Source organism: Filicampus tigris, chromosome 8 (genome assembly GCF_054856515.1).
Source record: "Filicampus tigris isolate MCC_2025a chromosome 8, RoL_Ftig_1.0, whole genome shotgun sequence".
NCBI lineage: Eukaryota > Metazoa > Chordata > Actinopteri > Syngnathiformes > Syngnathidae > Filicampus > Filicampus tigris.
In genome coordinates this window covers 19,755,212-19,827,300 of record NC_141224.1, presented here as the reverse complement: position 1 = coordinate 19,827,300, position 72,089 = coordinate 19,755,212, and the positions used below count along the sequence as shown (strand labels likewise).

Below are 72,089 nucleotides of genomic sequence, written 5' to 3'. Positions count from 1 at the left end.
GAATGATGTGTTGTCAGGTGAATTCACACAGTCACACAGAGTCAGAGAAATCATGGATTGAACCTTGCATGCATACGCAAGTTACAGTATTTCAGTTACCATTGTTTTCTTTCAACGGAAGTGTAGCAACAATCTAGCCTACGTGTATCACATTCAGCACTGGGAACAAAAACGTAACTTAAATGGCACAACACAGGCAATGTGAGAGAAGGCTGACTCCTACTTAAACAGCAAATCTTGTATACACATCCCATAATGTGTGGGTGGGAGGAGGGGAAGTAAGGGTTTGGTTGCTTAGCAACCCTTAACTTTAGATTCAGGTCTTCATGTGGTTTTGAGGTTTATTTGAGGTGAACTGAATGGTATGTTTTACATATGGCACAAGCTTTCATTCGCGTTTAGCCAACTCAAACCACGGACAGTGACGTGACCACAACATTTTGTTTTAATTTACAAGTCATCACACATTGATGGACCTTATGTTTCACACAGTGTCTATATGGACAAGTTGACATCAGGTCACATAAAGTTCCACTTTTAGGAGTTGCTAAGTAATAGCTTCATACCACTTGGGAGCAGTGGGCAATTTTTCTTATCTGCAGATAAACCGAGCCCAGAGTCTGTCCTCGAATGTGCAACCCGTTCACATTTGGCCCAGCAGGAGGCATGTGTTCACACACTCGGTCTTAACAGATGGAACGGGCCTTAAGACTCTTCTATTTGGTCACCTCTGTTACACATGAACTTGGCTGCCAGCGATCCATATGTTTGAGTTTTGCTGTCAGGCTGCACTCTGCCTGTGCGTCTCTTTCCTGCCAACACAAACAAGAGAGCTCTTTAGTTTTAGCCTCAAGTGTAGATACCAGGGCTACTGCACTCAGCCATCATCGAAATCGTGGGTCAATTCCTGCTCATACAGTACATGCATCATGTTGTCTGGTCCAAATTTCACCTTCCGCTTACTTAAAAGGATACTTCACATATGCATAACAGTTGCACCAGTAAATAGGTAATATTTTGTCGCTAATTAATTTCATAACTTCATTATTTTTTGTAAGGGCGGCACGGTGGACGACTGGTTAGAGCGTCCGCCTCACAGTTCAGAGGTCGTGGGTTTGATCCCGGCTCCGGCCTCCCTGTGTGTGTGGAGTTTGCATGTTCTCCCCGTGCCTGCGTGGGTTTTCCCCAGGTTCTCCGGTTTCCTCCCACATTCCAAAAACATGCATGGTAAGTTGATTGGATACTCTAAATTGCCCCTAGGTGTGATTGTGAGTGCGGATGTTTGTCTCTGTGTGCCCTGCGATTGGCTGGCAACCAGTTCAGGGTGTCCCCCGCCTACTGCCCGAAGACAGCTGGGACAGGCTCCAGCACGCCCGCGACCCTTGTGAGGGTAACCGGTATCGATAATGGATGGATGGATTATTTTTCATATGTAATCAAATTAATTACATTAAAAATTTAAAAAACAATTTTAAAAATAATATAGCTAGCCACCATGTTTATTATACACATCACTAGATAAGTGTTATGCGTGTCAACTTTGGACGAGACTGCACGATGATATACACACACTGCTACGCTGAATGGAAGTCTGGCTGGAGTCTACTAAGTGAGATTCCACTTTTGATGTGAAAGACGCACTGCTGGATGGTCTTTTTTGGCACGAATATTACTAAAAATTGGGCGTCCGTTCTTCGTCATACGTCTGCAGTGTGCGTACCCTTCCGTCGTCCGTCATTCGGCTTTTTTCCAGGGGTAAAAAAATAGTACCCGTCTATAGGCCGGTCTGCCTATTATGGACATAACGACCCGGAAGCCTGCCTGTTCGACAAAACCTGCGTAAGTACACTTTTTGTAAAAATTGTGGAACAATATGCCAGTGTGCAACTTGTTTGCCGTTTCTGGTCGACTTCTTGCAAATTTTTGCTGTGCATTATGGCATTGTTTATCTTCGTGTCATCCTCGTTGTCCAATGTGTGTCTATTGCCCAGCAGTAAATTGCACACATTATGTATTGTTGTACCTAACATGGACGTACATTGAAAATGTGGCCATAAAAGTGAACTATATCAACAAAGGGGTATGTTTTTCAGCTCGTATTTGTTTTCCAAGCCAAATAAATTAATTACTACCAACCCAGGCTCACATGTAAAGTTAAAGAAGCATTCCTTTAATATTAGATAGCTTACCAGGGACCATATCCATTGCTATAAAGTTGTCTTGTTTCTTTGCTTTTGGCCTGTTTCTGGCTATCAGGAACACTCCCAGGAAAGATAGCAGACATCTGCAAACAATGTAGAAATGGTTATTCCTTTGCAAGATGAAATTTGTGACGTTTTACTGAATGCTCACCCAAAAAGGAACATGAAAATATTGAGTAATGCCAAGCCTTCAAATTCCTGGTAAAAGATTATCCCTGTAAAACAAAATATTCCACATCAACTCCAAGAGGAAAAAGTCTAAAGCTGTAGGTAGTCAAAGAGTACACATCAAAATTTCCTCATTAATTCCAGTATTTTTCCATTTTCGATTTTAAAGCTTGTTTGTATAACACTCAACAATGAAGAATACAAATACTACCGCTGAGTGACGCTCTTGTGACGAACATGCGTACCTGCAACAATGGCACTCGCAGTGAAAAACACAAAGTTGATTGGAACCACCTCTGTGGCATCAAACATTTTCATTGCCTGATTGAGAAACCTGTGGATGAGTCCAAGAATTATACTGGACATGTGTAGTGAATCCTTGCAAAATAAATAAATGAATAAATGGCTGGATTAACGGTTTTGTAGGATTTATCAGAGTTGTTGTGTCCAAGAGAAAAAAATAAAAATGAAAATTCCCAAAAGAAACCTAGAACTGACTTGATCTGGAAGGCACAGGAGACCACCATGATGACGAGCATAATGTAGAAGATGGGATAGATGAGCTGCAGATCACCTTTTATCGACTCCGTGATCATTCCCGACACAGCCTTCACCGAGATGACTGTCAGAGAGGCTGCAGAAATACAAGGAACACTTTACCAATGGCTAATAATATGAACCTCGCATGTTAGTGTTTAAAGCAAATGATCCGATGTGTATCAATTTAACTCATTACGTAGCCTATACATTGTCTTTGCATAAAAGATGACCAATTTAGGTATCCAGGTAACAAAGCAACCCACAACCCAAATTGGTTTAATTCATGACCCGTATGCCCTCAATCAAGTAGCGTGCACTTGTCCATACCAAGCAGCGCCACCAGCAGCATCACAATGACAATGTTCTTCATATTCTTCTTCTTGTACAGAAAGAGCAGGATGCAAAAGGCGATGACCTCTACCATCTATTGAGAAATGAGAGTGGGGTGGGAATCGTTTATGCAGAGCCCATTTTCTCAAACTTCATCCTGAAAATGAAAGTTCCAATTGCCGCCATCTTTCCCCGACCGCCTTATCTCTATGACAAAGTGCTCTTTGCAGACAAAGAGCGGCACTCTTTAATTGAAACAAATCACCATGACGGGAGGAAAAGAGAAATGAATTGCTGCTGTTTTTTTAATGAGAAGAGCAGTGTCCTTGTGAGGCCAATAGCTTTCAGCTGTTCAAGGACCTCGAGCAAACGCCACAAGGTGGTGAAAAATGGAGAATAAGAGGGGAATACAAAAGTAGGGTGTGGAAAAAGGGCAACCTGACCTTTACATCAATCCAAAGCACCCCTCTGCCTCTTGGCAATGTGTGTGTGTGTGTGTGTGTGTGCGTGTGTCTATATTCATTGCAGGATTTTTTTCATTTAGGTTCATCTAGGCTTCCATCATTATTACCCTAATTTCTGAAGCATTTCTCTTGCATATTTCTTGCATCAGTTAAGCAATGCGCACCAGATTCAAGTGAAGCATGTGAATTAGAATAAAATGGTGCTCGTTGAATAATGCCCGTTTTGCTACACTGGGCACAAACTCAACTGACTGAAATACATGGAGACCCGCTTGCTTATCTTTTATGACATATTCTTGGCCTGCTTTGAAGAGCCGTGTGCATGTAATAGATTGTCCCGCAGGAATAGAGGGAGAATATGGAATATAAATGGAGATTTGGCAGGGTTGAATTGATCTGTGTATGTTACAACATTAGAGATATTGTAGTTTTGTCAGAAACACATTCATCCCTATGGTAACAGCTACAGTATGTTTACAACATCCATGCCTAAGGTTAAACTGGAAAGACTGCTGTTTGTGAATAGACTTGCATCCATCCATCCGTTTTCTCTACCACTTGTCCTTGTCATTAGGGTCACGGGTAATGGATGTGTATCACCGCCACGTATCAGGCTAGTTGTTTTCTATCCTTTACTGTACCAACGTACAAAAGCAGACAGAAAAGACAGAGGCTCTTATCTAAAAGCCACTGTATACATATGCCAGTAATACCATGTCAGAATCTCAATCTTGATTATCTCTTGTACAGTATGTATGTGTGAATGTATGTTCAACTTTAAAGTGGAAATCAACCCAAACATATTTTTTTCAAGAATATGTTCTATGCAAGCCCAGTGGTTGAAACAAGGCATTCTGAGAAATATTGCGTTTGTGGAATAAGAGTTAATCCACTCGTTTTTAGCCATCTCCGGGGGTGGCCATTTTGTCACTTCTGTCGACTGAAAATGACATCACAACTACCCAGGGCTCAGGTAACGACCAATCACGGCTCAGCTTTAGAAAACAGGCGAGCAGTGATCGGTCGTTCCCTGAGCCCTGGGTAGTTGTGATGTCATCTTCAGTCGACAGAAGTGACAAAATGGCCGCCCCCTGAGATGGATAAAAACGGGTGGATTTTGCTGCTTAGCTCATATTGCACATATTGCACAAACGCACTATTAATCAGAATGCCGTGTTTCACCTAGTGGGCCTGCTTGAAAAAAATATGTTTGGGTTGATTTCCACTTTAAATACAAAAATAGTTGGGCTTTTTCATACTCTATACACCAAAACAAATGACATTTTCCCCATGGGTGGTGGTTACTTTTTCTGAATGCAGGATTAAATGACTGACTTTGGCATGAAAATATGGGTTCTAAAGAAACTAGAACACCTCTTACAAATTTTTGCATAATCGTCTCTACTGTATATATAATATATCAATGTTTGAAAAGAGTTACATACAAGGTAGAGCAGAAAGTGCCAGCTGATGACACAGAACTGGACCAGATGGGCTGTAATGTGAGTGGACGTGTGGGGGGCAAATGTCACCAAGATGTAGGTTCCTGTTATTGCCAGCGTGCCACCTAAAGACAGAGACAAGAGACCAACTGACAACTGGATAGCATTCATCGCAGCATTAAAAACAGCACTTGGTTAAATTGTTAGTTTGTTATCATGATTCAATGTTTATCGTTCAATCTTGAAAAAAAGAAAAAGAAAAATGCAAACAGAAATGGTGAAGTGCTGTATTTTTTTTGTCTCCATATGTTACATAGCTGGCTACTTTCGAGTTCATGGAGAATTATGTCAAGACGGACGTGACCCGACCTTTTTGTATCGTGGGGTGTAGGGAACAGATTCATTGTAACTCAAATGGAAAAAAGAGGAAATAATTCATTTGTCAACATCTCTGATGCGATCAGCCTTAAATTTAACGGCCTCTTCCTTGTCATTGGGGTATCCTTGGTTTCATTTTGCCCTCCTGCTTTTGCACTGGCAGAGCTACAGTATTCGATTCCTATTTACTTGCCCTACTTCATCACGTCAGCACGTTCTTGTATTGCAAGTCTGAGTGCTAGATGTTGTCAAGACTAAATATGGAATATGTACTGATTGTATTGAAATATAAAAAAATACCGCATAAAATCCATATATAAAAGTTCTTGTATCTGCCACAACACTATTAGGTTTCTCAACAAATCTCCACGTTTCTTCACTTTGACAAAGAGCTTCAAAGCCAATTGGATCCAATTTAACTTTAGGAAGTGATTTCTTCACTCATCTAGCAATCTATGATCAGATACATGTTCTGTTATTGTTCCAGAGTGTTTGCTTACCAACAACGTCAGAGACGCACAAGGTCTCCTTGAGGAAAATCACAGAGATGAAAGCGCTTGCTAGAGAGACAAATAAAAATATATTCTCATTAGTTTAACAGTCGTTGAAGCATCGGATTCTTTGTTAGTGTCATTGAGGCACTAAGCTCCAATGCAGTTGACTGTGTTCCTTCAATATAGCAAAGTTCAGACAAAATAAAACAGGTTAAATATCGACTTCTCTTTAATGACAATCCATGCTTGTAAAATATTTTGCAACGTCGGGATTGATTAGGGTCAAGCGACAAGGGCATAAAGTTGGTTGAATATAAACAACAGTTAAGCTTCGTTACCAGACAATTTTGTAATTTCAAGCACGTGGTGCAGTCTAAAGATGCACATAGGTGGGCTGGACTGGGTTTTTGTATTTTTGCAGACGCATGCAGCTTGGCACAGTTAGAAATGGGTGGTTTGCGCCATTGTGGGAGTTAACACAGTTGACTTGACTGGACGACTGTCAAAGCCGCTCCTCTCATTGCCTTAAAATCGATGCAAGATGCAGTCCTTGACCTAGCAGAAGATGAAACTGATTTGCTGGAGTCCACGCAGTAGGTTGATGCATGCAAAGTATGTTGACAACGGATGCCATTGTCATATTTATGACTAGATGAAATCCTCTACACATGTCTGCGGAACGTAGAATCTGTCTGCCTGAGGCCTGATCCAATCCACCAAAATCACAACTACAGATGCCAATAGTTAGATGTGGTTCTAGCAGGTGTTAAGTATAGATGACTTTCAGCCACCAAATTGTTTTCGCTTTCATGCAGAAATCCAAAGGGTGAAAATTGTTCGAACTAAAGTGGAAGCTTGAGCTGCCTGTGAAATCTGTCGGAATGCTCAGATGGATGGAGCTCATTAGACTTGATAAGAACACCAACATGATATTCCATGCAGCATGTTTAATGAACTCATTCATCAATATCAGTGTCAAAAGAGGAGATATTGAAAACCCTTTTTTTTTTTTTTTTTACATGGCAAGCCTCACAAATCATCTTTAGTGTTGCCCCAGGATATGCAGTGAACTGGGACTGACGAGTAACCATTACAGTGTTGAGGTGTGACAGAGATTGATTGTGATGGAGACACGCATCAATAAGGACGCGCACAGATAGATGGCCACACATGTACACAAACTGCAAAGGACAACCGAAACAAAAACAAGAGGAACACAGACAAACACAAGTCAAATATTATCTGACACAAATATAGTAGGTATAGGAAAGTGTCATGCTGGGGCTCTTCTAAATGTCACCACTTTTAACTCAGTCCTGGTAGTGTGATGTACTGTAATCGAAAATAATGACAAACCAACCAAAAGACAGACGGGTAGACTGTCACCTTTAAAGTTGAATCAATGACACTTGATAAACAGATCGATAAGGCACATGTGTGATTAAACGTGGTGAAAAAATGTTACACAATTTATTCACACATTCATTGCCAAGCAATAGCAATTTATTTAGATGTCACCATCAGAGGTGATTTGTCTGGAACAGAAAATGAACCCAAACTACTTTTAATACACAATACACTTCAGTTAAAGCAATAATGTTTATACTACGGAAATGTTGGAACTGTCTTGGAGTGTGAAGCAAGGCTTACATGTGCACAAAAAGGACATTTGTGACTCATCGGAAACAGTTATTGTTAAATATTTCATACAGTGGACATTAAGGGCACAGTTTACACACACGCATTAAGGAATATGTCTGTGCCTCTGGGATCAGCTGGCTTTTGCCATGTCACCATAGCAACACCATATAAATTGAGATTCACACAGCTTGATAAAAAGAGGAATGTGACAACAGGAACCTCTGAGGTAAACAGTCCTGTGTGGGGAGATTCGTGTGCACACATCAGATAAGTACATCTCCTCTACACAACCTCTCACTTGTGTTTCCTGGAAGCCTCCCTGAGGGAGAACTCACATCATACGTTGTGTAAAAAAATCAAGATGATATTTTGGCAAAGAAACATCAAGATAAAAGATATACCGGTACTACCACATGGCCCATCCTAAGTAAAAAAATGGTACTTACGAATAAACACTAAAGTTAGTCCCAGAAGTATTTGGACACTTTTGATATTGCTTGCACTTTCAGGTGAGCTGGAGCTGTACAAACAACCATTCACACTCATTCACACCTATGGTCAGTTTTGAGTCTTCAATTAACTTAACATGCATGTTTTTGGAAATGTGGGAAAACGGTGGACATCCTGGAGAATACACACACAGCACAGAAAGAACATGTGAATTCCAAAGAGAAAGGCTGAGCTGAGATTTGAACCAGGAACCACTTGGCAGAGCAAGACAAGACACAACATGGCCTATTCTATTTGGAATATTTCTACCCTTATACCGCACCACAATCGATATAAAATCAAAACAAATGAAGTGAAGTGAAGTGTTAACAGTACAGATGGAGTGGACCTGAAACACAAAAGCAACTCAGGTAGCCCTATTTTCATGCCCAGTGCAAGACTAGCGAAAGGTGCAGTCTAACTGTGCACATGGGTGGAATTTTCTCTATCTTGGTATTTTCCTAGACTGGAGTAGGTCGAAGGGGGCGTCTGCGCCATTGTGCGGCGACTTGAAGGAGGAACTGCAAGATCTCCCCTTGCGGGTGATATCAAATTTGTCGTGTGTGGAGTGGGCATCTGGAGAATATGTATATATATATATATATATATATATATTTAAAGGACCTCCAGTGTGCACACCTAATTAGTTACTTAGTAAGACGTTATGATGACATGCATTTTATAATACTTCAACTCCCTTCGCCAATACGCCTTGGTCAGTTTATGACTAGCTAGATCACGCTGACTTCTGGGGGGTAGACATAATGATAGCATTCATGCAACTAAAAGGACTGAATTTGCATTCGGTGAGAGGGGGTTTGTTACCTAGAAAGACTGTGTACTGTACACTCCATGTCCATCTAGCCATCCATTTTCTACCACTAATCATGTTAAGCCTTTCCCAGTTGACAGTTAGCGAAAGGCAGACCACGCCCTGGATTGGTTGCCAGTCAATAACAGAGTACCGTACATTGAGACTAGACAACCATGTATTGTTATAATGATATCCCTTTGTCCAAATACTTTTGAGTGCAGATACTCAGCAAAAAAAAAAAAACATTTTTGCGAAACATCTTAATTAGCCTAAACTCTACAATTTAGTCACATCTTTATTATATTTCATATTGTGTTAACTATCATTTCTTTTGACATCATATGACGCTACCGTGTAAAGTGACCTTCAGTAGAGCATGCCAGCCTCATTCCTCCAAGAGAAGAATTGACATCTATGTCAAGGAGAGGTGAAACGTGGCTCCGCACAACAATATTTGCGAGGATGCCGTCATACCTAATTGTGACAAGTGGTCTCAGAGGAAAAGGACAGCATTAACTGGCATATCAGAGTACCAGTTTGGATCGGTGAGCCTGATCAATGCTCTCACGCTCGTCTCTTCTGTTTCATTCCCTCGCTTGGAACATTTTTCAGAACTCATCCTTTTTCTTAGTCTCCTATCACACATCTTTCATCTATCACCCACCCAAGCGCTTGACTTCCTCTTGTTTATTCAGTCAAGGACTCTTGCTATCTGTGTGCCCCCCCCAAGCCTTCACTCACATGCAAAAGCAGCACAGGATAGGTGTGTGTTGGCTAGTGCAGCGTGTCGAGAGGAAAAAAGATGAAAACCCTCCACACGCCTTGGGTGTCAACACAGTTTGTGCTTTAGTGTAGAGCACAGGTGTCAAAGTCAAGGCCCGGGGGCCAGATCCGGCCCGCGAAGGCAAATCATGTGTATTGCCTTGATGTATTTCTTTGAAATTTCTTCCCCGTTAACACAACATATGAGATATTGCAAGCATTTGTTACAGATCCCTCCTTTAAAATACATTGAAAAGCAGTTGAACAAACTATTTACTGGCTTCTGACTTCAAAACTAGCTATCTGTCAATATGTTGGGTATATGTGATAATATAAGGCGATCATAAATTTGTATGGGTTCCCAGTCGTAACGGCCCTCCGAGGGACACCGCAACTATGATGCGGCCCGCGGCAAAAATGAGTGTGACACCCCTGATGTAGAGTGTGACTCGGAGAGTAAGGTGCCCTCATTGTGTAATCTTTGGCAGTATGAAAGTGCTGAGGTGATCTTTCAAGATTCAGTTAACCTGCATATAATCTCCACAATGAAATATCAGACAACCAATGTGTCTTCCAAGAAAAATGACAGTGAAATGGAAATGAGCACAGTAATTGTTCACACCTGTGATTTCAGTGATGTAATTTTTACTTTCAGTAATGATAAATTGTGTGTGCTAAAAATATTAAGTAAAGCACTCTAGCAAAGCTAGATTGAGTACAGTACTGTATTCACCCTCAACAAGATTGTGGTTTCCTTCAGTGCATTATTCAAAGCACTCAGCCATTTGCAACACATGGCCATAAGAAAACTGTTTGAAGCGTTTGGGTAATTGAGATCATTAATAATCATGAGCAGCCGTCACCTCCGTTGTGGTGACTGATGAGTTGCGGGACATGAAAAAAAAATGAAGCTGTTTAATGTTTAACCTGTGTTTGGAGTGTGTGCTCAGAGCAGCTGCCAGCTGCAATGAGCAGACAGGCTTTGTTTTGATTGCATTGTGAGTCAGGCTTAGTTCATAACATCTTAGTTCACACTACACTACAGACACTCTCAAATGAGCAAGTGTGGAAGTGGAGAAAAACAGAGAATGGAAACAATATTGTAGTAATGGAAATCAGTCCAGAAAATCAACAGCACTTTTAATTGTGTTGCAATCACAAGGTTTTTATAATAATACAGATTTAAAGTATATGATGGGTGTCCTGTATCAGTCAGGAAGTCTTGCCCTCTTATCTTTATCTTAATCCCCTCCGGATTAAGAAAGTATTTTAATTCAGATACAATGCAAGGTCAAAATTTAAATTTGGGAATAAACCAAATGTTTTCTCTATCTAACAAGAAGTGTTAAGCAGTTCACTATAATATTGAACAAATGAGGTGCATAGAGGTGAACTACTTGTAAAAGCGCATCAAAGGATTAACCATGCTTGCTTTGATTTTTTGCGACATATATCCTAAACGAAAGACCAGCCTCAACAACCGGGCAAGAAAATCCATGCGAGTACTGTGAAATAAGACGGCTCACATTTCAAAGCAGCCTTGCGTGGCCCAGAGTTCATCAAATACCTACACTGTCACTTGTTATCAGATCCACGTATTTTCACGCTTTACTTTTAACAATGGGGGCTGGGCCCTATCTCAGCTGACTTTACCTGCGACTCCAATCACCTTCACATTAACATTATATTTTCATAATCCATCATTAACGCAGAAATGTGAAGTATTATTGTTTACAACACAGGAAGGCCGGAGGAAGGCCAGAGCCTGGATTCAAACTCACAACCTTTGCACTGTGAGGCAGATGTGCCAACCAGTCATCCACTGTGATGGATATTGTGTTCCCAAATAAAGATCCCACTATCATTAAAACTGATCTGTAAACTGAATGTTTTACAAGGCATATTGTATGATGAAGGACAATGGTGGCCTGTGAAAAACAGCCTTTCTAGCTGCCCTTAACAAAATGCAAAATGAATATTGTAAGAAGGTCACAATTTACCTATGACAGACACACAGCCCAGTGGGGCTATGAGGGATGCTGGGGCAAAGCCGTAGGCAGCAAAATTCCCCAGTTCACCAACACCCATGAGAAGCAGACCGCACCACCACAGCACAGACGTGTAGTAAGGCTTGGAGTCTCGATGGGACAGACAGACGTGGGCATATTTCTGTTAGGAGGAGAGGGAAGATGGGTTTGCGGCAGCTCCAGATCTGTGCAGTCAACACTTACATGAAACATATTTGCAAATCACACTGTTGGCAACACTGTACATTTTCAGTAATACAGTATGTCATAAAAAAAGGTTTGTTGCGCAACTCTTCACATAAGCATAAAACTTTCAGCTGATTAGCATTTAATCAGAGAGGTAGCATGACACCAATTAAACAAATCAATTAGTTGAGAAGCTCTTCAAGCCGATTAAGGGCACGTTCCTCCATAAACAAGCTCACAGTGCCTAAACAGTGGTAGGCTGCATTTGCAAAGCATTTTCCATATTTAACTGAGGCCTGTAATATGTCTCAACCTCAGCCAGTCACAACTGATGAAAAGGTTGGTGAGAAAATGCCAAATAGACTTCAAATAATGTTGTAATATTGACAATCAGTCCAAATGCCTACTTTCAGGATCCATATTTTTCCATATGACAACTTACAGACACTTACTTATTTACTTACTTATTTAATTATCCTCCCCTAACAATAACCAAAATTATTTGTCCAGCATATTGCAACAATTACAAATTGTCACAGGTGGGCATTTCGTCTGACCGACGGACCCCCGTTTTGCTGACGTTAGACGATCGATGGAAAAAAAAAAAAAAAAAAAAAAAAGACGGACTACGCACAGATGGAAGTGGATTTTCTGTGTAACCTGGTCAAGTCCCGATGGACCTCACAGTCCATTGTTGACTGACGCCCTTTTTGCTAATGAGAGACAGAAACGCGACCCGCCTGTCTCGCGTGTGTTGTTTTAAAGGTATGCTTCCTGGAGTAGACTGCATTGATATATTATGTATATATGATATTATATGTACAATAGTTGGGCTATGCACCAATGAGAGAATCATGAGTTAGGCCGGCTACAACTACCAATCACGGCTCACCTGTTTCCTGAAGATGAGCCATGATTGGTCGTTATCTGAGTCCTGAGCAACTTCGATGTCATCTTCAGTCGAGAGAAGTGACAAAATGGCCGCCCCCTGAGCTAGCTAAAAATGGGTGGATTTTTCATATTCCTCAAACGCACTCATCAGAATGCCGTGATTAGACTTGTGGGCCTGCATTGAAAATATTCTGGAAAAAAATATGTTTGGCTTGACTTTTTCTTTAAGTACCATCGCTAGCACTTGTAACATTTCAGTAAGTCGCACATTTGCTCCATCATTTTGTGGAACTTCGGTTACCCTGTAAGAGATTTGCACCAAAGTGTGAAAACAAATTGGATTTCAGTCATTTCATGTGCCAGATAGCAGGATTGCACAGCATCCTACCTGTATGTTGAGGGAAATGCTGATGAGCACGTTCCCACATATGGAGATGATGATTCCTAGGAGATAGGCCTGTGGAGACAAACAGTAAACAGCCAGGAGATTCGGTGACGCTCCACTAGTCACACAGAAACTCTCACAATACTGCAAGCCTTTCCTCCAGCTGTCACTTTTACGAAATTCACGTAGAGCCGTGAGCTCCTGTTCAAAAGCACGCGCGTGTGCCTCACTTTGACAGTTGAGACTTTGGGAATATCAGAGTGTCTCTTCCAATACATTTACATGCAACAAACAGACAGGAAACCCGGACAGTAGCATTCATACCTCTTTGAAAATGTTACACACACACAAACAAGAAACACAGTTCCGCGAAAAAGGGGTACAATCAAAGTCTATTTCTGTCCCTCAAATTACAATCTACACTAATGTACCCTAGGGCTAATTATTGGACTCCAAATGAACTGTTTATTCAATATTGCGCTTGCTCAGTCAATAGTCCTCTCCTTCCTCTTCACTCTCTGCTTGACAATTCACCTTGACTCATAACGTCATACGTTTGTTGACTTATGAAACACATAAAGCAAGGATGAGACCACGCCAGAAGTAAACAGTATTACGACTTACGTATGTGAATGGCTTTGTCTAAAAGTGGGAATATGTTTGATGATCACAGTGTGGCAACAGGATTTGGGAGAAGGAGGACGTACAAAGCAGATGGGCGGCTCGATAATTAGCTTCTAGGACTGATTTCAGTTGAACAGTGTGTGTGTGTGTGGGGGGGGGGTGTGCGTGCGTGTGTGTTTGTGTATGGCGTATAATATGATGCAAAGGACAGTTTAGCACTGATTAAATTTCATATAGAAAATGTATGCATTTTATTTTAAAGCATGTGTCGTACCAAGCCACATCTTAAAATCGTTGCAATGTTCAGAGGTGTCAAAAGGATTCCCATTTACTACTCAAGTAGAAGTATAGATCTTATGGTTTAGGAAGACTTCTGTAGAAGTTGAGGTACCAACTCAAGCTTTTTACACAAGTAAAAGTATAATTTTTTTTTTTTCAAAATAAACTAGAAAAGTACACAATGCAAGGGCGGCAAAATTAAAGCCTTAATTATGCACGATTAACTTACATATTTTTCCCTTGTTTTTGTTTATTTGAAAGGTACTATGCACATTAATAAACACAAATACAATACCTGTGTGAATGTGTCAAAGTTAGCATATAGCTAATTTACATTCGTAGTCCCTTGGCAGGTAACATAAAACATAGACAAGACATATCAAAAAAGACATCCTTGCATAATTCACATGTTCACATTCAATCAATAGTCTAAATTGCCAATAACATAGGTATATTTAAAATCTTTAACATTCGCAAGACTTAATAGATTATAGATCTCCAATATGTGGCAATGATGAGATGAGATGAGAAATATTTTGAACACCCTTGTATAGAATGATTCCATCTGTGTGAGAATCATGTCAGAACATTTTTGCTGCTAATATGACTGAAATTGTTAAATTTGACTATTCTAGAAATATTTTAACGTGCTTTCTGAAGGTCAGAGAAGAGTCTAAAGTGACAAGTTTTGCATTTAACAATAATATAAACTCAGCCTCTCAACCTCCTTCATATAAACTTTCAGCTTCCGCAATGTGCTTTTCCAAATTAGACAGCAGGTTTTTGAAAAGCATTAGCTGTTGGTAATTGAGTTCACAGGTTTTGCAGCATATTCCAAAGGAGCTGCATTGGCATCCAAACATTTGGAACATTTCTTCCAGGTACAACCAGCTACAGGATGTGCAAGGGTTGGCTGGCCTTTGTGGCTATCGACCTCCATGCTGCTGGTACTCGGTTGGGACTTTTGGTTTGACTTCCTTGCCACGGACATCTTCAGGGTTAGCCACGGCCATGCAAATGCCGCTGACCGATTTGCACTTAGCGCAGTGTCGTAAAGTGAATCTCACTGCCCCACTATAAGCGTGTACTTGAGCTGTTCGTTTTAGTTTGTTTCTTTCTGCTCAAGAGCGAAAACACCGAACAAGTCAACCATATAACAAAGAAATCTGCGAGAAAGTGTGAGAGAGCGCTCCTGTCAGAGCAAACAAAGGAACTGAAAGAAGCCACTGATATACTGGGCGTGCCTTCGGCTTGTGGCTTAACAGACCATGTCTGATCACATACAGGATACTTTATATCCAGGGGGCTCCCAATCAATTGTGTAGGTTAAAACCAAGTGAGTGCTCTCAGAAGGCAGCTGTTACAGTATTTAAAGATGGAATTACAACATGTTATTGTACAGTGAATGCCCTCGTATTTACGGTTTCACATTTGTGAATTCAACTATTCGTGGAATTTTCTTTGAAACCCAGCATCAATTTTTTTTGCTAAAAAAACGCACCTACGGTATTCACAGTTTTTGTGTTCAGGCCAAACCAATACAGAGTAAACTTTGCCGCCATCTTGGTTTCACTGAACGATGTTGAGGTGAGTTGAGGAGATTTATTTAGACAAAAGCCATGCTTTGCTGCCATCTTGTAGCATGTATAGGTAATTATGGACCTTTTTACGGAGGTGTAGATTACATGCCGACTTTCACTGTTTGCAACAAGGCTCAGTCTCTATTCGCAGCGGAACAGTGTTACACTTGGTAGCTTTTCTTGGGCTTCTGTCATTTCAATCTGTAAAGATTTACTTTGGATGGGCAGTTGAACGGTTTGAATCAAGTGTGGAAATTTGAAATCAAATGCCCACCCAACCTGTTATTCATTTTAGCCATAAAAATGCACACAGCACTCGCACAAATATTTTTGGGTTATGCTGTAGGTTTATTCTTGCAAAGAGCACAATGTAATTGCTAAATCAAATCACAAACCCTTTGACATGTTTAAAGCCAAACGTTCTAATAACATGGAGGAAAGCATAATGGGCTTGGAAGCTAGCGGTATGACTGACTGCACCGATCCTCCTCCGTGGAAGGGCACAACATGACCCTTTGTGTCCAACTCACAATAGGAATCTGTGCATGTAAAGGATGAGATGACCTCTGGATGAAGCCATCCACATCCTTTTTGGAGGTGCTGGGGAACAACAACAGAATTGACAATAACGAGGAAAGGATCACTTTTAGCGCTTATTCTGTTCAGGGTCACAGTGACCTCAAGCCTATCTCAGCTGACATCTGGTGAAAGGCAGACAATAACAGGGCACATAGAGTAACTGTAAACATAACAAACATTTGACACTCACATTCACACCATCTATGTGTGGCAACTGAACCCAAGTTGCCTGCACGCAAATCAAGCGAGTGGGCTACCGCATCATCAGTGAGGATTCCGTTTGAATGTACAAAGTAATTCATCTAGTGTGGCGCTGATAAACCATGCCGATGGTTGGTGGCTTGATTTTAAATTCTGCAGCAAAAAGCAACTCACTGTTTACATCTCTCCACATGGACAAAAGTCCGTATTCCAGCTGAAGAAAAACAAGCCCAAAGCATTACGCTTCCACCACTGTACTTCACTATGGTTAGTTGGATATTCAACAAATGTTTTGTGTGTTTCTTTTACAGTTGAATTGTACATGTTATAGGTCTTGTTATCATTAGGGTTAGGGTTAGGGTTAGGGTTAGGGTTAGGGTTAGGGGTTAGGGTTAGGGTTAGGGTTAGATGACTGGCTGTCACCCTAACCTGCCTCTTGCCCAAAGTCAGCTGGGCCTGGGATAGGCTCCTTATACTGTAAGAACAAGGAGTGGAGAAAATTGTTGGGTGGGGGCATATTTATTATGCTTTACAAGCTGGTGTTTTTATCAAGTATTTATTCTAAATAAAAATTGTTTAAAACATTGCATCTGCCTTCGTGCACTCACTTATGGGGGCCGCCATTTTGAGGTCTTTTCACGCTTGCCAGAGTGTGAATTTGCGAGAATGTGAGGTGTGTTTGCAAATGTCTGCTCGCTTTATTTACCTAAGAAAGCTTACAGGTAGAAAAATTCAGCAACGACAAACTATTCAATTTCATTCCTTGTAGAAGGATTTGATGTAAAGTACAGCGCTTTTACTCTTCATCACGCTTCCTCTGATGACGGCTGCATGTTTTCCATCTCCGCTTTCGTGTACACAGGCTCAAAGGAGTTAATCCATCGCTGCCTCCATTCTGTCGGTGACACAGTTCCATGTGGTACTGTGTTAGTCGGCAACTTGCTACTGTTGGTTTGCTTCACTTCCATTCTGCAGCTGAAAATGATTTTGCCCAACATAGCATCTTACAATTGTTAATTATACTGTTTAATTCTTATTCAGGGCACCATGTTTTGACTATTGCTGGCACATACAATGTATCCTTGTTTTAAAAATGTTTGGGTTTAGTTCCTCAGAACTCAATGAATACTTCTCTTTTTGTCAAGCCAACCTTACAATTAATTTCCACCAAGGTTGAATGAAAAGCAACTGGATTTATTCTTTCATAATATCATGTTAAAATGTAAATAATTTTGCAATGTACATTTGACCTGTTGATTTAAAGAGGAAATCAACCCTAACATATTTTTTTTCAAGAATACTGTATGTTCTATGGAGGCCCACAAGTTAAAACAAGGCATTCTGATAAATATAGCATTTGTGGAATAAGAGTTAATCCTCCCGTTTTTAACCATCTCTGGCAGCGACCATTTGATCGCTTTTGATCGACTGAAAATGACATCACAGTTGCTCAGGGCTCAGGTAACGACAAATCACAGCGCACCTGTTTTCTGAAGCTGAGCCATGATTGGTTGTTATCTGAGCCCTGAGCATCTGCGATGTCATTTTCAGTCGACAGAAGTGACAAAATGGCCGCCGTTTGAGATGGCTAAAAACAGGTGGATTTGTCATATTCCACAAACGCAATATTTGTCTGAATGCCATGTTTCAACTAGTGGGCCTGCATAGAACATATTCTTGAAAAAAATATGTTTGGGTTGAATTTCGCTTTAATACATGATTTAGATTCTAGTTTTTGGGTTAGTCACGGTTGGTGAACCAGTGCACTGGCTTGACTTCCACACCGGTAGCAGTGGTTCAATTCCCCCTCAGTGGCAGTGTGAATGTGAGTATGAAGGTTGTCTGTTTCTGCAAGAATAGGCTCCAGTTTCCTACGACCTTGAACAGGATAAGCAGTATAGAAAATGGATGGACAGATATTTTTGTAGACAACCTGCAGGAATACATCATCAGATGTCCAGTAAAGCACTGAACAGCAATAAAGCACCATTACCCTCATTATCTGGATACATAAATGCGACTCGACTAATCAAACCAACTGGATAAGCTCTTTGGTTGTGGTGTGCTGCACTTATTTTAATGCACACGACTGTAAACCATTCTAAGTCCAGAAGCCAGCTAAAGTGTGAGACAGAATGATATTGTTATGATGTTCATTGGCATAGTGGGTAGCTTGGGACAAAGGAGGCTGGGACCATTATCCAGCTCTTCGGGATTCTTACAGTAGATCCATTCTCTAACGCCCACCCGTGAGTCATTACTCACTATTTGTGCCGCTCTTGCCTCCTCTGTTACTCTCTCCTCTCTGCCACCCCAAAATGTCACACACAAGACAAGACAGAGGAGCACGCAATTAGAGGAGAAGATGAAATGAGGAGAATGTGAACATAAGAGTGGGAGGACAGAGGACTGACAAAACAATGACATACAGTATATGCACCAACTGTTGAAGGCATAATCATATACAAACTTTCTGTATTAGGACAGTGAGTCACAGAGTCCAGTTTATAGAGAAGGACTTTCTACACGATAGTGTAGTCGTGATCACTTTAGAAAATAGTGACAGAAGTCAGCATTAATACATCTCTGTGCTGGCTGGCTCCCAATACTCATTACACAAAAAGCTTTAGAGACAACGCTGTGCATTCTGGAGACTGTAATTTCTTTCGCCAGCATAAGCGCACCATATGGCTTGCGGGGAGGCAACATCTTGAAAAATAAAAAAAAAAAGGTCCCATTACTTTACGGGAGGTCTAATTTGAAAGGGAGTGTCATTGGATCAATGTCACTACTACCATCAATTTACAACCATTATAGGCAGTGTCTATAAATAACTAAATAAACAAACAAACAAACAGTATATACACACACATGTTAAAAAGGTAGTCTTTTTCCTATGACAATAGACCAAGATGACTCATTACTGAACGTGTTTCATCCCATATTTTGGAAAGCCTGAATGAAAGCAAGAACACAAAGGAAATTATCCCAGTCAGGCTAAATTTTGTAGAAACATGCATGAAGTCTGCGATAAGCATGTGGGCAAACGTTCTTTGGTCTGACGAAACCATGGCTGAACCTTTTGGGCATAATTTCCAAAAATACGATTGGTTTAACACCGTCACCAAAAGAAGTGTGGAGCCTGGTTGTGGCAGTGTCATGTTTTGACAAATTATTTCCCCAACTGTTGGAAATAACAGTTAGCTTCAAATCAGTCAAATTCGGCACAAAACCAAAGAGGAGGACTTGCAGCATTCAGCATGACGGCGACCAAAAGCATTAAATCAGAGAAGGAATTTAAAAAAAGATTACAAGTTTTCAAATGCGAGCGAAGCAAATTCTATGGTACTGAATGCGCACAGGAATTTCTTGCAATCTGAGCCTTTCAAAGGGAGAATGACCAAAATCTAAGTCAAGTGTGCAATCATGATCAACTCAAACCTCAAACACTGCAGTGTACAGGTTAATTAAACATTCATAAAAATGTTAGCGTACTTTTTTTCTACATACAAACATACAAATACAAACCTGGTGTTTTGTGAGTTCACTGGCGCCTATACTACTACACAATTTATTCTATACGTATAATATTAATTGTTATCCTTTTCTAAATAAATTTAAAAAAATAAATAAAAAAGCAAAGTTTACCTGAAGTGGATTTTCCATGATTTCAGCCCGGTGAGCCAGAGCGACACTCAAATTAAGAGCGTCCCAAGGGACGCTTAAATTCGCCATCATATTGTACTACAGTTAAGATATTTTTGTCTTACACAGCTTTTCTCTTCACATCTTTGGCCGGCGCTTTTCAGCCTTTTCCATCCTGTGCATCCCTGCCCACGCCAATACTGTCAGGGAAAACTTTAGTCAAACTTCACTTTACGATGGCACTTCGGAGTACTTTGAGACCATAGGAAATATGGGAACTTTCACCAACCACCGCTAAACAACCATACAACCATTTTGGGCGGGGAATAAAACGACAACTAATATAGTATTTGAACATTTTTAGCATAATGAGAAGAACTAAGGAGGTAGTTTGGTTGCAAGTCAAGCGTTTCTAGGGAAAAGCACTGGATTTTGGGAGAAGTGGCACAAATACGATTGTCTATGAACGCCCCTTAATTTAAATATAAGGCAGAAAACAGACTGGAGATAGTGAAATCGCTTCTTTTATTCACATATACAAAACTAGATCAATTATCTTAAAGTTCAAAGTGTTTACCATTGTGTACCTTGCAAAATAACCTTAAACTGTTGTTTTAAAATCTGCTTATTTGTTGTTGGATGTAGCCGCAGACTATGTGCATGTGTTCTGACGTAGTGAAACGTTTAAAAGTTTGGAAAAATAAAATAATAAATAAAAATGATTGTTATATATTTACAGTTCATAATACTATATTTATGAACTAGCTCATAATCATAGTTATAATTATAGTTTAGGTTCGATTTGTTGCAACCTAGTGGGCACCCCCAGGATGGCAAAGTGATGTGAGGGACCGTTTGTCATGTTTCCAAAGGTAGCAGTAAACTACCGGTATATCTAAAGGGGACATCCATCCATCCATTATCGATACCGCTTATCCTCACAAGGGTCGTGCTGGAGCCTACTGGTTAGTACGTCCGCCTCACAGTTCAGAGGTCGTGGGTTCGATCCCGGCCCCGGCCTCCCTGTGTGGAGTTTGCATGTTCTCCCCGTGCCTGCGTGGGTTTTCTCCGGGTACTCCGGTTTCCTCCCACATTCCAAAAAACATGCATGGTAAGTTGATTGGACTCTCTAAATTGCCCCTAGGTGTGATTGTGAGTGCAGATGTTTGTCTTTGTGTGCCCTGCGATTGGCTGGCAACCAATTCAGGGTGTCCCCTGCCTACTGCCCGAAGACAGCTGGGATAGGCTCCAGCACGCCCCGCGACCTTTGTGAGGATAGATAATGGATGGATGGATGAAATCAACACATTACACAGTAACATAACACAGTAATAAAATAGCCAGTATAGTCGACGATGTAACTCTGATATGTTGTTAAATTGGGGTGTCACCTGGATCCGACACTGATTGATGTCTATTTCAAATTGAACCTTACTAACTTCCCTTACGTAATAATTGAAATGAACTGGTTAGAGTTGAGACAATTTTCTTCAGCAGCATTTTTCTCCTCGCTTGCATGACGGAATCAAACTTCCTTATGGAAGGCAAAACTCTCAAATGAAGGTAGTTGATGAAAAAAAGTCTCATAACCTGGTTTCCATTTAAGTTTTCTATTTCATATTGTTTAAAACAGATTGGCCAATAGTATTTACATGGGCTTTACGGCCAATCGGGTTCATTAATATGGTATTTAACATGTTTTGGTTGAATCAGGTGTCGCAACTAGATTGGAATGCTGCATTTTTTGCTTTTTTGGGGATTTGCTTGCTTTTTGGGGGGACTGGTGAGTTGCGCAGCTGACTCCATTCAGTCTAATGAGCATTATTTTGTCCGCTGCTGGACAAACAATCTGCTTATTTTCCAAAATGTAACAAAAAGCTAAGTGTCCCAGAAGGAATTTGATTGCACTAAAGTGTTTGTGTGAAAAGTTAAATAATTCATGTTTGCATCATCTTATGTCATCTATGTAATTGTCATACTCGTCCCCAATCTGGAAGACAAGGCCTCACCAATTTATGTGAGAATGGGCTTGCAAAAAAAAAAATCCTCTTTTTCATTTGGCCATGGAGTGCTATAGTAAATAGACTGAGTATCTAATGGTAAATGTTTTGTGTCCATATTCTTGTCTGTTTTGCTGCCATGTCATTTTGAAGGTGGCCCAAAGACTCTGCAAGACCACTCAACATCTGAACATGTCCATGATTAAATGTTTGGCATTGCCAAAGTGTCAAAATGAAGGCAACGTTCACACACAGAGAGATGATTCACTATCCAGACCAGGTGTCAGGGTCTTGTCAAATATGTGTCTAATGTTGAACAATGGATGTCTTTCAATTTTTTGCTCTTCAACTCGGACAAAACAGAAATGATGATTATTGGCCCTGCTCGTCATCTGCACCCATTTAAGGACACCATTCTGAGTCTTGATAAAATTACTGTTATCCAAAGTGATTGAATAAAAAATCTCTGTGTTATAATTGACTCAAGTCTGTCTTTTCAAATGCACATTAAGAATATTACTAGAACTGCGTTTTTCCATCCTGATAATATTGATAAAATTCGTCCAATTCTATCAAATAGTGAGGCAGAATTTATAATCCATGCGTTTGTTAGGTCTCGCCTCGATTATTGTAACGTTCTGCTCTCCGGTTTTCCAATTTGTAGTATTAAAACACTGCAGCTAGTCCAAAATGCTGCAGCTAGACTCCTGACAATGACAAGAAAGTTCGATCATATTACTCCAAAACAAGCCAATTTGCATTAGCTCCCAGTCCACTTGAGATGCGATTTCAAAGTTTTGCTTCTTACCTACAAAATATTGCACGGCTTAGCACCTTCCTATCTCGTCGACCTAGTGATACCAAAGCCATATGTTCCGCCCCGAAACCTACGGTCACAAAATGCCGGCCTTTGAGTGATCCAGAGAGACATGAAGAAGTCTAGAGCGTTTTCTATTTGGGCACCTGTGCTCTGGAATGCCCTACCCGCGGCTATTAGAGGCGCTACCTCAGTAGAAATATTTCAAACATGACTAAAGACTTGTTTATATACTTTTGCATTTAGTTGAACTCTTTGTTGGCCTCTTTACTGATGCTTCTATTCTTTTCTCTGTCCAATTTTCCCAGGCATGGGAACTAGGTGATGATGACTGAATTGGAGGTTGCAACTGACTGCTACAAGATCAAAGTTTGACCACATTCTTGGAGGCACTGCTACCGAGACTTCTGCATTGACCAACTAGGCAGGGACCCACTTCACCGAAGTCATCTTCCTGCAGCACTTCATTTGATTAACTTTCACATTATTTTAACTAACACTGTATAGTATCATAATATGTGTTAAATGTTGCCCACTTGGCAGCCATTACAGCCTGATCATCCTGGAAGCTCTCCCATTCATAGAAGAGCATCCCGCGGTAAACTGCTGAGTCCTTGGGACAGAATATAACAACAATAACAAACTTTCACACACACACCGTCTTCGAACTGTTTGTCGCAATGCTACATGTTGCCCCACCCTTTAGAGTAGCAATTCCTATGTATACAATTACGCACTACCCTAAGAAAATAAAAAGAGAGGATGCGCAGGGGCTGATCAGAGCGTTGTGAGGAATTGTAATTGTAGTGTCTTCTCTCCTCATTGTGTGCGTTGTTTATAAATGTCTCAAGTGGTGTGAACCTGACATTAAATTGTTCCTCGGAGCCGGATCCCTATATTCCTGAAGTTTCCAGCTGCTGAGTCAACCTCCAGGTAAAGACCGTGGCCACGGCACTAAAACCCTTTCCGGGACTGGTCCTTGATAAAGATAAATTACATTTTCAGCAATGCTTTGAAAATACTCTGGTTCCTTTGGATACATCTGAAATGTACATTTACATTATAAAGTAAATGAGGGAAATGCTAAAAACATTGGTTTAATTGTGATGCATTTTCAGAACTTCCTGCAATAATACTACAGCCACCTGATATATTTAGATAGGCTTGTCATGTTCTCACCAACAGTCAACAGATGTTTGAATCCTCATCAAACCTACCCTTTTGGGAAGCTCATTTGCAGCTGAAAAGGGGGAAGACAATGGCACATGAAGCCAAATCGTCTTCTCTGTATGGGTCCAGCTGCAGGTCTGCTCGCGGGTCAAAGAGATAAAATGAGAAAATATGGTGTGCCTTTTCATATGAACTCACTGAGTGATGCTGTTTTATTTCTGTGAGGAACACTTGTTTTCTGGTACAGTATTAGCTATGCAATTGCTTATAGCAGTTTTATGATGCTGTGCCATCAGTAGGTGAATGTGAACTCAGTGTGAAGCGCTTTGAGTGCCTTTATAGGTGGAAAAGCGCTACACAAGTGAAAGACCATTTACCGTTTCATTTCAACAATAACAGCTCCTGATTGCCTGCAACATACATTACGTACTGTATTTGAACCAGATCTACAATACACCTATAGACGCAGATTATATTTTACTTCCATAAAGTGTACTCTTTGTAATCCTTTTTTACACTCGCTACCCTCAACGTGAATCTGCAACGTCATAGATTTTTATTTCTTTTCATTAAAGCGAAAATCAACCCAAACATATTTTTTCAGGAGTATGTTCCCAGCAGGCCCACTAGCTGAAACAAGGCATTCTGATTAATAGTGCGTTTGTGCAATATGAGTTAAGGAGCAAAATCCACCCATTTTTAGCCATCTCAGGGGGCGGCCATTTTGTAATTTCTGTCAACTGAAAATGACATCACAACTACTCAGGGCTCAGGTAACGACCAATCACGTCTCAGCTTCAGAAAACAGGTCAGCCGTGATTGGTAGTTAACTGAGCCCTGAGTAGTTGTGATGCCATTTTCTGTCGACAGAAGTGACGAAATGGCCGCCACCAGAGATGGCTGAAAACAAGTGGATTAACTCTTATTCCACAAATGCAATATTTATCAGAATGATTGTTTCAACCAGTGAGCTTGCATAGAATAGATTTCCTGAAAAAAATATGTTTGGGTTGACTTCCTCTTTAAATGTATTCTTTGTGCTCTATTCTGAGTCTGCCAGCTCCCTTTGCCCACAATAACGTCAGCCAATTGATGGGGATTGCTGTGGCGTGAAAGGGAAGAGGAACAATCAAGGAAAACATACTTCATTTGAATTGTCAAACTATACATGACCAAAAAGATTCCTCTTTTTATTTACAGTTTCTAATAACCTCTCAAGACACTGCAGGTTTACGAACTGGTGCTTGTGGACAATTAGGGTGAGCTTTGAATGGCAGATTTTATCATGCATTTGGGCAGTGACATTTTCTCTGTGGCTATAGGGAGAGCTTCACATCAGCTGTTGTTCAATGACCTTCCTGATTGAGAACAATGTTGGATGGTTAACATGAGGAAATGCCTCATGTGAAACAACAGATAAGGCAGCGATGAAAGGCTAGCAATGACAGAGGCTGAATAATGTGTTAGTTGAAATAATGCAAGCAAGGGAAGGAGTGAGGTTTTTGTTGAGAGTAGCTCAGGAGCAGCAAATGTAGTCGACATAAAAAGACTCCCACGCACTCTTTGTCGAGCCTACGCCTCTGATTTTGAAGGAGAGGAAAACTTCATTTTCTCTCCTCCTCTTGGTCTCATCTTCATTCTGACATTTTTATCCCCTCCAAATCTTTCTCTGCACTGTCCTCTTATACCAAACCACTTGTGTGTTCAGGACACTGTGAAAGGCACACAGTTCATGGATTATTATTTTCTCTTCACCATTGTGTTGTATAAGTTAAAGCATTAATAAACCCAATCTAATTAATAAACCCAATTCCAATAACCAACCTTCAAATCACTCCAACATGCATATGCTGCAAAGTAGTTTAAAACGTAATAACACATTTTATATTGCACACCGCAAAGGATTAAAAGAACGTTGACAATTAAATACCGAGTGAACGATAAAATATAGCAAAGCAGAATGAAACACAAAAGCGGAGGGGAACAGTTGGAATGAGCAGACTAAGAAAAAATGCACTGAAAGCTAGAATCCAATGGCAATTTGGATGCCGTATACACTGGTCTGACACACATTAAACCACAAAGCATATTATTGCGACACAATGGTGGATGATGCACAATTAGTGTAAAATCATGTAAAGGTTTTATGCTTTGTAATGATGTACCTGTGCTCATCACAAAACCCCTCCCACATTGAAAAACAAGTCAGGGATAACAGAGTGAGAGTTGTGATGTCATGGAGCTTGTTGATGTGACAATCATGAAGCAGTCGTGGTCGTTTGTTCCTTTATGATCAAACACCTTTGACTACGATCAAATCTACATCGGATGATAAAATAGTAGTGTGCTACTTTATTTTGAACCTTTCTTTGCTCTTTGAGACATATAACAGAAAAGTAATAATGGATTTTATTGACGGAAGCATAGGTGTCTATAGACCCATCATGGTATGTTGCTCAGTTTGTGCTGGACTCTAGACATGTTTCTCTATTCATACGGCCCTTTTCCGGGTGCTAGCAACAGACTGAAAGTATAGCTGACTTAACTTTCCTACTTAAATCCTCCCGAGGCATCCTCTTGGAATTTCTATGGAAATTTTAGGCAAGCAAACTGTCATTCCGCCCACTTCAGGGAATTTTGGAAGTCATGCTCCGAAAGACCACACTACCTGCAAATAGCAAGATGTGATCCTCAAGTCCCCAACTTTGTCACTCACCAGGGTGCGTCTTGAAATTGTCCATGATTATCTCAAACACAATCAAATTAAAAAAAAAAAAAAAGACCTAATGAAGCTGATCACAATGTTTTACTCTCAATGTGAGCATGTTGAGATCAAGTAGTTCCAAGCATCAGTCCCCCTCACCATCTACTTCCTCAGAGCGCCATGAACCGGCCTCTTCTTGGGCCACAAAACACATGGATATGCAAATTCCCTTAACCGACCTAGGTCAGCCCTTATAGGAATACAGCGGAAACTTGATTTAACGGACAGAAAATAGTGTCCAGTAACAGTCCACTCAAAATGCTCCTTTGTTCGCGTGCAGTCGTTGTCAAAGTCTGTTAGTTCCACAATTGACTGCTGTTGTTTACTGGTGCTGTGGCGCAGTCAACAGACCAAAACTGGTACACATTTTTAAGCTTTGTGCCGCTGTTATCACATACTGTATATACATATACGGCACCGACTAGACCGGCAGATGTGTGTATGTGGTGGCCACGTTGGCAGGGGCAACATTACCATCAAAGGCAACGGAAAGCACGGACATTAGCTTAGCATCATCGAAGGCACGGAGCTCAGGAGGGGCGAATCTGTCTGTCCATATCTGTGACTGTCGGATGCTCATTCGTCATGTATACCTTTCTAGAACATGCTATGTTGATTTTAGGTATGCAGTATTTTTTGTCAAGCCTTTCTCTATGGCATCCCATTGTAATAGATAACTTTTGTTTGGTGCATAGGCATAAATAGTCATGAGATGTCTGTGTACCCTTCTCATCAGGGGGGAAAAAAACAACACTGCCTCTGTCCAATGCTGTTTGACCTTAAACCCTACACCCATGCATTTTCACATCCAGGTTAAAATTCATTAAAAAACAAACGAGAACCAAACAAATCATGATATCTTTTTAATCTTACTTTATAGATGTTTTTTGACACTCCCACATATAGAAATGCTCTGAACACTTGTTGGAATTTCCACGCTTATATGATGCAGGTAAGACTCACAAAACCAACATCCAAATTCTAATATGGAATAGAAAACATGTTACAAGTTATCTTTAGTACATCACCAGAGCAATGGAAGTGTTTTTTATTTATTTTTTATCATTTAGATTGGATTGCTGGTAGAACTTTTGAGACTTCAGCAGAATAACTTCATTCCATCCGATGTAACTGCTGAAGCAATGATCGAAATTCTGGTGGAAGAGACCAATAAATCTCTCCGAATAAAGTAAGTCACTAAAAAACACAAGTTACATGGCACCTGAACTCTACCCATGTTGATCTGATTCTTTTGAAAAATAAAACATTTTCCTTGCATTTGCAGGCTTTGGGAGTTTGATGTTGAAGAATGTTTTGAGGCTTATGCCAAACTGGTAAGATTACAATCTTTTAAAACATTGGTAGTTTTTAGTCAGAAACATAATGTTATGTTAATCCTACAATCTTCTTCGTGCATCTTGCTCCGATGTCAGACATTTGAGGTGAACACCAGCATGAAGATGAGAGACATTGAGTTTGAAGCAAGGAGGCTCCTGCACTCTCCTGAGATGGTCCCTCCTCAGTTAAAGTGAGTGTCTCTTGATGCACATTCATTATCAGCTCGAGTACAACAATTGTGATGTCAACATGCAGTATTTATCAAACATATTAATTTATGATTATCACCTCCAGACATCCTGGGATCATCAGCAAAGCTCAGCAGTTTGCTGGGAACTTGAAGCAGCAGGAAGCAACCCGTGCCGAGCTACTCACATTGTATGAGATAGTGATAAAGGTGCTTCCAAAAGTCCTGCAGGGCTTCTGGTTCTCTCCTCCCAAAATCCCCTTTAGCATGCCATCCCTGTACCTCAGCAAAATGGCCGTTGGGGTGACGCAGGCTGTCCTGGATTTTATCTCTCTACCATGTTCCATGCAGGTCCATATCCACTTCTCCAGCTTCATGCGAGACAATTTGGTCCTGTCTATCAAGGATAAAGTGAGTCGGGCTTTCCCTTGGGATGACCTAGCAAATAACAGTCCTAGCTTCCAACCAGAACTGCTAAAGACCATCGCACATGTCGCAGTGGAAGAAATCTGCCCGCTTTCTCCTTTCTTTACTCCTTTCTTACCTACCCCATCTTTACCATTTCCTGACCAGTCCCCAAGCACCGTTTTACCGCTGTATGATGAAGACCTGAGTGAGGTGCTCATTGAAGACACAAATTCCGTTTATTCAACTTTAGCTCTTCTCCCATCAAGTGAAGAAAATGACATTGAGCAGGAAATTACAACAAAGAAGACAACAATTGATATCATTTGTACCTGGTTGAGGGAAAAAATCTGCTGCTGCTGACTATTTGTTTGTGCTCAATGAAGAAACAAATTCTGTTGATTCAACTTAAGCTTTTCTCTTGTCAAGTGAAGAAAAATGACATTAAGAAAGGTAATACCACTAGGAAGATGACAACCAATATAGCTTGTACCTGGCTGGGGAAAAAAAAATCTGCTGCTTCCTATTTTTCGGTTGATTCCATGAATTCAAATTTATGACATTCAGGGCACTAGCTCCGTGCCCAGCACAAGTCTAGCACAAAGCGTAGTCTTAACTGTGCGCATGGGTGGATTTTTCTTTCTTTTGGTATTTTCCTAGACTAGTGCAGGTGGAAGACGACATTTGCGCCATTGAGGGAGGGAATGCAGCCGACTGCTGGCCAATCGAATCTGCTCCTCGCGGGGTCCATGGCATGTAAGATGCAGGAAATTGGTGCACAAATCTCCGCTTGCGGATGATGTAAAGTTGGCCCCTGTGGATGGGCACTTGGAAACCGCCTTGCACCCACAATCGTATGTCCGTTATGTGTATGTGCCCGTTTTTACACCGACCTCAGCCTACTTTCTGCCACCAAATTGTCAAGTACTCCAGGGTTGCGCCCGCTGCGTCCGTCGGAATGCCCAGCCAGCCACCCTCGTGGTCTGCCAATTTCCCAGACATGGTAAACTAGACTTGCCCCGGCCGAAAATAGGGCCCTCAGTAACAACGCTACAAAATGTATATGTGAGAGTTGTTTTCACTATTTCACATTTTTCATCTATTGCTCAACTGTCAGGGCTAGTAATGGGCATAGTAACATAGCATTGCTCAAATAATTGATTGATGATTATGTCTTGTAGCAATTGAGGCAAAATAGAGTGCACTACTTGGCTACAACCAGCAGTGATGTGATTTATTTTAGTCCTCAAATGGTGTTTGGCCTGAAAAGAGCCCCACGTCAACAAGCCTTATTATGCCTTGTGGTTAAGAAATTCAGATTATTTTGAGAGACATTATCTAATCCCATGAAAATATTTTCAATACAACACCTAATAAATTCATTTAGTTCATTTTTAAAAGTAAAATTTCCCTTCAGTTGGTTAAGAAAACATCAATTGCCTGCTCATTATCAAGGGTATGCCTTCTTACTAAAGTTGTGTATCATGCGTTAGATTGTATTTTTACTTGTGAAGGTGATTGAAAATCTGCCAAGATTGTTCATTGAAGCACTTGAGCAGATCGATACAAATTCTATCAGAACGAATGAATCTAAAAGTGCCACTTAAATTGATATATGATTGAATGTTTGAGGCAATACAATAGTGTCCACTTTCCGCTGTGTTGTCAGAATTTGCATTAAGAGGGAAAACACAATTTAAATAATCTCTGCCGGCTATCATTGAGGAATTAAATCCTAAATGTTGTGACCTTTTAACAGTATCTAGAAATGCAGCAGTAAAGGCGTGTTGGTGCCTACATGGGATTAGGCTGCATCGCCATGCACAACGATGGGATATACAGTGTACAATGTATAATCAGCACCATACAGAACATGAGGTAAACACTGTGCGAGGATGAGGATGATACCCGAGCACTCAATAAGAAACATTCCCACACAACCACAGATGAATCCCATTGAGTGAAGGGGATCAATAGAGAAAATATGCTGTACTCCAACACTGTAGTTATGAGTGGTTTCAAGGCTGTTGTCGAGCTTGCAAATACCTCCAAACTGTCAGTGAGAGGATAAGGTGATTATATAGAGCTGCTTTGGCTATGTCCAAAGTCAGGCCTGGGGGCCAAATGCGGCCCGCGGTCAAATCTTATCCGGCCTACAACCTCTGTCATCAAATTAATGAAGTCCTATGCTACGTTTACACCAAACGCGAATGAAGCGTTCCGAGTCGCTTGATTCGCTCGCCTTTGACCGCGGGAAATTTGAAACTTGAAATTCGCTCACAGCGGAGAGGGGATGGGCTTCGCTTGGTAGTAGACAGGCAGTTTTCAACATCACAATCAGATGGCTGACACACTGTGCTAATGCTAACAATATTGCGGTCTTGGTAATTTTTTTTTTTTTTTTTTTGGTGTCTTGGTAAAGTTCAAGAACTGTAAAAACAAAAAAAAATGCTGAGTGAACAGGACTCTGTTTGGCTGTGTGTGACTTAGTATCCCCGATGCTGACTGGCTGCCGCAGTATCCCCAATGCTGATTGGCTGCCGCAGTATCCCCGATGCTGATTGGCTGCCGCAGTATGACCGATGCTGATTGGCTGCCGTGAGGCGCAGTGGCGAAAAAAGTTGACTTGATCAATGCGCGACGAATGGGGCAAATGGACGGATTTTTGGTGCTTCGCTCCGTGTCCCACCGCCCCAAACGCATCATTCGCACCGCCTGGCGAAAAATTTTAAAATGCAAGCAGAGTTCTGGAAGAACATTCTTTGAACAGGTGAAGTCAAGCACGTCCTCTACCATATGATGGCAAGAAAAAACAATGGAGAGGGCACAGTACAGCTCATGATCTCAAGCTTAGCAAACCATCAGTAATATTTGACTGAGGCAGTGATGTCTTGGGCATGTTTGGCTGCCAGTGGCACTGGGTCTCGCTGGTGTTTATTGATGATGTGACATGGGAGAGAAGCAAACAGATGAATCCAGATGACTTCAGAGGTTGTTCAGAAACACACCGTCCAAATACAGCCAAATACAGCCAAATAGATTGAGTGGTGTTTCGAAAGACCGATGGACAATGAGCCATAGCGTATCGCTAAAGGCAATGCAGATATTGAAACAGCCAAGTAGCATCCATCCATCCATTCATTGTTTATACCGCTTATCCTGTAAAGGGTCGCGCGGAGGTGCTGGAGCCTATCCCACCTGACAATGGGCGAAAGGCAGACTACACCCCGAACTGGTCGCCAGCCAGTCGCGGGGCACACACACACACACACACACACACACACACACACACACACACACACACACACACACACACACACACACACACACACACACACACACACACAGTCGCAGAGCGGGAACCGATCCCACGCTGCCCGCACACAACTCAGGCGTGTATACCACTACACCATCAGTGACCCTGCACCTAAATGTATACAGTATATTGTTATGGGCACATGGGTGCCGTGCAAAGGCTTAAGTATCTGACAAGCACGGGCACTGTGGGTGTACTGTAAAGCGTAACATGTAATAGTGATGCGGCTCAATATTATGTCCTTTCAAATGACCCAAAACCTCTTATCCACACTTCTTATTAGCAATGACAGATCACTGAGCGCAGTTCAGAATGCTTGCTGTGACTATACACAGTGACCTTTAATACAGTATATCTTTTTACTCTCCTCTATGGCTTTGTTTGTGTCTCATGAGACTATAACTGTAATTACTTCTGTGAGGGAATTTTTGCTTTCACTGAGATCATAAAGTGTGCTTGTTTTTTTCTCTTTACACTTTCCTGTCAACTTTTTATGACATGTTTACCCTGTAGTTTATCCATTCATCCATCCATCCATTCGCAGGCATGCTGGAACCTATCCCAGCTGTCATCAGGCAGGAGGCGGGGGACACCCCGAACTGGTTGCCAGCCAATCGCAGGACACACAGAGACAAACAAACACACACACAATCACACCTAGGGGCAATTTAGAGTGTCCAATCAACCTACCATGCATGTTTTTGGAATGTGGGAGGAAACCGGATTACCCGGAGAAAACCCACGCGTGGGGTCAGTGGCTTAGGCAGAAACACTGACTTCCCTTTCTCCAACCACTTCATCCAGCAATCCGAGGGGATCCTGGGGCCTCCTTCCAGTGGAATGTGCCAAGAACACCTCACCAGGAAGGTTCTCCTGGAGGCATTCTGAACAGATGCCCAAGCCACCTCATATTGTTCCTCTTGATTCGGTGGAGCAATAGCTCTACTCTGAGGCCCTCCTGAATGACCGAGCTTCTCACCCATCTCTGAGGGAAAGACTGGACCAAGCTGCAGAGAAAACTTATTTCGGACGATTGTATCAATTATTTGTTTACTTTCCATCACGGCCCACAGTTTGTAACCTGTTAAGGTTCCGTTGGAACCAGGAAACTGGTGGATCCCACAAACGTAGACAAGGAAAAGTTGACAAACAAAAATGTATTAACAAAAGGTTACTACAGTCCAGAGTTCAACACAAATCACTGGCAGCACACCAGGAAAAATGGAATAACAAAAAAGGCTTGCAAAACAAGGCAAGGAAGAAATTAACACAAAATTACCTGCCACACGGGATCAGGAAAACTGATTGAAAACTGAAAACAATTGAAAAGAAACAACAAGAAACAACAACACATGCCGTACAAGAAAACTAAACCAAAATACTTACACTGGGAAAAACACGCGAACCAGAGAATCAAAATTTATCTTAGTCAAGAATCACACTTGGAACAATGATAGCAAGCAAGCGAGAATAATTAGACAAGAGGTCTTTGATGCTGCTGTCTTTTGAAGTCCTTGATTGGGAATGCAGAACAGGTGCGGCACCAAAAGACACGCCCACAACTCAGGAATTGAGTTTGTCTTTCAAAGTATTCTCCCCACCAACTCACAACATCCTGAGTGGAGGTCAGCAGCGCCCCGTCTCTGCTACACACAGCGTTGTAGCAGAGACACTTCCTTCTCCTAAGATGCCAGATGTTGGACCAGAATTTCCTTGAAACCATCCGGAAGTCATTTTTCATGGCCTCATCAAACTCCTCCCATACCAGAGTTTTCGACCCAGCGATCCAAAGTTTCATTCTGCTTTGCCTGCTAGTATCCATCAGCTGCATCCACACTTCCACAGGCCAAAAATGATGATGCTCTTGATTACGACCTTCCAGGTCTCACTGTGCTTTACCGACACACGAGGGATTCCCCAGCAGGAGCATCAACAGCATCCTCTCCAAGGACTCTCAAAAGGGAGGGTCTTTCTAATGTTTGGTGAATAGACACAAACAACAGACAGGACCTATTCCCCCACCCAAAGGCGGAATGAGGTTAGCCCTCTCCTCTACCTGGGTGAACACCAATGCATAGGCACCGAGCCATGCCATTGCCTAATTTTGGTGGGAATCAGCCCATCTGAGGCAACAATAAACCCCACTTGTGAGTGGGTCGGTTGGAGCCTATTCCAGCTGACCTTTTCCATTTTTTTCCATGTACAAAAAAAGGCATATTTCTCTCTAATATTGTAAACAAATCTGTCAAAATCCTTGTTGGTGAGCACTTTGCCGACATCAAAAAAACTCATCAAGATGTTGATGAGTCTTAAATGGAGTTACAATCTTGGTCACAGAAGGATTTAAAGCCGTAAGTCAAGGTACCGCTGTATTTGCTGTCATAAATGCACGACTGGCAATACCAAATGCTCTTGAGTGATAATGGCACTCAGGCTGTAGATTTCCCACCCTGTTCTTTTAATTGTGGCCATTGCATCTTAACAAATGAGGTTGTCTGATCCCTCTGCTTGCACTTACTGTTTTATGACAATGCTGTGATATACTTACTGACGCCTGTTTGCCCCACTGTCTATGTGTATACTACCTGGCCAGTGGTGACTCCTTCTCTTGAAAGAGCTGTTGTCCTCTCATCACCGTCATGTTGAAAGTGGAGGGAGGTGGGTGGTGCAGTGGGAGAGCTACGTGTTGCTGCGCAGCAACAGATAGAAAAGAGATGTTGGAGAGAGAGAGAGAGAAAGAGAGAGAGCAAGAGCGAGGGGGAGGAATAGAGCGAGCCAGAGAGAGGAATCCCCCTGTTCAAACAAAAGCAGTTGTCAGGGCGTGTGTCGCCTGTTCCTGCGCTCATAGCCCAGACTTACCCGTGGCTGTGATGCTGCAAACACAGCGGACTATATTCTTGCATATTTGAGAAAGGAGTGTCAGTTATTTTTGTATGGCTGCATCTTCACATTTGGCATCACTCCCCTTGGAGGAGTTCATCCCAATCAACGTGACTGAGACGCGCCTGCAGTTTTCCAGGAGATATATGGCAATTTGTGTGTTCTAGGGCAGACAACTTGGCCACAAATTGCCAGGATGCAATCAATGGAAACATCTGCGGGGATTTGGTGACCTGGTTGCAGTAAGTTCTTTGTTTGCATGTCTGCTTCTAATTCATGTGAAAACGTTTGAGGGGAACACGTGGTTGCACCATAAATAGACGCCAGTTAATTAAAAAGCACAAGGCTGCAAATAGTTCACCTACAACAATGTTTCTATTAAGGCTTTTTTCTTTGATTTTACATTTTATGTCTGTGTGTGTGTGTGTGTGCGTGCGCTCAGATATGACAGGTCAGGCCCTGAGGGAACCTGGCGGCAGGGCTCCTGCGGAGGACAATGCCGCCATCCGCATCAACGTGGGTGGCTTCAAGAAGCGTCTCCACACAGACACGCTGTCTAGGTTTCCAGAGACACGGCTGGCGCGTCTTCTCCAATGCCGGTCCAAGGAGTCCATACTAGAGCTGTGCGACGACTACGATGACGCAGAAAAGGAGTTTTACTTCGACAGGAATCCCGCACTTTTCCCCTACGTGTTGAATTTTTACAACACGGGCCGGCTGCATGTCATGGCGGAGCTGTGCATCTTCTCTTTCAGCCAGGAGATCGAGTACTGGGGCATCAACGAGTTCTTTCTCGACTCCTGCTGCAGTGGAGCCTACCACTGTCGGAAAATGGACCAGGACCGGGAGGAGTGGGAGGACAGAAGCGACGAAGGAAGCACCACGTCGTCATTCGACGAGCTGTTGGAGTTTTACAACGATGCCTCTAAATTTGACAAGCAGCCGCTCGGGAGCACCCGCAGGCGCGTTTGGTTGATGCTGGACAACCCAGGCTACTCGGTGGCCAGCCGCGTCATCAGCGTCTTCTCCATTCTGGTGGTGCTCGGCTCCATTGCCACTATGTGCATGAACAGCATGAGCGAGTTCAGCCTGTTGGACGCCCAGGGTCAGTCCACTGAGGACCCCCGCTTTGAAATTGTGGAACACTTGGGCATCGCTTGGTTCACGCTGGAGCTGGTGGCCAGGTTCACGGTGGCCCCGGACTTTGCGCACTTCTTCGAGCTCCCGTTGAACCTGATCGACTTGGTGTCCATACTTCCCTTTTACTTGACGCTCGTCATCAACCTGGTGGTGGAGAGCAGCCCGGCGCTGGCCAACCTGGGCCGCGTTGCTCAAGTGTTGAGGCTCATGAGGATTTTCCGCATCCTGAAGCTGGCGCGCCACTCGACCGGGCTGCGCTCCCTGGGGGCTACCTTGAGAAACAGCTACAAAGAAGTTGGACTGCTGCTTCTCTATCTCGCAGTTGGGGTGTCTTTCTTCTCTGTCATGGCGTACACGGTTGAGAAGGAAGACAGCGAGGACCTGTCCACCATTCCGGCGTGCTGGTGGTGGGCCACGGTCAGCATGACCACTGTGGGCTACGGGGACGTGGTGCCCTTGTCTATAGCGGGCAAGCTGACAGCCTCGGCCTGCATCCTGGCGGGGATCTTAGTAGTAGTGCTTCCGATCACACTCATTTTCAATAAATTCTCCCTGTTTTACAAGAGACAAAAACAGCTGGAGATCGCAATGCGAAGCTGCGACTTCGATGAAGGCATAAAAGAGGTGCCCTCAGTCAACCTGAGGAACTACTATGCGCACAAAGTCAAGTCTCTTATGGCCAGCTTGTCAAATATGAGTCGGAGTTCACCCAGTGAGCATAGTCTGAATGAGTCAATACACTGAGGGTGGGCCTTTGGGTGCCTGTGTGAGGGGCTGGCGCCAAAGCCCTATTAACTTCCATCATGTGGGACACAGCGGTTGAGGGAAATTTGAAACACTTTCAATGGGAAGTTGGATGCGTTTTGAAATTATAATCAGAATTAATAGGAATGAACTGGAAATTTGAGATAATAAAAAATCATGCAATTTTAACAAAAAGAACATTTTGTTTTAGATGTTTTATTTATCAGTCTTTTATAGGGAATTGCTTTGTTTCCGCAGCCCAAATGCAAAAAACAAAAACTAAAATGAAGGCAGCGTAGTGATTTAGAGGTAAGCAGATCTGCCCCAGAGGTCTGAGGTTCTGGGTTCTAATCTGGGCTTCAGTCTTTCTGTGTGGGGTTTGCATATTTTCTGTGTGCTTGTGTGGCTGTTCTCTGGGTACTCCAGCTTCCATATTTCAAAAACATGCACGGCAGCGCAGGTAAAATGAAAAATCTAAATTGTCCGTAGGTATGAATATGAATATCAATTGTCATTTGGCGCGGCACGGTGGTCGACTGGTTAGCACATCCGCCTCACAGTTCAGAGGTCGTGGGTTCGATCCCAGCTCCGGCCTCCCTGTGTGGAGTTTGCATGTTCTCCCCGTGCCTGCGTGGGTTTTCTCCGGGTACTCCGGTTTCCTCCCACATTCCAAAAACATGCATGGTAAGTTGATTGGATACTCTAAATTGCCCCTAGGTGTGATTGTGAGTGCGGATGTTTGTCTCTGTGTGCCCTGGAATTGGCTGGCAACCAGTTCAGGGTGTCCCCTGCCTACTGCCCAAAGACAGCTGGGATAGGCTCCAGCACGCCCCGCGACCCTTGTGAGGAGAAGCGGTACAGATAATGGATGAATTGTCATTTGGCAACACAGTATGTGCCTTGTGATTGGCTGGCGATCATCTATTGTAGCGCACAGCCAGCTGGGATGCGTTCAACATCAGCAGTGACTTAAAGGAGGAAAAGTGATGTATACAGTGAAACAAATGCATTTCAAACAATCATTTGGAACACTTTGTCTTAGATCTTTTATTTATCAATCCGTTGCAGGAAATCAAATTAGAAGTGTAAAGTAAAATATTTAAATCATTTATATACATGTAAGTGTAAGTGATGACTGAAAACATCTATAATTGTGCAACATCGGACCAAGGTGTACAAGTGTGCAATGATAAAAAAAAAGATGTAGGTATTATATAGATGCATTGTCACCTTCCGGAAACAAGTCATGTTTATTTATTTTTTCCAGAAAACACACGTAAACCAAGCACTGAGTATTTTTTGAATTATTTCATTTCAGGGTTAGAATTGCATGATCTGTTTTAAGTGAGGATGAAAGAGGTGACCAGCAACATGATTGCATGATTTAGGTTTTTATCAAAAAATGAGGAAGGATAGTATTTTAGGAAGGCGATGATATCCATACATATACAGTATACTGTATTGTTATAAATATAGACACTCTAATTAGATACATGCTTTTTTTCCCCCCTCATAAGCATGAATAGAATAACATACCTTTTAAGCGGCTTTCATTCATTAAAATTACATTATTTGTATGAATAAGAAAAACAACAACAAATATATATTCATGCTGAATAAACTGAACCCTGATACCCTAATTTCCAGTTTATTCTCGTGATTATTTTCAAAATGCCCAAATATTTCCATGGAAAGTATCCAACTTTCAATTTTGTAACCCTGCCTACGCCTCCCTGTAGCTCCGTGCAATAATCTTTGTGTCAGTTCTCAATGGAAATAACAGCAAATGTAGTGGAGTCAGAATAAATCGTTCCATCGTGCATAAACAGTATTTGACAAAAACATTAAATGAAAAAGACACAATGCTGTGGTCGTTTTTGGTCTCATACAATATATGTAGTTCAGCCTCCGCCTATTTGTTGTTAAATCTGAAGTAAGCTTTAAAAGGTGTGATTTTTAGGACGTTTCTAATGTGAAATTGTGGTTTTGCAACATTGTTGCTTCAGATGTGTGTGTCATGCAAAGTGAATTAAACAAGAAATACATTTAAGAGTTTTTCCATTTTTCTTCATCAAGATTGTTTTACTCTTTCCTTTTCATGTACATTCATGTAGTTTTTGATAATAGAATGGATATTTGTAATGACTGACATATCTAAAACAATTTGACAAGGAACAGTAACAATTTGCAACTGACATTTCATCAATGAGACAATTGGGTTATTTTCTACTGAGCCGTATAATTGTGACGTGTTGAAAACTTTCTGACGTAAAGCATTTATTGATGTACAGTACCCTATCTTGGAACGGCATACACTTGCAAACTTTAATAACATATAACATTCACTATTAAATAGGCCTTTTTTGCAATAAAAATGTGTCAAATATAAGCTTCACTTTAATTGAAATGAACATGTTTTTTGTTATTTATACACCAATTCAATAACAATAATAATAATAATAATAATAATAATAATGTTTTAAGATCAAATTAATACCCAGTTTTGAGTGACACTATCAAATAGTTGTGAATTTAATTTTAATTCATTGATGATGTTTTTAGTTTGCATCAGTCTGCAACTGCAATGTATCCTATTCAGACAAGTTTCAAGTCCCACTTGTGGAGTCAAATTAGGCAACACAAAAAAATTGCAACTCTTGGATTGTGAATTATCAAAATACAATATTTAGTTTCAAACCTTAAAACCAGTCAAAATTACTTAAAGCCAGGTATCACAATTAAAATGAATGAACTGCAGATAGGAATGTTGGCAACAACATTAGTTCAATGCAAAAGGTTTGAACAACTGATCCGACATGAACAAGATGAGCATCTAAAATGCATTAACTGTCATTGTATAGTTGCATCTACTCAATATATGTACTTAATAGTTCATTTAGCGGAAGAGGGATGGCACTACAAACGGCTAGGGGGTGCCATTGCCCTATCAGAAATCTGTGTTGCCCCAGTTAATATGCTCCAGCATTTTATTTGATATTCTAAAATATATTTAGGAATTCTTTTCTCAGCCCTTCTATGTATCGTTCAAGCCTCCCTATAATCCCCAGAGTGAAAAAATTCCTGGAGCCGTGCCTGTAGCTGAATGAGCAAAATGCTCTGGACCAGTTGCAAATAATTCATACTGGATACAGAGGAAACTAATGAAGGTTTGAGTTTGAATCTTAGTTCAGACATTGACAGGTTGTTTGAATAATGTTAGGTTAAAAGTCAGTTCAGGCACATAGTATACAGTATAGCTTCACGATAGAAATAATGAGTGGTTAAAAGATAAGATTTTGAAGATGATATTAAGGTAGTTGCATAAAATAATCTGTTGGTACACAGAGGACCACTAGTAAACTGATTGGACGTAAACTGACCACTCGTAAACTGAAGCTGATTGGACTTTCTTGCAGCTGGAACAGGCTCGATTCCCCATTAGTGGTTCGGGAAATGGACAATGTCTTCGCAATGTCATCCAAATATAAGTGTATGTAGGTCACTAGGACTCCTGAGGAGGAAGATGGAAATGTCTCTGCCCTCCCTTCTTCCCTTTGGTGTGTCTGCACTCTGCACTATTATCCTCTGACTCTGGTGACAGTTAAGAGGAGAGCTTCCTTCTTGTTTGACAGTTGACACAAAGCTAAAGCAGGCTCCACACATACAAGCAGAGCTGCGCACTTGACCCTTTTTTGCCGGTCCCTCCACCCTTGACCTGGGTACCCTTCCGGCCGCGACCCCCCGCCCTTATTCCTAAAAATGATTAGCCCTCGCCCCGTTCCGTCCTCCCCCCCCCACAAAAAAAAGTGTCCGTGATTGACGCCGCCGCGGGAGAGCTTTTTAATGATCATTTGCTGGCTAATTTACTATTCGAACCCACTGTGGACACGCTTCAAAATGTGCCACTAGTACTTTACTACTTACCCAACTGCGTGTGTTTACTTCCATTGCGAGCCCCGGGGTTGATTTTGTCGTATTGTATAATTATTTGGGTCCAACAGACGGCCAGAAGTCGCATTCAACAAGTATTTATTTTCCACACTTCCCTTCATTAACGGCCTTCAAAATAAAAGCATACCAGCAAATCACTATACACAGCAGGTTTGCTATGGCGTATTTCCAGAAGTAGGGAAGACGAGACAGAAGAAGTGCATGAACCCCATCTTGATGTGACAGCGTCATACTTGAGTGCTGCGCGCAGCTTAATATACTCCCGGACACAAGTTGTTTTGAAACAGTTAAATTCCAAGTCGGGAGGCGACGCTTCAATAAGACTGCGACAACAATGGATATCGTACCTGCTACAACCCTTTAAGGGACCGAGATGACTAGACTATTTAATTTTGTTGCCAAACTAGTTTGCTTTTGCAGCAGCAACGAGCTGCGTGCTGCATCCTCTCTCTCCTCTCCGTGTGGGAAACTGTATGCCATCGCAACATCTGACATAATGGACCGATCAGAGCAGCAACAATTCCTGATGTGTGCGTGGCATGTGTCGCAAACCTGTCGCCAACAGCAAAATGCGTCGTTCATGTGAATCAATGCGGCAGTTGTCGCTCGCGCTGATGCGGGAGTAGAAAAAAGCCTAAAAAGAAGCCTTTCACTGAGTAGGCTGAGATGAAATTTGGCCGCCTCGCGTTCCATGTCAAACGCATGAGGGCCGATTAGTGGGGACGGACTAAAATCCACTTGCGGCAATGCTTAGTCCAGACATTTTTTAAAATGTGTCACCCCGCTGCCAGACCCCCCCGCCCCCACCCCCCCCCCCCCCCCGCCCCCGTTGGGTCCGACCAGTCAGGCCCAGGGATGGACTGCCCAGTTCTGCATACAATGTTATAATTGGGCCTAATTTGAGCTGATTCCTCTTTCTGACCAAAGTCAGCAAATTCTCCATAATCAGATGTCTTAAAGATTATCGTGACCAAATATCGTGTGGTATTTATGATCACAAATCCTTACGCATGTGGTCAACACCACAACGGCCATGTAACAACAGCCAGTTAGGGAGCGCCCTGAAGCTTGCGCTGTTGCCACACATAAATAGAGGAGAACATGGTTGTGTTGAGTGTTTGCATATCATGTACAGCAGAGATGGGCACTTTACCCTTTTTTTCCAAACCGTCCTCCGTCCGCGCCCTGGGTAGCCTTCCGTCCCTGTCCCTTCGTCCTTAGTCAGAAAAATAATAATCCTCCGACCCAGTCCGCCTTCGTCCTTTTAAAGCACTTCCACCCTTACATTCCGTCTTTCGACCCCCCTCTCCACCACCCCAAAAAACAAGAAACAACATAAAAACAAAAGAAAAACGTCTGTGTATTCCTAAACATTATTTAAAGCTCATTAGCTGGCTAATTTCCTGTGCACACACAGTTACCGACTGGGAGTATCGTGAGTGGATTGAATTGTTTAACTGTTTAACCAAGATAGCATTTAGCTGCCAACACAACCACGACCGGAGCCCGCCAGGTGACATCAGGAGAATATTTAAGATTGCTTTATGACGCAATACTATTGCGTTTTATTGCCAAATGTTTGCGTTATAATACAATCCGTTTTTATTTCTCAATAAAGTTATTGTTGCAAAATAATGCAAGGTTATTTTAGGAGGAAATGAAAGACTTCCACTTCCGGGTCATTTAAGTGTATGTCGCGCTGGGGTTTTTACGGTCCAAAGATGCTCCACCCAAGGACATACTTCACATGCAAAGAGACTAACTAAATGTTAACAGTTAGTTCACAAAACAAAATTGCTGCCTATCTATCTTTTTCCTAAGCCCAATTTATAATATATCCCAGATCACACACAGAAGACAAGCTGGGCGTGTTTCTGTCAATCAGTGAAATGGCGTCCTGACTCCTGTGGCATAATCCATGGTATTACATGTGTTGAACCACTAGAGGGCAGACTATGCAGGGAACGCAGATGTTGTGCACAGTTAATACAGGGGGCTCTGTGGTATCGCAGAAGAGAACAGTGGCATTGATTTTTAAAAGAACCCAACACAGCATGTATGTCAGTACTTGACCCGGTTAGGGACAAATAGAGGGATGGACGAAAACCCACTTGCATGCTTGCTTAGTCCATCCTTTGTAAAAAACGTCTCGTCCTCCGTCCGCCCGTCCAAAATATGGGCATCCCTCCGGGACCATCTCTGTGGATTGGATTTCACTATATTCATTTTTTTCCGCATAAAAATGTGTATTATTTTCACTAGATAATAAAGATATCATTTCTTTAGGTATATGTTAAATATCGCAACAATATTGATAACACAATACGTAACACCCACATATGTATTACATGTTTTTCCAATATTATCCTGGTTAGGATGCCTCTCTTTCTGAATAATTTTTTGTGGAATGCCACAACAATATTCCTCACATAAAAGACCCTCGTTATCTCTTTAATCGCGTGAGACAACTAAATCATTGAAAGCACATCATTACTTTTTCATGGATGTTCTTAATACTCACATTAAACACACCTTTTCACACTCACACACATTTTCTCCGGAGGTCGCCATTAATTAAGCTTCTCATAGTTGAAGCGATAATGATTAATGGGTGGTATTGCCTCAGAAAGCCCACTGTGCTTTGAATGTCACGACAAGCCTTTACTCCATCAATCAGCCAAGAATGAGGTTTTCCTTTATCCGGAAGCATGAATCTATTCCTGTCTGGTGGTGCCACTGGGCTCAAGATACACCAGAGAGAATGCCGTCTGAGTGGGTGTGGACTAAATGATATTTTGTCACTGCTGATCTTGTAAACACTCTCTCAAGGACGCTCACTCTTTCATTCAGACAAACAAAAATGGCGAAGAACATATAAATGTAAATGGTAAGTGTCAAAGTTGCCTTTGAGAACAAAGTATTACTCCGTTTATAGCACGCACTAAAATTGAATTAGCCTAAAGCTCCTACTGTAATCAAAGGCAGTGCTGTAATATCAAGACGCCAAATACAAAAAGTCTTACTGTTCAGTCACTCACTGCCATTGATGTACTTATTTGTCTTTTCACAGTCCAGCCATTCAATCCCAGGAATTTATTTATATTTTTTTTCAATCTCTTTTCAAACGTTAGGGTAAAAGAGGGGATGAAAATGTCTGGCAGGGAATGAGTTAATTAAATGCTACCATTTTGTGCATAAATATAGAAGGAGCAAAACTAGATGGCCGCATTCTGAGCAACTTGTTCAGACAAAGGTCAAAGTACAATGAGAAATATTAGGACTAATCAGTCTTTGGTAGCTGGATTCATCTTTATTGATGGTCAGCTATGGTGTTCAATAGATTGTTTACTGGCGTTCTTTTTTTATGTCCTTTTATGTCCTCATCTTTCTTGATGGTGAGCTACGGTGTTCAATAGATTATTTACTGGCTTTCTTTTTTTATGTCCTTAGGTAACCTACGCCCTTAGAATCACATAATAATAACTGCCCCATGTTCATAATTACTATTATCCAGGAGACTACAGTAATCACAGCCATGAGTATGTAAAAAACTGAAACATACCAAATTTCCAGAGCTGCAACAAAGCTATTCATTACTGTAAGCAGTCCGTCATCTGTCAGCTTTGTAATGAACTGCAAACCACTTACACACTTTTCATGTAGAAGTAATTACCGGTACCCTCTTTAAGACAGCATCAGATCGCAGCCCAATATAGTGAACGTCAGTGGCATGATACGTCACAAGCCATAAATGTGCTCGATAGATGTTAAATTCCAATTGTATTTTACTAAGTATCAAGTGAACCAGAAAAATATGTGAACTTTAATTAAAATATGATACTGTAATAATAATGTCAATGTCGCTAGGTATTTACAGGGTCGTGTTCACTTCATTTAGTGAGTTCTTGTCAAGGAACTGTTGCTTGAGTCGTTTGAAGAAAAGGTTATTTGTGCTGCCACTGATTAGCTTATTTTATTGGTTTAACACTATCTGATTAGTCAACGTGAGTCATTGCAATTGTTCTTATTATTTATAGTTACTACACAAAGAATACATGGTGTATGCTTTTTTTTTCTGTGCTTTTATTAAGATAGGAAATAACACGTTGCACACGGTCAAATAGAGTGAATTCAAACATTCAGAAATACGTCCAAAGAATAGAATAATATTTAAAAGGCTTTCAATCCTCATAATGATATGTCTCAGGAGAGCAAAATTAACATTTTCATCCATCCATTTTATATACTTGAATGTCCTCATTAGGGTCCCGGGAGAGCTCGAGCGTTAGTGTGACCCATTGTTCACACTAACATTCACAGCTCTGGACAATTTAGACTCTTTAATTAAATGAACATGAGCGTGTTTTTGAAATGTGGGAGGAAGCCGGACTACCCGTACAAACCCCAAGGAGCCAGGTAGGAGTTGGGAGTGCAGGGAAATCTCCACAAAAATATCTATAAAAAAAAAAAAAAAGAAAAACATTGTAGGTACTACATAGTGATATAGAAAAAAAATCTTGATTGAAAGTCCAAATCCAGAAAATGAAGAAACTAAGAACAAAGAACCACAGACATCAGAAACATACGTGTAGCACCTACGCTATTAGGCAGAGGGATACTGGACTGGTTCTAGATTCGCTGAGTGGTAAGATTAGTCAAGAAAATACCAAAGTCGGAGCAATTTAGATGTTAACCGGCAGTTTACTGAGAAAACAAGACAATAAAAAAGATGACAAACAAAACAAAAAAAATATGAGCACAACAATTTGCATATGTACATTAAAATTCCCCTTTTGTCATAATTCACCTTATGTTGATTTAAGGAGTTTACAAAAGGTTTTAAGTACAATCTGTTTTCTGATCCTATTTTATTTCTATTTCGTTTATTGACCGGTCATTTTATCTAATTTTGGGTGATAAACCTATTATGATTTGCTTAATTTTAGATTCGAGCTAACTTTTAGGTTGCCCCAATTCACTTTCTGATAGTCATATAACTGTAGAGACTTCAAATTGAGTGAGTATAGTACCACTTTAAAGTTCACAATATCAACATACAAATCAATAACTGACAAGACACAGGCGAATGACAGAGCTGATTGGCTGAGTGAGCACAACTGATGAGAACAGACAAAGAAATGATGTGACATGTAACATGACTCACTACACAAGATAACAAAACAATACCAAGGCCAAAACACAATCCCCATATTATCAAAATTATATTCTTGAGGCCGATTGGCTGAGGCCGATTGGCTGACGCAGACGAAAGACGGACTGGGACCATGTAAGTCGGACGTAAATACTGCCCAGAAGTTATGGACGGATAAACGATGCCCAGCTCTGATTATCATGGTGGGATTTTTTGCCATATCGCCCAGCCCTATATTGTCTTTACATTCGTAGTGCAAAAAAGATTGGGGACCACTGGCCACCCCTTTCCAAACATTGAATTGAAATTACGGTTCTGTTTTTCATTCTACAAATGTCTTGATTGTCCATTTTGTACTATTATACATTTTGCTTGTCCATATATAGGTTGTACATCATTTGTCTGTTCAGAATAAAAATCATCAAATAAATACAAAATCACCTGATTGCGAGATTCCATACAGTAAGAATTAAGGGGAAAAAACGAGTATCAAGCAACTATCTCTGGTGCTCTTTTGAGATTCCAACCAAATTTGTGATGTGCACCCTTGTCTATTACCTTGAGATGCCACATGATATTTTGTTGGAGAACGCCGTTGGGACGCTTCTTTTACTATGCAAGCTACGCTATGCTATGCTAGTCCTATTAGTGGAATGGGTGATCCAAAGTGATGGGTGGATAATGGAGCATGAACGAGGTTGGGAACTTGAAGAACATTCAAGTAAACAACAGTCACATCCCATCCACCTTAAGCGCACATAGGCTCATTAAACAGAATCATAGCAAAGTTGCCTGCACAACTTCCAGGCTGTTGTAAAGAATGATTGATTTCAAAATGGCACAGTCTGTCAGTGTTTCGCTGTGTCTATCGACATGCTATCCAGTGTGAGGTAGCTATCTGCAGAGTTGGGCATCGCCTGTTTCCCGTCTGCATAATTAATCGATCCATGTGGTCCCAGTCGGTCCAAGTCAGCCGAACGACGTCGAGAATTGACGTAACCTGTACCACATCACACGCAGATGCCGCACTCCTGACATAAGGCCGAATAAGGAAAAAAAAATGTGTTGTGTACCTTGCGATCCCACAGACGCAATGACACGTGCCCCATATTGTTTTTACTTCACCAATCACCACGCTGGGTGGCTGTAGTTTTTGTTTGATATTTTTTCTTTGTTTGGCGGCGTGTCTGCTCGTGTGGCGCCTGCTTGTGACGTGAAGATTACCTTCTTGACGCCGATTGGCTGTTGGCGACGAGGGACGGACTTGGACCGCGTGGGTCGTTTAAATATGCAGACAGGAACCCGGTGCCGGTTAGGCGATGCCCAGGTCTATATATTCTGTATCTAGCACCCTTCATTCTTTCACATCTGTTGTCAAGTCAAGTCAAATCAAATTTATTTATATAGCCCTTAATCACAGGAAAGTCTCAAAGGGCTTCACATATGCACCAGATCATATACACGACATCCCCTGATCTTAACCCCCATGATCAGGCTGCAATGGATGCCGAGTGGGCAACATTGAACACACATTATAGTACTATACAGTGTTTGTTAAAGTGATGTAGAAGTTAATCAAATGAAGTGCTGCAGGAAGATGACATTGATGAAGTGAGAAGGGGCCCAATGGTCAAGTTATCAAGGGATTGTCATGTTATCTTTCTCTAGTTCAAATCAAACAAAACAGTGTTTCTCCATTCTCTTGGTTCATGTCCGTGCAAAAATCCAAGTGAACCTAACTACGTCACAACTGCGGGTGCACCGATCACAGGGATGATTGGGATCAGTATCGGCGCCGATTCCCTTAAAATTTTTGGGGGATCGGTGATCGGCTGATCCCTTAAAAAACGATCTCCTACTCCAATCTGTATCCCTCTGCAGAGGTATGAAAAAGTCAACCACTGTCCTCTTTGCTGTGAGATGATTAACAGGCTTTTAATTTTCATTTGAGAGAACAACTTCATGCGCATTTGAATCAACCCGTTTGAATTGTTGTTGTTGTATAGTCTGTTGGTTATGAAAAAAAAAAAAGTAATCGGCAAAAATTGGGATCAGCAAATCAGGCATTTTAAAGGTTCGGGATCAGTGATTGGCCACAAAGTTGTGATCGGTACACCCCTAGTTACAACACACCAGTAGCGTGCTTCCAGGGCCTTCAAAGCAGGGGCGGAGCCAGGACGTGGCTAATGGGTGGGCCTGGAAAAATCAGGGTGAGCCTGAATATTTCTCTCACTGAGCACAATCCTCCTGTCCCGACACCTCGCGTATTCAAATAAAACGACAAACTGAATATGAAGTTCGAATATTCCTTAGACAACCACAATTATGCCATTTTTAATATTCAATAAAATAAAAAAACACAACGAAACACTAATTCAAAAATAATCCAATTATAATTTACAAACAATTTAAAAGTTTTTTGTTTTTTTTCATGAATCCCAGTGGGTGGGCAGTCTGTCAATCTGGGTGGGCCTGTGCACGCCCAGGCCCACCCATGGCTCCGCCCCTGCTTCAAAGTCCTTCTCTGCTGGCCCACACACTATCAGAACTATGGACCTATATTTGCAACATACATGAAATTCAAATTTATTCTCATCATGCGTGAGTGTTCTCCGGGTACTCCAGTTTCCTCCTCAACAGTCCAAAAACATTAGTAGGTTAATTAAACACTCTAATTAATTGACTGTAGGTGTGATTGTGAGTGTGAATGGTTTTTCGTCTATCTGTGCCCTGCAATTGGCTGGCGACCAGTTCAGGGTGTACCCCGCCTACAACCCGAAGACAGCTGGGATAGGCCACAGCCCACCAGTGACCTTAGTGAGGATAAGTGGTTCGGATAATGGATGGATACGTGTCTTTTGTCCTCATTTCATAGCGTGAGTCTTGGCTACGTAGCTTCCAGTTGTTTGTGGGTTATTATTTTTTTGTCCAATCAGATTTCAACTATTATGTGCACTGCAACTATTTGCCCGACGCCTTCATGCAACCATACACAAACACACGCACAGTTGAAATCGCTATTTCATTTGTAACCAATCAAATTTTAGATTCACTCTGCGCCTTCAGGAATTCTCAGAGTAACATCCTCATTTTGCCATCCTCTGATTGGTTCAGCTATGTTTACGCCTCTCATTGGTTAAGCTTAAAATGTGCACCAAAGCGAAATTTTGATGATTTAGAGGACGCTGTTGGAAGAAAGAAAGGGGTGTAAAATGTGCGGTTTGATACTGTATTTGAGAGTTCAGGAGGAGAACATCCTTATCATACAACATGTGCAACCAAAGGTGCTTTGTAGTTTTAAAAAAAACAATTTTGCATTTTAAAATCAAACAATAAAACCTGACAACAGAACAGGAAAGAAACTAATTATTTTGATTGACGTTGACTGTAAGAATTGGATGTTCTTTTCTTAAAACAGATTATTTTAGAGTTTGCATTCAGATCAATTGTACTTTATCCTTTGAATATGTTGTTTATGTAAAAACAACAACAACAACAACTTGTAGCAGTGTATCAAGGGATCTATCAGTACTGCACCCATGTGAAAATTGCACCAAAAATTACAGCTATCAAAAATTTCCCCTAGATGTGGGGGTGGCCCTGACCACCTTGTTGCTCCGCCCCTGCACACTTAAACTGTCTTTTGGATCAAATAAACCTTCAAAAATAGAATGATTTGTTGCAGGGCTGGATAATTTGGATGCTTGCTTATCCAGTATATGGTTGATCCCAACATTGGTGAGGAAGAATTATTATTATTATTTTATTTTTTTTACATAACGCTGGAAAAATAACTGCATGATAATGACATAAATAATTATTCAGCCTCAGGCGCATAGCTCAATCTAATGCATAACTGTGTGTAGGGATGTTTAATCCAAGGTTTTATCTTTTGAATCCCGTAATGTAACCAGGCATTTAATCAGCCGCCTTTCTGCTCTCACCATTTCTCCTCATGCCAAGAGGAAACCACTGGGAGTGAGAGACAGCATCTTGATTGTTTTTAATCAAAACAATAGGCTCTTTCCTGGACTGAGATGCCTGCAGCAGCCAGACCGTATAATTGAGAAGAATTATATTGCCAGGTAGGGCGACCTCTTTCCATGCATACTTGGGGAGCATGGAATATAAGCATGGAAGGACAATTGTCATGCATAAATGATACTACTTATTGGCTGTTCTTGGAAGATGTTTTTTGGAGGGCTATGGGGCAACAAACTTGATGTGCAGAGAATGGTATTGGCCATCTCTACACAAACATGTATTTAAATTTGTTCCACCCCCGCCCCCGCCCCCAGGCAAAATGCTTTGAAAGGTTCAGAAGCAATGCAATCACCAAATAAAGAAGGTGCATCATTCAGTGTCAGAAAAAAACAGGTACTATATAAGTCAATTAATATGCCAAAAAAAGTAGAAAGATGTTAAACTTTTTAATAGCCTGCTATACTATTTCTAGGGGTATAAAATATAACGGACTATAATAATGTACATATGGCACAACATTTGCTTTTTATAGACGAATGTCCCATTTAATAAATTGAATTAATTAATATTATATTAATATTAACTCAATAACAACACTATCACCACATACACATTATAACGATGCCCTAAACAAGAGCTCAAATGTGATTCCTTCACAATGATGATAACATTTGGTTATGATATCAGAGGTATTAATTTCACAACGACAATATAAAGAGTCCAATTGTAATAAGTTTATTATTGTGGTTGTAGGTTGCAAAGGTGAAGAACTGCACTATGATTTTATGAGCACTCCCTAATATTTTTTCACTCTCTCTATTGTCAAAAAAAAATAATTTTCAATACCTATTGACAATGTCAATCAAAATGTAGCATTATCATCTTTGTCAAGGCAGACTATTTGATGCAGCTCTTCTATTGGTTACAGTGGCTTTATATGGGGGGCGTCCGCGCTGGGAAGTGCGCATTTAAGATCACAAGCAATAACCCCCCGCCCCCATACCTAGTCTCATCCCCCTCTTCTACTACTAAATAATCAAGTGTGATGTTGCCTCCACACTTTAAATACTGAATGCTGGCTGCCCAAATGAGTCGTTTAACGATCTCTGGTTTACAAACAATTATGAATGGAAGTAAAAAAAAGACTGAGTTTAATCAGTTCTGAGGAATCAATATGTTATTAAATACAGTCTTTGCTCTCCACTGCCCATCGGTGCCCTCTAGCTGACCTACAGTATGTTAGATTAACTCAATACTGCAAATTGGTGGGCACGGCAGCAGATAAGCTGTCTTGTGTTGCTGACTTTTTCTGTCTAAATATAAGTTTGTTTCCTGCAAGTTCTTTTGTATGGCGCAGCCCTTTTCTTCTTATTATTGCCAACACACCTTTTTTTTTTTACAAATTGATTCCCCCAGGCGCTTCTCTGCCAATTTCCCCTCGAAAGTTGTTTTCCTCTGTGGCCGCGCTCATGAAGATGAGCTGATAGTGGTGGTAATTAGCTGGGAGAGGTGTGAGAGCTTCAACAAGGCCTTCAAGAGTGAGAGAGCGTACTTGACAGCCGGCCAAAGATAATGAACAGATCCGAGGTAAGAACCCTTGACAGCAAGTCTTCTGAAGTCACCGCTGCCATTGTGGAGAGGACACCTTTGACTTTGAACAGCCACTTGATTGCTCCCATTTATTTGGAACAGGATTTTCCATTAAAAGTAACAAAACTCATAACCTTTTAAACCTAAAAAGACTTTTGTTGTTCGCATCAAACACAAACAATCGCATGCTCTTCTCGCAAACAATCTCATGAGCAACACAAAACTTATTTTGCTCGGTAATTAGAGAGAATTTGTTGGCGATTTGATCACATTTTTAATACAAATGGCCTCTGAATATTTCAAGTAGGCACTTGTAAGCCACATGGCCATTTTGGACTGACCCACTCAGGACTTCATTACACCTTCACACTATTTGTCACTATAACCACTGCGACTCAGTAAGTTCTAAAACAATGTTCACACACAACTGTATATAAAGAACTGTATAGGCAGGTTTCCCAGTACTTTATCAATATTTTCAAGCGTTGTCTTTTAATCATGAGGCACAGACAAAGTGTAATCCAATTTTCGTAGACTGCACTTTTATGAAAGAATTGGCCAGTTAGTATCACACATGCTTCGTTGATCCTACTAGTCCCAGTATGCACTGCTCCAGCTGCTGCATTGTCACCTTGCTCCTTGGTTTAATACTCATCTAAGTCAATTAAAGCAGTCTAAGTGCAAATCTGTGGTTATGAATCCCCACTGAAGACATGCTACCATGTTTTCTTCTATCAGTTGTTTTGGCAGTGTGCTACAGATTATTAACTTGCCATTTCCTGATCAGTTCCTCATCATGTCCCTATTATTTTAAAAGTTGCACTATTAAGTGAAGTATCAGCGATGTCATATTAACATGGCCAGCAGAATCATCAGAGCAACTAACAATTTGGATGATTTATAACCTTGTCATGTATATGACATGTTTCACACTAAAGGGTCCGGGGTCTACTGTTATCATTAATTCAGAGTTATTTTTAGACACGAGAGCAATAGCAGTAGACCAGTCTGACAAATTTTGGCTGATTTTGAAAGCAACACTGTAATGAATATTTAATTGAATTTAAGGTTGGAGACGTGGCAACATGTGTGTGCGTGTGCGTGTGTTTTAACAATCTACCAACCTAGCTGCACGGTCTGAGTGATTACTATTTTAAGAGGGGACGCATCAGCACCACTTCACCAACACAAAATCAAGCAAAATAGCAAATATACACGTGGACAAGTAATACAATGGAGTTGAACTTGCTTTCACACCGATACTTTCCTTTTCTGGACCAAATCGCTTGATGTGGTTCATGTTCGTTTTGAGTGAAAAGGCAATGTGCTGCAAATCTACACAAAGCCTCAGTGCTGGGCTATTTACTTGAATTTTTTTTTTTAGGTAAGCTACAAATTATATAGATGTCCGCTGATAGTGTAGTGGTACACACGCCTGAGTTGTGTGCGGGCAGCGTGGGATCGATTCCCGCTCAGTGACAGTGTCTATGTGTGCCCTGCGACTGGCTGGCGACCAGTTCGGGGTGTAGTCTGCCTTCGCCCATTGACGGCTGGGATAGGCTCCAGCAACTCCCCGCGACCCTATATAGGATAAGCGGTTTGGAAGATGACATGACATGACAAATTATATATTAAATTACGCTCAACTACACTGACACAACCAAGCAGATAAATATAGCAAGATAAACTGCAGTAAAATCACAAAAGCTGATAAACTGCAACAAAGCTACTTCAGTGGGGTGAGGTGGAGCCTCTTTAATGCCACTGTCCCCAGATACGCACTTGATTCTGCAGCCCTTTTTATGCACAGTCTAGTGTGGAGGTATGTCAAATGGAAGAGAAAAGACCACATAAATTACTTTACCAATGAGGTTCAAATTTAAATAATTTGTTTAATTGATAGTTTTGGAGACCTAAAATTTTGATTAAAACTGGAAATTGGATTTGGATTTTCTTCAGTGAAAAGCTTTTCTTTACATTCAGTGTATCACTTTACTTTGGCAGATCTCTTGTTCACGTAATTAATGGTCGGACTAATAATACTTCTTGTCTTGTGTAATAGCAATTGACACATTTTGTCTGTCACTGAAAAGTTCAACATTTCATTATATAGCATCCCAGGTGTAAGTCGGTTTGTACAGCAACCTAGGAGTGTGCATAAATCTCTATCAACTCTGCCACAGCTGTTTGACATCTCAGCATAGGTGACATGAAACTGACTGAAATTCATTTGGAAAAAGTAAACCTTTTAAGTATCTTAAATATTCTACATAACTTTTTTTTTTTTTACTGCTGAACTATGTATCATGACCCATGAAAAACTCGGAAGTTTGCCTCCATTATTCTCCAGGTAGTGATTTTTCTCGAAGATTTTGGTTCTGCTGAGCCGAAGATACAGCTCCAGGCAGAAATAAGAACAGTAAACAGCTTTCAATTGGAGCTTCATGCATCCTGAGCTAGGTGAGAGTAGGAGGAACGAACAAAAGTCATATAAACAATTTATTATCTCTCAAAGATAAGATTTTACAAACAGGCCAACAGACTAGGGGGAAAGAGAACAAAATTATGTATGTGGTCATCCATAGGGAACTGGATAGGGAGGAAATTGTACTTGAAACTGAACTAATGACAGAAAAGACTGGACTCCAAAGGTCTGACAAGGGATGGCTGCATTTTATGCCCAGTCAGAAATTTAATAGAAGGCTGGATTACAGGACTATGTTCATGGTCAAATAACTCGAAAGAACATGAATGTTTGTACAATTTAGTGTGAAGTCTTGACCTAGGTTAGATTTATTGTCTGTATTGTTATCTCATTCATCATTCAACACTCAAACAAATGTCATTTAACAGCTTCAACAATATCACCTAATTGCGGTCTGTTGCTCTGTCAATTCATCTTTCGCAGACACAAAATACACAATGGGTGGCCTATATGAGGTTATGAGAGTGAGGCCAGCGAGCAGCAGTGATATACTCACCATCCATAGCCGAAAGGAATATGAAACATTTACTGGAATACTAAAGTATAAGGCCAATTCTATCTTTGTTGTTTTAATTACTTATCTTGACAGCAGTTGTTTTCACATACAAAACAAAATGATCTGGTGTGGACAATGATGATCTTCACAAACAAATCTACACACAAAACATGTTAATGAATATTTTCAAAGTAAAATTACAGTAGAATCATATGACAAGACAGCACAAAAGGACATGGGGGAGGAAAACAAGTCAATATGTGACCATAAAATTATGCATTCATTCAATAATTATAAAATACATTCCCCCCATTGTACATTTGTACATTGTGATGAATATCATATGACAGCACTCATATTAGAGAATTATTCATCATTATGAAAAGCACATTTAAATACAGTATTGCCAATCTTCAGGTGTCTGTATGTACAAGCCAAAACATGCAGTTGAATCTTCTGTGATAAATCCTCCTGAGAGGAACTGATGAAAAGATGATCAGAGGCAGTCGTGCTAAATAGCAGCATTAATGTGGAGGCTATTGTGACTCTGCCCACGGAGTGTCCACAAACATAGACACATCAATGCAGGGATGGCGCTACACCCCCTCCAGCGTTTTATTTGAGATTCTAAAATATATTGATAAATGATTTCTCAGCCCCCCTATGTATCGGTCAAGCACCACTTTAGACCCAGTAGCCCAAAAAACCCTGGAGCCGTCCCTGCATCAATGGTATGACTGCCCAGTGCCCACCAAGACCACATTGACTCTCTACTCTCCACCACCACCCACTCACTACTCAACAACAGGATGGCCATGTTCAGGGCAAACAAGACAGCGACACATAACAGAAACACAAGCAGTGGTGGCTTGAGGTAGAACAGCTTCCGCCGCTCCTTCTTGCCTGCTGCTGTTAGACTCTTTAACAAGAACATTGTGTAGTCTCTACAAACTGGCGGACATTAGTGCAATTGTGCAGTCCTGCACCTGAGCTTATATCGTGCAATACCCAACATTCCCCACTACTGTAATACCGTGCAATACTCAACATTCCCCACTACTGTTAGTCTAGTTTTATTTTTATCCAATGCTGTTCCTTACATTTCACTACAGCACTGCAGCACTGTCACTTACTTAGAGTATTTTTCTAATTGTGACCCATTTACACAAATAGAATAAGGATTAATGTATCAAAATGCCACAGAAAACTCCTTAAAGGAAAATACAATACAAAAAGGACAAGCTGTTAACATAAATAATATTACTGTTGTAATTGGCCAATTAAACTATCCAAGGGACACTAAAATATACTGGTGGGTTACGATGGTCTGTGGGACCTCTAGTGGCCGATAAGAATAACACAAAATTACTAGTGCTACAAACGTCTCATCCGCGACTCATCTCATAAATGCCATATAAGAACGTAAAACTAACATGAACGCTACCAATACACATATTAATGCAATATAGAACATGAAGAACACTCTTACTTTTTGGTCATGTACTCTGCAATTGAAACAAACGTCAACGTCTCTATCGACCTTGTAGAACACAACTCCGTGAACCTGCTCTCTTTTCCGCACTACTTAACTGCTCATGCGTAGGGAACACAGTGTCATCACATGCACGTACACAGTCACATGACACGAGGAGGGACGGCTATACAAGGCAAAGGTGTGGTCAATGTAGAATACCATATATACACCACTATAACAATACAATGTCTTAGAGCCTTTTATACAGCCGCCCTCAAATGTGTAGGGCAAATTTGATTATAATAAAAGGCTTATTAGTCCTTCTGAGGGTCTTGAGCTGCTCCAGATTCAGATGGAAGGGCTGGTAGCATTACCAACCAAGCTACTGGTCGGGTGTACACATGCCCTTTGATGTCAACATCAGCTGATCTGATATGACCATCATCACTACGATGAATCTTAGTCACATGACCAATAGGCCACATGGCACGAGGTAACTGAGGGTCGGCTTTCATGACCACTGACTTCTCCAGATGGTCAGGGGGGGAGGTGTGCCATTTCTGTCTTGTTTGCAATCCAGGGAGGGATCAATGAAGGACTTCAAATAAAATAAAATAAAGGCTTTTTAATCCAAAATAGTTTGAGTGCCTCAGTTTCCATTTTTTGATGACCTTAGGGTTGTTGGGAGAGGAGACCCGGAATGATACTGTATGGCCATGCAGTACTTGGATGTCCTGGCGGACTGTGCGCAAGGGAAGGTCTTCGGGGTGCCTTCCATGGCTAGGGACTTAGCGGCAGTAGGTAGAAGCATAGTCATCTCGGACCCGTCGTCCAGTTTTGCAAAGGTGTCTAATGTCTGACTACCATAATGTACATGCACCTTCAGCCTTCAGCATGACCCGGTTACCAAAACTGGGTCGGTCGAGATAGAGGCTCTCGGAGGCACAGGTGGTCAGACAACTTTCAGCTTTTGAAGGTAAGTCTACCTTAACTTCCTGAACTCTTAAGTTAACGTCGTGAAGAGCAAGAAGGTGCTTCCCTTGACAAAGGCTACAGGGTTTCTTGAGATTGCACTGGGCTTCTTTAGGGCAAGCTGATGGGGTTGACCATACTTGTCATGAAGGGCTGTCATGGTGTCGGTGTATGGGATTGGCGAGTTTAGGCATCTGATATTAGCCTAGCTTCCTCTAGTTTAACGTGGTCTACGAGTACCTGGTACTTGAAGAGCTCTGTAGCATTGGAGAGGAGGGGCTTCTCTAGTGCAGCCTGGCAAACTCACTAAGGTCTGGGAGAGTGAACTTAGGAATAGTCGGTTGTGGTCCTCTGTACACTGACTCCGGGAATGGAGGGTGCATGTGATGTGTGACTCTGTGAGAACTTGATACACGAAGAGGTGATGGACCTGCTGAAGGTACTCTTGGATGTGAAGGTAACTGACATGGCCGAACAGGGGGAACGTAGAAGGTCTCATGACTTGAAGGAATGAACTGGGAATTACGGACCGATGATGGTTGTGGCTACAACATGTAGGGCTGAGACTTGGTTTCGGGGAGAGCTGTGTAGTTACGAAACTGCTGGTCTTCCACATTAAGGGCACTCAAGTTGGCATATAGGTCATCCTCAGGTTCAGGCCATCATGGAGAATCAGGCCAATCATCCTCTTCCTCAGACTCATTGATGAAAGAGCTGCTTGTTGGGATGGCGGCCCCCATAGGATATGATTTGGGGCTGGAACAGGGTGGTAAAGGAATGCTGGCCTGGCTCACGCCTGTTCTTAGTGAATGGGCCACATCAGTCAGCTGCTTGAGGTCCCTAGAGGCTTTGTTTAATTCCTTTAAGCCAGCATGAAGGGCCATATGTATCTCACGCAGGACAGTGTTCTCCTCTTGAAAGGCTCCAAGGTTCGGATGATACCTCGAGTGCAGGGGTGGAGGCTGTAGGTGTGACTGGACAGGTGCATTCTTTGTCTGTGTTGTTGCAGACCACAATAAATAGACATGCCAAGTGTAATACAGGCCTGTGTTTTCTGACAGGATCACCCACATTCATACCTTGCCACTCTAAAATAGGGTCAGCTGGAGACATCATACCGCTCATATGATCCTCTAAGTTTTACTTCACATTATGTACAGTTCATACAATGTTGCACCCCAAGTCAACCAGAAAATTGTTTCCAGTTTGGCAGGAGAAATGCAAACAGAAGTGACGTACGATCTGCCTCGCAAAGTAACAGTAATGTACTTTATTTCATTTTTTATTTAGTAACTCCAAAGATAAAAACACAACAGCCAGAGGGGTGACAAACATAGATGCAAAAAAATATATTACATATATATAAAGCATGGCATCATCAGCAGGCGCAAAGGACCCGATCCAATCTGGACATTTTAAAAAATTTCAATGAACATTCTATTAGTCCGGCCCTCGGCTTGTCGCAAAATGTTGTATTTGGCCCTCCGTCCATTTGACTTTGACATCCCTGTCTTAGAGCCTTTTAAGTTTTATACAGAGCTGGGCAGTACGTCCCTGGGCCGGCCGGATGCCCATTTTTGGGGCGGAGGGGTGGGGGGTGACAAATTTTTAAAAATGGCTGTACTAAGCATGGCCGGAAGTGGATTTTAGTCAGGCCCACTAATCGGCCCTCATGAGTGTGACGTGCTCGCGAGGCGGCCAAATTTCATCTCAGCCTACTCAGTGAAAGGCTTCTTTTTAGGCATCTTTCTACTCCCGCGTCGGCAGCGAGCGACAACTGCCGCATTGATTCACATGACCGATACATTGTGCTGTTGGCGACAGGTCTCTACTCATCGTGGTCCCTTTATGGTTGTAGCAGGCACGATATCCATTGTGGTCACTGTCTTTTTGAAGCAACGCAACCCAGACTTGTTTCAAAACTTGTGTCCATGAGTATATTCAAGCTGCGCGCAGCACTGACTCAAGGATGACGCTGGCACATCAAGGTGGAGTTCATGCACTTCATCTGGCGTTTTCCCTACTTACGGAAATATGCCGTAGAAAACCTGCTCTATATTGTGGTTTGCTGGTATGCTTTTATTTTGAAGGCCGTGAAAGAGGGGAAGTGTGCAAAATAAATAAGTAACTTGTTGACGCGACTTCTGGCCGTCTGTTGGACCCAAATAATTACACAATACGACAAAACCAAGTCCGGGGCTCGCAATGGAAGTAATCATACGCAGTTGGGTAAGTAGTAAAGTACTAGTGGCGCATTTTGAAGCGTGTCCACAGCGGGTTTGAATAGTAAATTAGCCAGCTAATGATCGTTAAAAAGCCTCTACCTATGAATAAGGACGGGGATTCGTGGTTGGAAGGGTACCCAGGTCAAGGGTGGAGGGTCACGGCCGGACCGGCAAAAAAAACAAAAACCAACAAAAACAAAAGGTTGATATGGAGCAAGTGCTACAAACATTAAATAACGAAACTTCTGAGCTGGTCGACGGAGCCATGGGTTAAATAAATAGCCAAACCAAAAAGACCATAAAGAACAAAAATAATACTAGTCCTAATACTCCTTCACGTTTGCATATTAAGGCAATCTGATAAATATGAATTAATTTACAAATTGATGTACTTTATGTAATTGATATGTTTAAATTAATCTGAAAACAATTTAAATTCAACTGAGCCATAATGCCACGCAAGGTTATTATAGTTAACAGACACTATACTAAACAGCTGAAAATAAAAGTGAAGAAAAACATTTTCGTTAACGAAATAAAATAAAAATGAAAATGGTTCCAAAAAAAATAAAAATATCTGAAAATATTACGAATGTTACTAAAACTCACTATAATTACAGCTAAAATATTCTTCATTTTCATCTTTGTCAAATGATATCTTACCTGAGCTTTTGGAGTTCATTTTAAATGTATTTATTTCGGTATTGCCGTACAACCATACAGAAGAAGGACGGTCAGACAGTTTTTTGAGAATTGAAATTTACTTAATTACAAAAAATTGAGTGATTTTTTTTATTTTTTTATCTTGCACTCGACAAATACTCCATAAAATTAACAAAGACTAAAACCAGTATTAAAATTAATAAAAACTAAAATAAAACGAAGCATTTTCAAAAATATAAAAACTAACAAACCTTCTCTGAAAGCCAATTAAAATTAACTGAATTTAAAAACAAAAAAACAAAAGTCAAAACGAAATAAAAACTAACTATAATGAAAAATCCAAAGTTATTATACGTAACCCCGATGCCACGACATAAAATAAGTGAATTTCTGAGAATTGACACCCCATTGGCAGTCCTAATGTTAGGATGTAATGTTGTCATTTGACATTGGATTAAGTGAAACCTGGCCACCATTTTGTCTTCTTCACAAGACACCTTTAACACCCTCAAGCTCTTTGAAATTATTTCATCCCATCTCTCCATCATTCCCCTTTCTCGGTGGTGTGCATTTTCTGCGTTGCTTAAGCCTCACTTCCTACATTGTTTAATTCCTGCTCCCCATCGAATCTCTGCCACTTATTCTTTCGTGATTTGACTGGATCTGTCTGGACTCAGCCTTAATTTGCCATGACACTTTAGCTGGGGCCGTAAGGATAGCTAATGGTCGAAATGGGTATGCTGTCTTAACAGGAACAAGAACATCCCATGGGTCATATTATATAAACCGACAAATGGATGTTGGGTAAATGTCTTAGACTGGCTTCTACCTAGTCCAACGTCTGGTCTACTTTCTGTCACCAAATTGTTAGGTGTACTCGGGGTGTGTAATAGAAAATACTCTCGAGCCGCCGGAATTCCCAGCATGGCGTAGCACGGTCTGCCAAATTCCCAAACACAACAAACTAGACGGCAAGAAAATAAAGGTACACCAGTTTTTATGCCAAGCCCATGTGCGCATGTCTACGAAAATAGAACCCTATAAATTGAAGTGAAATTACTGTCTGAATAATCACATACAGTAAAATGACATTACTCTGACCAGGGAAAATCATATCTATATTATTGCTGGGATGATGTTATTTCCCAAATGAGGACCAGATATGGCATGTTTTTATCAGTTCATATATATTCAGTTTGAAGCCAATGGCACAGTCTCAGCAGAGTGTGGATGCTCCAGTCCTGTCTCTTTTCTGCCAACCTGTCTTAGTCCTCTGTATTTCTCTGTCATCACTCTCCTCCTCTTTGATTCCCTGACTCATGTTCCTGGGCTCAAGACATTGAGGTAAATCTCTCGTGATTGCTGTATTGTGTTGCCTCTTGGTGATTAGGGGGTTGCTAGGGGCTGTAGATCAGCTTTGTTCAAAAGCTGTTTGTTCTTCAGGCCACCTAATCGCGCCTTCAGAAACGATGGCATAATTTATTTCCACAGCCATTTAGCACAGGCCCCTCTAACAATGACTCACATAGGAGCAGAGGCACTAACACTTCTAATGATGCTTAGCACAAATCAACGCACGGCTGCATTGAGGAAAACGAAACAGTATACCAGAAAGACTAACATTCACATTGGGATGGAAATCCGCATGTTGCCGCCCCATTTAAATATATTATACACTGTATACATGTTCACTGATATTCATCAATGTGAAGACCTTGAATATGTCAGTGATTTCTCACAGTAATTAGTTACCAACAATGATTTAACAAGGTAGTAAAAGGATGAATATTAATATGCAACACTTTATTTCTATAAATCTCTGCAAGTGTTTACATTTCCAAATGATCCCTTCTACAACATTCCTAGAAAATCACAATGTCGCATCGCTGGTGAATTGTTATTAGAAAAGGCCCTCGGGCACCATGTTGGTGACCACTGGTCCAGAGTATAGTAGTTTGAACACATGCCGGAAAGCTTGTGAGGGCTTAAGGATTTCTCATCCGTACATAATGCATCCCCGTATCCAAAAGGCTCTTTCATTCCATCCAGGATGAACCTTGACAAGCAAAAGCACTAGACAGATTAATATTGACTTATGCCAGGCAGATGTACCTGCCTTAAGTAACAAATGAATAGAATGAGCTTTCTGTGATGCTCCTCATGAATAATGTATCGGAGTGCTGTGGTTAGACGAGCAGGGCATCTGAGTCTACAGTCCTAAATAATATATGAATTGCCCTGAATATATATACCGGTATATATATGGGTCACTGATGGTGTAGTGGTACACACGCCTGAGTTGTGTGCAGGCAGCTTGGCATCGGTTCCCGCTCAGTAACGGTGTCTGTGTGTCCCTGGCGACCGGTTCAGGGTGTAGTCTGCTTTTTCTTTTTTTTTTCCAGAAACTTATTTGAGTAACATAAGAAAACAAAACAATATTACCAAAAGGAGAAACACAAGACGGTACTCAAAGGGAGCAGGTAGAAGTTCATGAACTTGAACCAGTCTTACCACTTGTTTTACACAGAACAATATTTCATTTTGTGTAGGACTACTAGTTTATGGTTGTACAGTATAAGAATAACTGAAACAGAGTATTAACATACCCTTGTATGGTCGTACAATATAAGGATAACTGAGAACAATATCACATTTATAGTCGTATAATTTAAGGATTTTGAAAACAAAAGTCATGATGGCATGTCATGAGAAAAATGGCAAAAATAGTGTACTCGTTTAAAAATGAGCAAATACTTGATTATGTATTCAAATGTTGACTTAGAAATGACAAGAATGCAGTTTGACACTACAGTAATAGACCAACAAAAGCACAGCAGAAAGAGAAAGAAAGGTATATTTGAAGTACTGTACATTTTAATTAGCAAAGGAGGAGGTTGAAATATATTGCTATTGAAAATCAGCCAGTGGCTGTCAAGTGTTGCACTCTATCCATATTGAAAAATGAGCTTTAATGATGTGAATTCAGCTCCAAGCAAATGTAATATTATATTACATGGAGGTTATGTGATGCTCAGTGCGATCAAAAAACGGTTATATTTATGCATGACTTAAATCGATTTATTAGATGTGTTTATGACTAGGACCGAAGTGAGCAGAGGCGATAGGGAAAATGGCGGTAGACGGTGACATTCTGTAGAAACACGCATGACACTATGTAGATAACTCTATGGGCTCTGTTTTCGTGACCGGCGTAAATCTGGCGTGGCGAGGCATGGTGTGGCGCGCTGCAAAAATCCAGACAAAATCATAAAAAACATTACTGTCCCAAGACTGTATAAACCAGGGGTCACCAACATTTTCAGTTTGATACACATTTCTGAAATAGAAAATGGGCTCAAATCACATGTTATTATTATATGTTGCAAAGGCTGGGAAAAAAATGGCAAACTCAGCTAAGTCAACCACGAAAATTGGTCGACATAGAAATTTCTGCCTTGAAATGAAGTAGGGTGTGGAGGGGTTGTGTGGCAGTTGGTGGACGGGTGAATCCCTGATTAATTAATGGAGTAATCTATATGTAATCAATTTTAAAAAGATTAATTAGTGACAGCACTTATATTGATAATTAATGATATTCATTTATGTGAAGACACTGATCATTTGAAACATTTCTCACAATAAGTAGGAAACGTATACATGCAACACTTTATTTTATAAATCTCTGCCAGTGCTTAAATTTTTGAATGATCACTTATACAACACAAAATCACAATCACTGGTGAGCTATTGGGGGCGACCTGGTGCCCGCAAGGACCACCCTGGTATTGACAGAGGATAGTGGAGATAGTGGCGACTGTTCTTCATTAATTCAGTCAGGAATTTTTCCCCTCCAACTGATTTCTTTTACTCTTGTTTTTGTTCTATTCACTTGTGCTTGCAAAACACTACTATCCAATGCTAGAATGGTCTCATGTTCTCACAGCGCTTGTGTGCATATCATTTTTCAGGCTGACAGGCAGGTCTGGATTTAGCCATTGTTAACTTGATGCATTGCCTCACAGTTATAGTCTACTTTGAAACTATGCACATTTAACATTTTAGGTGAAGAAAACACTTAAAATAAAGAAATGTGAATTGGGTTATGAAAAGATTCAATTTCGAGCATGTCTAATAATAAATTTAGATTTGGTATACTAAAATAAAATAAATGAACACACTCCCTTAAAAAAAAACTTTACATTAATTTGTGGGCCTCCTCATGAAAGTATAGCAAAACGACAAATTAACTGTCAACTAAAGTTAGCAAATGTTTGCCCGATCTCTTACTAAATGATACAACTAACATTCTTTTTCGAACAACGCTGAACAAAGCAGTCTCTCCACTTTGTAATTTACCCCAATGTTTTACTTGCCACAATGGTACCAAATAATGTTTATTTATTTGATGAATAAGACAGCTTGCGTGTTTGTCTGAACAATAAGTGACAATGAAAAAGAAATCTGGTAAAGTAATCAAGATCTTGATTACTTGATCTTGATTGAATCTCTGTGGTGTCGCAATAATACTAGTCTATTTGGGCCCAAAGACAAAAGCTCATCTGTGTGTGTTCAGGTTTTTTTTTTTAGTTATGTGTTTATCTGACTCTCAACATCATTTCATCATCAGTTGTGACACACGGACGCCATGATACCAGGACAATGCATCCAGGGAGATTATTTTCTATTTGACAATTGGGAATTGCAGAGAAGCAGCCGCTAGCCAAAGTAAATAATAAAAATGTTGTGGTGCAACAGTTACACCTGCTGGTAGATAGTTGAATTGCGTCCTCATAAACTGGCCTGTGAAGTGTGTTTTCAATGGATTATAAAACTGCCCACGCACACCTATTTCCTCTGACAAAATATATCAATTTCCAAAAGCAACATTGTGTTCAAAAAGATGATGACTTCTACAGAATCAAAGCAGCTATTTAAATTCATTCAATCACAACACCAGTGGACCGTGGAAAGACAAGAGAAGCTTTTCCATGTCTTTTGAATGGCTTGAACTCTGGCTCTCCTGAGGTGCATATTCCGAAACAATTTCATAACATTTGCTTCTATGCTGACTTATGTCTTGAAATGGTCATTTCCCACTAGAGCTGTGTTTCCCAACTTTTACTGAAACAAGCAAGCACCTATTTTACATTCGGAAAATCTCACGGCACGCCACCAAACAAAAATACAACAAAAAGTATAGTATATGTTGAAATAATGATAATCTACTTTCAATTTACCTACAAGTTTACTTATCTGGGACAGTTTAGTTCATTACAAAGTTATTATTGCGCTCAATATTGTGAATGAGAACAAGTGGATAAACAGGTTACAGTATACGGTATACATACTACATGTACCTTCTGTCATAGGATGTAGGAACAAAATTGTTCTGCCTGTCACTATACGTCACTGGCAACAATAGATGAACAAAATACTTTTTTGCCCTTTCGGACAGATGCCAACACAGCAAAAAACTCAAAACCAATAAAAAAAAAAAAAAAAAAAAAAAAGACAAGCAGAAAGTCTTTTCACCGCGCAAACAGGGATAATAGAGTTTGAGTTTTACTTTTAAAATGCACACTCTATTTGCTTCTAGAATATTACAATAAGCAGAGCTGGGCATTTTACTCCAAATTGAGTGTCCATTATGCGTCATCCGTCTGCAGCGTGAGTACCGTTCCGTCTGCATTCGCCTTTTTTTCCATGAGCAAAAAAAATACTATATACTATAGGACGGTCCGCCTCTGATTTTAAACGGGCGTCCATCAGTGATTCCGACTAAACTTTTCACTTTGGCTTGGATTTGGCTGCTTAAATGAACTCATATTTCATATTAATCATATTGCCTTGTTTCAACTAGTGGGCCTGCATACAACATATTCTTGAAAAAAAAGGGACAATGTGCAGAATGTTTTGATTTTTCACTAATCATTCATTATAGAAACCCACTATCCATTTCAACAATATGCAAAAAAATATGCTCTATATCACATCAACATAGTTATTTTGATACAATCGTGATTCGTAAGTGAAGTAATCTCTAATTATATTACATAGAGCATCTCAGCCTACTCGGTAAAAGGCTTCTTTTTAGGCTTCTTTCAGAACAACTTGTGTCCGGGAGTATATTCAAGCTGCGCGCAGCACTCAAGTATGGCACATCATGCACTTTCCTACTTCCAGAAATACGCCGTAGCAAAACTGCTGTGTAGTGGTTTGCTGGCATGCTTTTATTTTCAAGGCCGGGAAGTGTGAAGGAGGGGAAGTGTGGAAAATAAGTAACCTGTTAAATGCTTGCAGACTTGTCGTCTGTTGGACCCAAATAATTATACAATACGACAAAACCAACCCAAGGGCTCGCAATGGAAGTTATTACACGCAGCTGGGTAAGTATGTGAGTGAGTGGCGCATTTGAAGCGTGTCCACAGCGGATTTGAATAGTAAGTTAGCCAGCTAATTGTCTTTAAATAAACCTCTTCCGTTTTTACGTTTTTTTTTTGGTGGAGGGGGTGGTGGGGGGCGGTTTTGGAGTGGGGCGGGGGCCGACAATGTTTATGAATATAGCCAGGGGTTCGCGGCCAGAAGGGTACCCAGGTCAAGGGTGGAGGGTCGCGGCCGGATGGGCAACAAAGAGGGTCAAGTGCCCAGCACTGGTCATTGCATTCCATTAGTTGACCACTAGATGGCACTGAATTCTACACATTGTCCTTTTAAGATCTCAGATTATTCAGATTTACCTATAAAAATCAGGGCAAAGTAACTTAAATTACATAACTCAGCTTTAGCCAAAATTGAACTAAAGTACAGGGGTGTGAGGGGCTCTGACTATGTTTGTCGTGGGCCTCCAAATGACTATCTAAGGCCCTGGACTGAGTCAGACAAAGTGTGATAATTCGTGGCTCGTGCATTGATGATGAAAACAGCTAGGAGCTCATGTGAATTGCATGATACATTGGCCATCAACATGTCAAATGTATGTCGTGGTAGACATCCGCATGTCAATCAGCATCGGCTGTTTTCACCTGTCGGTTATGAGGGGATTGGTGAGGTGACACCATGTCTACAATTGACGTGTTGCCAAACACATTGCAACTATCTACCCACTCGTGGCTGTTTTAACTCCTAAAAGGCCAAATGTTTTAATTTAAAGTTTAAAATGGCTTATCTTAATCAGAATCATAGCTTGAACTCCTACTCCTGTGCTCATCGTCATCGTCGTTCTTCTTCTTCTTCTTGGTTCATTGGATTACAGCTCTTTGGTGCATACCGCCACCTACTGCTCGTCAATGGAAGCAACCTTGCTTGTGTTTAGCCCTGAAAACAAACACACGAGACAGACAGGGCGTGTTTCTGTCAGTCATCAGCAAAACGGGCGTCTGTTTATGACGGACCGACAGGTCCTCCGGTACTTGACCCGGTTAGTGATGATTACATTGACGGACAAAAACCCACCTTCGTCAAGTGCATTTTTTAAAGTTTCCCTTCATTCGTCAATCGTCAGCTAAATGGGCGTCCGTCAGAGACGGACTGATGGACTCAAATAGGTACTCATGTGAAATGCAAGTGAAAAAAAATCCACTTAAATACAGTAAAGAAGAATTTGTATTTCATTATTATAGCAGATTTGAGATTTTGTTATTTCTCACTGCTGGTGTTAAATAAAGTACTGCAAAGGTGAAGAATGTTATGCATTTATTATGATTTCTAAACAAGGTCAACACAAAATAAGAGTTTGGCCACTCCTGGATTACCAAACTACGCAATTCCATAAATACAAATAAATTCCTCCAATACAGTCAGCTTCATCCATATCTAATCCCTTTCAGAGCTATACTCTCCTGACTGCTGTGTCCTTTTCTTCCTTGTTTCTCACACACACGTCTTGAGGCCAACCACACCTAACGGAAGACTGGCCACATCAACACCTGTGCTACAACCTACCCCCTGCGCTCTCACTCTAGTACATTCTCTCCCCGGGGGCAATCGGATTTTCGCTCAAGAAGAAGGTTCTGGCGACAGCTGTTTGACGTTGCTCTTGAAGTGAAGACTACTGCTGCTGTCTTTCGGAAAAAACATTTAAAGGACATTAGGCGGCTTGGCTGTAACTTCAAATGGAAACTCATTGAGGGTGCGAAAGGGTCTGACTGTGCGGCAGCTCCAACGATTTGCTGTTGCTGAGTGTCTGGTTCTATTTAAGAGGGACAGACAGTGAAAGGCTGTTAAAAAACAAGGATCCCCCCTGTAAACACAATATGTGCTTGAGTCACAAGATGTTGTGAGCTGTGTTTGCTGTTTGATATTCAAGTGTCAAATGTGACAAATATGTGGGATTAAGTCTGGGCTTGAATGTAAGAACAGAGAGTTTTGGGGGGGGCATATTTCCTCACAAGCGAAATTGTTTGGGTCTGAACTGACTAATACGTAAGGCAATAATCTCTGAGGAGATTGGAAGAACTGGTCCAACAAAACTGGAGTGGGTAATAAGCTGTGTGCGGCCGGGTTGATGAGATTCATAAAGTCGATTTTTTTTTTCACCTCTTCAGGGAGGAGAGTGATGACCTGATGATGTCATCATCACGGTAACACGAAGCCCAAGTTAGTTACAGGAAGCTTGAGCAATCCATCATAACTACAAAAGTCATTATTATAATTCTTTAGGGGATGATACTGTAAGGCTACACTGACCGTGCATTCATCCCTCATTAAAAAAGAGAAGGCCACTCCACAGGCTAATGATAGAGACGTGTGTGCAGAGGACCAAAAGTGAAATCGTGCATGCATCACTGTGCATGTCATGACTGTGTGTTTAAGTGTAAGAGAGATGGAGGGGGAGATTCGGCTCATTGCATTTGCTACCAATCGAACTCCCCTTGTGTTGGGCTCAACGCCGGGTGCTGCAGGCCAGGGGTCCTTACCGGAATGCCGTCCGAACAGAAGCCTGAAATGTTGTTAAGAAACTGTGGAAGGAAGAGAAATGTATGCCATATTTCTTTCCTCACAAGCTCACATTAGACATCAGTAATTAGGTTTAATTCTTTGCAGATTTCTTGTGAATTGAAGCCACAGCAAAGTGATGGAACGCCGATAGGTTTTGGCCCTTGTGCAACATTGTAATGGTTTCTCATCACCGCTTTCTGTGGGTTATTATAATTTCAACTGACCTTCATAATTGCTACAATTATTACCTTTCGGGTTGGACTTCAGGCAGTCATTGACCGCAAAGGATTTTGATATAAGTGTTAAAACATATGGTTATATTAATAGTTTTATAGGCCTATTTAAGAATCTCAGCTCCGACCTTGCTTTGCGGAGTTTCTGCTGTATGTTCCACCGTGCTTGTTTTGGTTTTCTCCGGTTACTCCGGCTTCCTCACACATTCCAAAAATATGCATGTTTGGTTTATTGAAGGCTAGTCTAAATCGTCCACTTGTGTATTGTCCTGGTGTGCCGTGTTCTCCCGTCAGTCTATATTTACTTCCTGTTTTCCATTTACCTTGCCTCTGGTCATTGTCGTATGGTGTGTGATGTAGGTCTTTTGTGAGTCTGTTCCCATGTTCTTTATTGAATCAGTTTGTGTTTTTTGGCCTAACATTTTTTATCTTCCTCTATTGTCAAAGATCAAACCATTATACAGTATTTTGATGGAGAAATGACAAAGCAGTGTTGTCTTGGGGGGCCCAGAATACAAATGGTAGAACCTCATCCATAGTAAAGTAGGAGTGCCCACCCAGTCAATCACGGTCAACTGGTAGACCGCGGACTGCTCCCAAGGTGAGTGCACGGGGTGTAGAGGGAGAAAAAATAATGAAGAAAATGGTGTGTGAGCTTGTTACTACAGTATTATTTTATATTTTGTGTATGCAAAGCTTGTGCACCTTATTAGTCTCACGTACACGAAAAAGGATGTTGTTTTTGTTTTTTCTTTTAAAGGAAAACGTAGGTCATCTTTAGTTAAATCTCACTTCCTGTCCTTTCAAATACCGTGCTGAGCTGAGCCAGCGGCCATGAATTGTTTTCTTACTGCTCAGCAGAGCTGGGCATTTTACCAAAAATGTGCGGTCCCTTTATCGCCTTCTGCCTATAGCCGGGGTACCCTTCCGCCGTCCGTTTAGCCGCCATTTTGTCTAGCCAGAAAACATAGTACCCGCCTATGGGCCGGTCCGCCTATGATTTTAAACGGGCCTCCGTTAGAAACTGTGACCAAATACCGCTAAATTTTGATCCGTCTATCCATCTATCCGTCTAGCCCCCCCAAAAATCATATTCGTACAGCTAATTCGTACTCTGCGGTGTAAGTGCAAACTGCGGTTATTTTGTGTATCTACATCATTCTGCCCTAAGCGCTTTACAAAGCCTCACATGCACATGCCAAAATAAAAACAAAAACAAAAAGCAAGGGATCGGCCGGATTGTCATCTGTAACACCAAATGGCCCCCAACGAAATGTTTTCTACATATGAAGGTAAAAGGCTTTACCTTGCTGGCATTAAAACTTCCGCACGTTGACCCATCATTCATTCACATTTATCCCTCTGAGATTTCGGTTCGGTAAACTAATAAAGAATACATCCTTCATATGTGGATGGTCGTAGTGTCTCGAGTTGTTTCTGCAAGTTCCATAGCGGCATGTTTCTTTCTGAGATAAACGGGCAGAATACAAGCAGCATTAACAGGAGGCATCTGCGAGCGCGCATCTATTATTGTTAAGAGTCTATGGGGTGACCCTGACGTCAAGCGACACGCTGTCAAATCTCTGTCTCGCTGAGCAAAAAAGACGCTTTTTCCTTAAGACCACGTTTATCCTGTCTAGAGGACATCAAAGCCTGGATGTCACTAAATTTCTTACATTTCAACAAAAAGAAAACAGAAATGATGGTGTCAGGTGGCTCTTCTAAATCCCACCCTGTTGACCTGGGCTCCCTGGCTTCATATCTAAAACCAACAGTCTCAATCTTGTGTATTAAATTGGACAGAGATCTTAAATTGGACCGCAAATCAGAGCTGTTGTAAAGTCCAGCTTCTTTTATCTTAGACAACTGGCTATAGGGTAAAGCCCCTCCTTTCTCATCAGCACTTAGAAACAGTAATCCATGCGTTTTTTACATCTCAGATAGATTACTGTAATGTACTTTATTTTGGAGTCAGCCAGTCCTCTCTCAAGCGTTGGTCCAAAATGCTGCTGCTCGCCTCCTAACTGAAGCTCGGAAGAGGGAGCACATAACACCAATTCTGGCCTCCCTTCACTGGCTCCCAGTGCATTTTAGGGTTCATTTTAGCATTCTTCTATTTGTTTATAAGTCTTTAAATGGCCTAATCCATTTGAAGACACATTTCTATGCTTTGGCTTTTGAGCCGACCTGAGACTGACAGTTTTTGGATGTTTTCCAGTGTCTATTCTATAAAGTGTTTTGTGTTAATTTATTGCTTTCACTTGTTGTATTGACTATTTTGTTGTTGTATGTAAAGTGCTTTACAGCTGTAGCTGTTGTTAAATGCGCTGCATAAATTGGTTTGCATTGCATTGTGTTGGCGGCGCAACAGTGAAACACTAATAGTGGTGTATGCGCATGCGCAGCGTGAAAACCCCGCCCCTCCTCAGTCGACAAAAGAAAATGGTCGATTGCGGGAAGTTGGCCGCTTGAAAAGTAGATCTTGGGTCAAAAAGTTTGGTCACCACTGTACAAAAGCCTGTGTCCATGAAGCAGATATCACAATGCTCTTCAAAGATAAAGTTTGCAGTTTTCAAGCTGCTAGCAAAATTTGCATGTAGCCTCACTCCATGAGTCCCCCTAGCATCCCTGACCAAAGCCACATTCCACACCAACATGCATAAGACATGCGCTGCGCGTGATGTGCACTGTACACAAGTCACCGTTCGAAAGCTGCAAAACACTAATTACTGGTTTGATGTTTTATTTTTTTTTGGAATGTAAACTCAATCAAAAATATAATAGAGGTGAAAAATTAACCTTACCAATGAGAATGGTGACATTGGTGGTGTGTTTTCCCAGCCACGCGATGCAGACATTCGCGTTGGGTGCCAGCTTTACATGTCTTTCTTTACCCTTGGTTCGTTTTGAGAACTCTCCAATTCCTTCTTTTTAACCGTGCTAACTGTATTTAAATAATCCACCCAAGAAAACTATAAATGCAATGTCTCAGTCTCTGATAGGCCATTCTTGTCCTGGCAGGACGTTTTGAAATAATAATTTCAAT

The 72,089-nt window shown here is 41.1% G+C and overlaps 3 protein-coding genes across 3 annotated transcripts; 2 read left to right on the top strand and 1 right to left on the bottom strand.

The window, feature by feature from the left end:
- Positions 1–323: 323 nt before the first annotated feature.
- On the bottom strand, positions 324–20,310 carry nipal2 (NIPA like domain containing 2). Its single transcript, XM_086038161.1, has 11 exons — positions 20,124–20,310; positions 13,216–13,284; positions 11,724–11,892; positions 6,024–6,083; positions 5,149–5,270; positions 3,237–3,333; positions 2,868–3,003; positions 2,615–2,703; positions 2,353–2,416; positions 2,190–2,284; positions 324–812 (listed from the first exon to the last, which is right to left on the bottom strand). Exons 1-11 carry the CDS (start codon positions 20,211–20,213, stop codon positions 706–708), a joined length of 1,098 nt encoding a protein of 365 aa, XP_085894287.1. The 5' UTR covers positions 20,214–20,310; the 3' UTR covers positions 324–705.
- Positions 20,311–26,509: 6,199 nt separating this feature from the next.
- Positions 26,510–29,164, top strand: LOC147144007 (uncharacterized). Its single transcript, XM_086037797.1, has 6 exons — positions 26,510–26,554; positions 27,752–27,823; positions 27,942–28,060; positions 28,157–28,205; positions 28,305–28,399; positions 28,504–29,164. The coding sequence occupies exons 1-6, from the start codon at positions 26,510–26,512 to the stop codon at positions 29,162–29,164; spliced, it is 1,041 nt and encodes a 346-aa protein (XP_085893923.1).
- A 5,744-nt stretch (positions 29,165–34,908) lies between these two features.
- kcns2 (potassium voltage-gated channel modifier subfamily S member 2) lies at positions 34,909–38,903 on the top strand. Its single transcript, XM_086038005.1, has 2 exons — positions 34,909–35,239; positions 35,440–38,903. Exon 2 carries the CDS (start codon positions 35,442–35,444, stop codon positions 36,879–36,881), a length of 1,440 nt encoding a protein of 479 aa, XP_085894131.1. The 5' UTR covers positions 34,909–35,239; positions 35,440–35,441; the 3' UTR covers positions 36,882–38,903.
- The last annotated feature ends 33,186 nt before the right edge of the window (positions 38,904–72,089 follow it).

Coding starts and splice junctions, on each gene's coding strand:
- LOC147144007 (XM_086037797.1), top strand. CDS start 26,510: ATGGATTTTATTGACGGAAGCATAGGTGTCTATAGACCCATCATG. Junction 27,824..27,941: donor TCCACGCTTATATGATGCAG/GTAAGACTCACA, acceptor TTTATCATTTAG/ATTGGATTGCTGGTAGAACT. Junction 28,206..28,304: donor TTGAGGCTTATGCCAAACTG/GTAAGATTACAA, acceptor CTCCGATGTCAG/ACATTTGAGGTGAACACCAG.
- kcns2 (XM_086038005.1), top strand. CDS start 35,442: ATGACAGGTCAGGCCCTGAGGGAACCTGGCGGCAGGGCTCCTGCGGAG.
- nipal2 (XM_086038161.1), bottom strand. CDS start 20,213: ATGATGGCGAATTTAAGCGTCCCTTGGGACGCTCTTAATTTGAGTGTC. Junction 2,704..2,867: donor TCCTGTGCCTTCCAGATCAA/GTCAGTTCTAGG, acceptor ACTCATCCACAG/GTTTCTCAATCAGGCAATGA. Junction 2,285..2,352: donor ATTTTCATGTTCCTTTTTGG/GTGAGCATTCAG, acceptor CATTGTTTGCAG/ATGTCTGCTATCTTTCCTGG.